The sequence below is a fragment of the Micromys minutus genome (assembly GCF_963924665.1).
Source record: "Micromys minutus genome assembly, chromosome: 17".
Lineage (NCBI taxonomy): Eukaryota > Metazoa > Chordata > Mammalia > Rodentia > Muridae > Micromys > Micromys minutus.
In genome coordinates this window covers 48,340,363-48,412,451 of record NC_137952.1, presented here as the reverse complement: position 1 = coordinate 48,412,451, position 72,089 = coordinate 48,340,363, and the positions used below count along the sequence as shown (strand labels likewise).

General features: G+C 41.3%; 2 protein-coding genes and 1 pseudogene across 3 annotated transcripts; 1 reads left to right on the top strand and 2 right to left on the bottom strand.

Moving 5' to 3' along the window:
• Positions 1–7,894: 7,894 nt before the first annotated feature.
• On the bottom strand, positions 7,895–10,583 carry OTOR (otoraplin; the record flags this gene model as incomplete). Its single annotated transcript, XM_080931013.1, has 4 exons — positions 7,895–7,918; positions 9,041–9,148; positions 10,012–10,151; positions 10,469–10,583. 4 exons carry the CDS (start codon positions 10,581–10,583, stop codon positions 7,895–7,897), a joined length of 387 nt encoding a protein of 128 aa, XP_080787139.1.
• Positions 10,584–17,965: 7,382 nt separating this feature from the next.
• On the bottom strand, positions 17,966–25,988 carry SNRPB2 (small nuclear ribonucleoprotein polypeptide B2). The gene is made up of 7 exons (XM_080931222.1): positions 25,975–25,988; positions 24,341–24,429; positions 23,799–23,971; positions 20,787–20,927; positions 20,234–20,284; positions 18,735–18,823; positions 17,966–18,306 (listed from the first exon to the last, which is right to left on the bottom strand). The coding sequence occupies exons 2-7, from the start codon at positions 24,402–24,404 to the stop codon at positions 18,147–18,149; spliced, it is 678 nt and encodes a 225-aa protein (XP_080787348.1). The 5' UTR covers positions 24,405–24,429; positions 25,975–25,988; the 3' UTR covers positions 17,966–18,146.
• Positions 25,989–29,853: 3,865 nt separating this feature from the next.
• LOC308431466 (heat shock cognate 71 kDa protein-like) lies at positions 29,854–33,879 on the top strand (annotated as a pseudogene). The gene is made up of 2 exons: positions 29,854–31,800; positions 33,860–33,879. The product of its transcript is annotated as a heat shock cognate 71 kDa protein-like (transcript).
• The last annotated feature ends 38,210 nt before the right edge of the window (positions 33,880–72,089 follow it).

The window sequence follows — 72,089 nt, the reverse complement described above, 5'->3', positions numbered from 1 at the left end:
GAATTAGAACTGGGATTGTCTATCCACAGGCTCATTAATTGTGTTCATGTTATTACTTTCCATGGGACCAGATGAGTGGTTTTCATGAGTCCTTTCAGAAGGACCCTTGGCCCCTCATTTACACACCATCCTACGACCAGCACTCTAAGGAAATGCAAAGGTAAAGTGACAGCTCTGGTGACTTAGGGACAGCAGGGAAGGGTAGGTTTGTTTCTATTTGCAGCTTTATTTGAGAACTCAGGAATAGAAGCACTGGGCTTTTTACTACATTGTACCCCCCTAATATGTTTTCCCTCCACACACTCAGCATGCATGCACACATGCATACGCATGAAAAGCCAACTTTACCAGACATTAAGAATAACATCTGCGAAGCTTGAATGTAAGTGTGCACACTGTACTCGGTGTTTGCAACACTCCTGACAGACAACTTCAGAAAACTTTAAACAGCTTGGGTGTCTGGAAAGAAAAGATGTTCAAGATTAATTCACTTAAAAAACAAGAATGCTGGCTCCTCAAATGTTTCACAGATGTTTTAAAAACCCTCTAATTTTAAATGCAATTTCATTGCTATTTATTTGTATCTGGTATGTATTGCATATTATGTTGAGTGGTTTTGTGCAGAATGTCTCATCTACCTCAATTTTTATAATTATCTCAAAGTTAATTATCATGGCCCCAAAGCATTGCTATTCCCACTTTGAAGAATGAATTGAGATGCAAGACAGCTGTCACACTAACAACAGAAGCCCAAACACCATTCCTACTTAAAGGCTCTCCTGTGTCTGTTCTATACACATAAGTTATAGTTAATTCTTGCTAGAGCCAAGCCATGGAGAGCTATGTGAAGTCAAGAAGCCAGAGGTTAAAAAGAATTTGAACCTCATTCATGCATGCATGGCTGGGAACTGGCAGTAAACATTATCACCTGCTTCTGTAGACTACCAAACTTCCTGTGTTTGCAAGAAGGCAGTGAGCGCTTGTACACATGCAGGTACTAGCATTCGCAGAGGGTAGAGGTCAACTTAGAAGGTCAAGCTTGTTGTTTGAGACTTAGGGTTCTTTGATTAGGCTAGGCTAGCAACCCAGTGAACCTCAGAGGTCCATCTGTCTCTACCTCCCCAGCTCTCAGATAACAAGTGTCCTCCATGGTTCTGTATTTTGTTTTGTCTTGTTTGTTTGTCTTACACCTGGGTGCTGGATCCTCATGAACAATTAAGCTATCCCCTCTCCCTTCCCCTCCCCTCCCCTCCCCTCCCCTCCCTCTCCTTTCCCCATCCCCCTCCCCTGCCCTCCCCCAGAATTCTTTTAAGAAATATATTGCCTATTTACTGTACAGTGTGCCAGCTCCTCTTGCCTTTAGTCCATTTCTGTAACTTCATTCTATCTATTTCTTTCCCCCACTCATAACCTTTTTGTGACCAAAAAACTTTCACAGAATCTTGAGTATCCACATGTATAAATCAGATATAGAAATCAAACAGCTAGAGATAATAACTCATAAATAAATGTACTTTAAAACAACTCTTCGGCGTTATAAAATGCTGCAATTTATCAAAGACAAAATTCGTATTTATCAAAATGTGCTTTAATTGCGGGAGCTGTGCTTATTTGTTTTTGCATAAAGAAGTCCTCTCTTGAGCCAGCGACAGGGCACAGTGTGTGAAGGCACCTCATATAACCCTGATGACCTTAGTTCTATTCTGAGATCCCACCAGGAGAGAACTGACTCCTGGGAGTTGTCCTCTGACTTCCCCAGATTTACCTCTCTCTCTCTCTCTCTCTCTCTCTCTCTCTCACACACACACACACACACACACACACACACGATAAAATAAGTAAGAACATAAATAGTTGAAGAAAGCTTGTCTGGTCATTTGGCAGTATAGGAAATAAAGCATTGTCACTATCATCAGAGGTGAACAACTTTTCTATTTCACATTGGTTAATGCTGAGAGTTTCACTTCTCATAAACATGGGGAGTAGAACCGCACAAGCATGCTTGGAGCCCTTTCAGAAATTGCTTCAAATTCTGTCCTAATCCAAAATCAAAATTAATCCACCAGATTTTATGAAATTTGGGCCAGCAATTCAAATAGCAGTCCTTCCTATCAAATGTTCTAACACAATGCAACTCAGATGTACACTAATGGGATGCATGCCAAGTACTGATGGTGGGAAAGACTGAGCGTCCACTTCCCAGAATCAGCACATTGCCTTTCTGTAAGGGCAGGCAGTCTGCAAAGAGTAAGAGCGCCCAATCCACAGCATGCTGTCTGAAATCAGAGCCACATTGTTCCATGTGGTGTTTGTTGGCGTGTGTGGTATCAAGGCATGGCACGCACATGTGTGTATTTAGAACCAAGGCATGCTGCAATATGGGTCGGGGCTGTCAGAATTACTGATTCTTAATGTGCTTCTTAATTCAGTGTGATTCTTCATTTACCTTACAGACATGTAGAGCCCTTGGCTCAAAATAAAATAAGATAAATAATTTTAAAATATGAGTGCATGACCCATAGGGAATTCTAGGTTGTAAGCTTCCTTGACAGCCCAGTGTACGTACTGCTTTTGGTCACTGTGCATTCAAGAACCCTTTTCTATCGCTGCGTTTGATTATAAGACCCCAGATGCTATTGATGCCCACAGTTTAAGAAACAAACTTTACGGCAAACTCTATCACGTGTCTTATGGTGAATCTGCATCTGCAGCCATGCATTGTTTGGTTTGTGTGCTTCCACGGGGGGTAGTCTTATGCCCAAATTCTGTGAAAGATTAAATAACTCTTCTTCCTTTTCCAAGGAGACAGTATAAACATCACAGTAAAAGTTCAGTGCTTTCTAAACGGAGTCACCTGTGTCAGAGACTAAAAGATGGTGTTAGCCATCCCCTTCTCTGCTCTTTCGCTGAGTATAATCAATCTGTGGTTATCTGTGGGCAGCAAGAACTGTGAAATAAAGAAAGAAGGAAGGGAGCTCTGGGATCCCCACTATGTCTTCACTAAGAGAGAATGAGTTTGGGGAGCTGAAACTCTCCAGAGTAGAGCAAGGACATGCTCAGGAGCTGAGTTCAGCTACCCCAGTATATGACTGATAGAGTATAGCAAAAGACTTCAGCAGCATAGCACGGCAGTAATTAAAATTGAGATATAAGGGAAGCTTACAAACTAGAATTCCCAGTGGGTCACAGAATCTATTCTTTAAAGTATTTTCTTCTATGGAGCCCAGAGCCTCCGCATTCTTGAAAAGCAAACTCCCTACCACTGAGCTATAGACACAGCATCTTCTGAATTTCTTATTTCACTAAGTTTATGTCACCCTTAAACCTGCCTGGTAGTTCCATCAGGTCTTGTACTTGAGATCCTCCAAAGTAGCTAGAATAGGTCTCTGCCACCATTCGAGTATCTTCTGTCTGGGGTGTGTGTGTGTATGTGTGTGTGCATGTGTGTGTGTGTTATATGTGTGTGGGATAAGAAGCCTGCATGTCAAGTCACAAATAGTAAGAAATGGCACATGCAGAAGTTAGAGACAACTTGAAGGAGCCTGTTCTTTCCTAATGTCATGGGGTCACAAGGCTCCCACTAAGGTCATGATTGGCAGCCAGCATCCCTATCTACTAAGCCATCACAGCAGCCCTAATTTCTTTTATTAATATCATAATATTGACAACCAGTTTTTAGTGCCTTTTAAAAATTTGATGATCGCAACCTCCCCATACCTTTTCTTCCTTTTCCAATTCCTTTTATGTCCCCTGAAATAATCCCTCTTGTATTTATGACCTCTTCTTCTACATTAATTTTTATTATGTGTGTGTGTGTGTGCATGTCTATCTATACAACAAAGTGTGTCTAATTAATGTTGCCTTTATTTTTGTGTGTTTAAGGCTGACCACTTAAGATTGGGATCATTCTTAAAGAAAAAGATGAAGGAATAAATGGGGGAAAGAATTGACTCTCACCCTCTTTCAGTGGCCATTGACTGCCAGTAGCCCTTCATTTAGGGGTGGGGCTTTGTAAAAGTTTTCTCCATCTATGTTGCCATGACAATTTGTGTAGTCTTTTCAGTCCTTGTGTAGGCAGCTGTTTTGCTGATAGTTCATGGCAACATCATCCCTGTCCTGACAAGAAGCCACCATTACACAACAGAATTCACAACCTGTTAAAGATGATAAAGTGTCATCGCTCTTAGTGAAGAAGGAATTCCCTGACAGAAAGGGGGACCAGAATGACTCATTGCCCACCAGCTCCCGCCCCACCCACTCTCTAAAGACTGATGCGGTGTGTACAGGACGGGGTAAGGGGGAAAGCATCGAGGGTGTCGATCCTTTGAGCCGTAGGAGGGCTGCGCCCTCACTCATATTCAGTAGCCTTTTGAATATTGCTTTATAAGATGAGGGGCAGGCACAACAATCAGACTCCCATGCATGCCCAGGAGCTGGTGATCATGATCATGCTGATTCTGATTCAGAAAGTTTCCAGGGCCCTGAGATCTGTCCTGTGATCAGTTCCCAGGGATTCAATAGATCAGAGGGCAGAAAACATCACTGTGCCCTGCATGGAGAACTCTCTTTATTTTCATGTAGATGCCCCCCCCCAGAAGATTTAAATCAAACACAGACTCCCCCACTTTTGGATGAGGTCAGTCATGGGATAAGAGCTTATTGGCACATGGAGGGAATTCTGCTAGAGAAGCCTTCAACTTGCAGAGTGAAACTGGAACCCTGAAAACAAACCAGATGGTACAAGAAGTATGCTATGTGTCTCCAAGAGAGATATAAGGTCTGGGATCAGGAAGCCATCAATCGAGAGCAGTTAGAGCTGGGAATGATGGAGCACACCTCTGATCCCAGCAGTCAGGAGGCAGAGGCAGACAGATCTCTTGAGTTCAAGGCCAGCTTGATCTACAAAGAGAGATCTAAGGCAGTCAGGGCTACACACAAAAACCATGTCTTGAAAAAACAAAACAGAAAAAAAAGAAAGAAATAGGAATTAGACAGTGGGTAAGTGGAAAAATTATCTTAAAATGTTTGCAAGCCCTAACTGCTCCCTGGAACATTACCTTTCATGACATAAAATGAGCCAGAATAAATCACAACATTCTTCTGATTAACTTGTGTGTGCTTCATAAAAATGTATTAAAATAATATTCACCCAAAGCCACAGCGGTGACAGCAGATGAAAGAGCCAAGTCTCTGACTTGTCCTAAGGATTCTCTCTACTTCCTTAGTCATATTTACAAGATAACCAGACCACAGAAAACTGGATGGGCACCCCAATGCCAAGTCCCTATACTGTCTCTACTCAACAATCAGGACAAGAAAGAGAGAGAGGGGGGAGATGGAGGGAGGGGGAGGGGAGGAAGGAGGGAGGGAGGTGAAGGGACGGAGGGAGAGAGAAAGAACGTAGAAACTAGGAAATATTTTCTTTGGCAGGAGCATATCATATACGTTTTTAAATTATGAGTGAACAAACAGAAATTCACAAGAACATAAAAAGTACATTGATATTCACAGTCAGGGCAGATTTACAATTAAACACAGAAGGCCTTGTGCACTTCACCCTGCCAGGTAGCGATGCAGGCATCGGAGACGTGGAAGTCATTGACCTTTGGACCCATAATCATGTCGACCCATTTTCTCATTTTTACGGGTAACACTCGAACTTTAAGAAAAAGAAAATATCCCAGCTGACAGCCTTAGAATTTAAAATACCATAAGAAAGGAAGAAGGTATTGAGTTTGGGTGGAGGTATTAGGGCTAAGTTACAACTTTCTGAGGGAAAACCATTTTCTCCTGGTAAAGTGTGATTATAGCTTTTGTTTCTTTAATTCTCTTATCTATCTTTACATATTTTAATATAACCCCTTAACTCCTACCAAATATACCTCCACATCCTCCTTCCAACTTCATGACTCCTCCTCTTTTTAAAATAACCCACTGAGCCAATTAGCGCTATGCATATCCTTGTGGGTGTAGAGTCCTGTGCTAGAATATGGTCAACCTTTCAGGGCCCACACACATGCGGGAGACTGGCTCCGCCCACCGAGTAGCCCCGCCCACCTACTAGCAGTCAATCGTCAATAGCCTCTCCCTGACTCCCTGCCGTAATATCAGCTGGCTTGGTCTTGTGCAGGTCTGTGCCGGCGACCACAGCTTCTGCTGTCTCATGGGTACGAAGCTTCAGTTACCTGTCTTTTTATCAAAAGAAGGATATCTGAATTGCATCTCTCTGGTTCTAGGTAGAAAAAGGCATCTCAGCTACCCAAAAGATCATAAGAGAGGGCTATTTCGCATTACTATTACTGCTTCTGTGCACGCACACACACACACACACACACACACACACACACACACACACACAAAACAAAAACATGCTACTGCATCCTCTCTTAAGTGTTAATCTAAACAGACCTGTCAATCAGTTGGACAGAAAACCAACACTCGAGAAAACAGTTCTATGTGAAGACACATTAAGACGTTGGGAGGGCTATGTACCCTAAAGGTCTTCTCTCTGTGCAGTTGCTTGTAGATGTTCACTGCTAAGCCTGCTAAGTTCTAATTCCAAAAATATAATTATTTCCTTCCTCTACACTCCATCTCCTTTACAACGACTAGCACACATCTTACAGCCACTTGCCTGGCGTGCTGGGCATATCCAGGCCCTAAAGAGCACAAGAGGAAACAGTGGCTTCCTCTCTTCCTCTAACCCACCTCCTCCTTCCAGCTGATGCATGAAGTTTTCTTCTTGGTATGTTTAATTTTTTTTTAAATCTATGAGACTGAGAGCCTGAAGATGTGGTGGGAAAAGACAGAGGCATTGCTCGAATTTTACAGTGACACGTTGGGTACTTCCTGTGGAAAGGATCTGTGTCCACCCTGGAAGTAGCCTGGTATGCAACACTAACGTTTGTTCCAAGTTTGCCCACTACCTAGACACATGATCTAAGTGGTGTCTCTGGGCAGGTTCAGTGGCTTGGGGCACAGAGACACTGTTACACAGAGAAAGGTGCTAATGGGTGGGAATGTAGGGGAATCTCTGAGGCAAGACTGGCCACCAACCCAGAGAGCTAAGACTCAATTGACAAAGGCTCACCTTTGGCTAGCGCTGTAGATGGTAAAGGATGGCAGATTTGGGAACCTTGACTCTATCTTCCAAGATTTCTGGCTCTGAATAAAATGCAGCTTAGAGTCAGTTCCAGTTTCTGCTCTCTAATGTTTGCTGTGACAAGCACCAGGAATTTCCATTTGTCACTTGTAAAATGGGGTCCCTGACTCCCCAGTGACATTCCACCTCCCTCCCCACCCCCACCAGTCCCGGTGTGTACACATAGACTTATTTAAATTTGAGAAAATGTGAAATGGTTGTTTGGAATGTAAAGTTATCCCCACTGAAATAACATATGAAATATTTTTAGAGAAAAACATAAATCCAGAGACAGTCCATGTGTTTCTGAGTACAAAACTCTTTTTATGCCTAACATTCTTATATCCAAGGAGATCAGATATAAAAAGTAAACTATCCAGACAGGCAAATAGCAGAAAACACATCCAAAAGTCAGACTTCTAACTTGGCTACCATGGAGTTCATGGAGTTGGGGCTGGGGAGAAATGACTGCAAACTAAACACCTTGTGTGTACATCACTGAGAAATGAAGAGTCTCCTCACTGGAAGCCAATACTGGGTTATAAATGACCTAGGATTCACACAGCCTGTGGTGCCAGGAGGCGAGGGCAGGAGAAAAAGAGGCTGGGTTGACAATTTCCATATATAAGCACCTTTTAGATCCAACCTTCTGCCACCAAATAAAGGCAGAAAGGTGGAGACACGGAGCTGGCCATTTCTACTTCTCCTCTTCTTCATTGTAGTGTCTGTTAATCTGCAGCTTCGATTAATTTCTCACTCACAGAAGAAGTCAATATCCTGAAAGGGGGGAAAAGATCGAACTTTCAGGCTGGTTCCAAAAAGCAAGTGTGACTTTTTCATTTAAAGATAGATTTAATTTGGGGTTTGAGGTAAGTCAAGGTTGAAAACCTAAGGATTTGAAGCAATCATCACTTTAAGTTCAAGACTGTTTAAGATAAAGGTTTTCATACACTTCTGGTTTGCATTGTTTTCATAGACAGCACAGTGCCAAGCAGTGACGTTCCCGAGGTGCAGCGAGCTGTTTTGGCTCTGGGCTGGGCTGTGTTTGAAGCACAGCAGTCAATTTGGGAGACTCACTTTAAGATGACCGTCTTGCAAAGGAGCTCAGAACGGATCTTTTATTTCTGCCTCAGTTTATAAGGCCCCAAGGCAATGGGAGGACCTCCATCTTTTTCATGAAGAAGCCACACAGATCAGACTTGAAGAAAATCCTAGATTTTCTAGAATACTTTGATGGTCTCAAAAACGGGTGGTTTTTCTTCTTCAATCAACATTTCATAAATAAATCTACCTTTCATAAGACCATCAGGAAGAAAAACCTAGCAAAGTTTTTAATTCCTTTTCTCTACAACACAGATGCCTTCCATAAAAATAGGGGTGCTGTGTTGTATACTTAAAACCTGCTATCAGTATTGTTTTACACACACACACATGCACACACACACACACATACAACACACACACACACACACACGTATTCACACACATGCAGTAAAAGGAGAGTTAGTATATGAGGTGGCAGGTATGAACTGTGAGTCAGCCTGTTGGGGAGATCATTTTACAGTATGTGTGTACATCAAAACATCAAGTTGAACATCTTCAACATACAATTATATGGGTCAATTATATTCCCGATGAAGATAAAATAGTTTTCAAAAGTTGAAATATTTAAGAAAAATAAACTCAGATGAGGGATTATAGTATGTGAAGAAAGCGTGCCAACCTCACAAGGCTGATAGTCAATAGACCCATTCTGCATGTCACCAACTCATAAAAGTCACTGTTGGCCCCTGTTTTGTGCAGCATATACTGGAAATTGAAGGACATATTCTTTTCTTAGAATAAGTCACCATTAACCCAAGGTTTGAGTCATGCTCCAGTCACCTCTGAAATGCTCACCGTGGTTGGGATCTCCTTGGTGGCCTTCTGGTACACTCGTTGCTCTTTAACCAGGTTGCTGGGGAAATAACCCACAATTCCCATCTCATCCTGGTGGTCACCATAAACCTGTGCACACAAAACAGCAGCAGTCAGGGAAAAGCTGGTGTCAGGGGTTTTGAGAAATGAAAATGACATAGCCAGTCCTTCCCTTTAGCTGCACACTCCAGGGAATTCAGAGCAAATGTGAAACGCACTGGCGGCATCAGGAATTGAGTCTGGTCTTTTGGAGCAGATCCGACCTGTCTCACTACCGTACATTACTTTTCTTTCTGCACTCCTATGCCCTGCCTGAAATCATCTGTCATCTATAGGAAATTAATGTCAGTAAAAAAATTTAAAGCAAATAGACCCCCATTTTACAGTATGTACATGTCCCGATTTTTAGCAATTCAAAGAGACATATATTGAGAACATCCTGACCAAGTCCTTCACCGGTTTTGGATGTGTATTTGGGATGACATCAGCCATACTTTATCTCTCCCTGAACTCTGCTTTGCTCTGTGGGTACATTTTAGCTCAAGCAAGCAGGTCCTGCAAAACGGAAGAGGGTTCTAACTTTTCCTGAAGGAATTTTCTCCTTTAACTGACCGGTCACATACAAGCCTTGGCAAATCCTCTTAGGTATTTATTGAAGGAGACTCAGCTTCTGTGCAAGGTGGAAGCCTCAGCAATGCATGGTTGCATGGGTTTTTTTTTTTTTTTTTCCTGATGAAAACATCATTTTGAATTACCCTTGATTTTGTTGTGAAATCATCTCTTTTTAAAAATGCAATATTGGAAAATGAATCTGAATTTTTGTATTTCCACTTATGGTTCCTATATTTTCTTTACAGCTACTCTTAGACATTAAATTAATTGAAGCAGTAAGCCAGGAAGAGCAAGACAATGAATACATATACGTATATACATTAGAAAATTTCTCATCTTACGCTGCCAGCCCAGAACTCTCCAGCTCCACTCTCTGTTACCAGCTTGGAATAAACATAGATCTGCTGCCCTTTCCTGACGTTGATGAACCTACAGTCCGGAGCGTTGTAATCTTCCTGTGCTCTTGCCAGAGAAATAGTATCTGGAAGGGAAAAAAGCAGTGAAGTGACTGAGTTTCCTACGAGTAAAAAAGACAAAGTGTGTAAGAAAGAGAGGAAAGGAGAGAGCAGCTGGGGTTCAGACAAAGAAGAGAGAGCGGGGTAGGGGTGGGGGTGCAAGGAAATCTTAGGTAAGTGAATTCTCCGCAGTTAGACCCCAAACACAGACCTCGAGACACAGCGCTGAGAGCCATGGAAACATTTAGGATTCACTACAAAGTACAATCTGGCTTTATGCCAGGCAGATTTCCCATTATATGATAGAAAGGTGACGAGAACCAAACCGTTAACAGCGCCTTACAGACACACTCTTCATCTGCACACAACTTCTTAGAAGAAAGTTTATCCATAAACACGCCATGCCCAGCACACAGAGCCACAAGGCCCCCAAGCAAGAGAATCAATATTCTTGCCATCTTCCTTTTTGCTGTTTCGACTAGCATTCTTTGCCTGATTCAATGGTTCTTTTATTTAAAAGCCAACTCTCTGAGTAAATACCCGGCCAATAGGAAGGGGCCACCCCTCCTCCTACGTCCCCTCCCCTATAATTTTATAATGTGTGCTCCTGGATTCCAGAGTCTTTTCAGAATTTCATTTCCCAGAGAGAGTCACACTCCATGTGTTTGTGTTGCACACAAATGGTGTGCCATGCTTCAAGCTGTGTCTGCCACGGCTTGTGTCCACCAGCAGGACACTGCTGAGAGGTCTGTGAGACTGTCAACCATTGTTTCTTTTTCTCTCTTGTCCTCATACTGTTTCTGGTTATGGGCAAGCATGTATTGATTGTAGAAATCTATTCAAGATGTAAAATGGAGGCTTGGGAGACAGGTCAGTGGATAAGGCTCTTGTTATGCAAGTGTGAAAAATAGAACCCCAGAACTCACACAAGAATTAGACAGGCACGGTGGCAGAGTCAGAACAAGGCATCCTGGAGGCAAGCTTGCTAACTATAGAAACTGGAGTCAGCAAGCTCTGGGTTCACTACGAACCTCAATAAATAAAATTAAGAGAAACTGGGAACGAGACCCAATGTCAATGCCAGGCCGTCTCAGGAACACATACGCATGCATACACACACATGTAAACACAAACACACACCAGTGCCACACACACAGTTTAAAAAGTCAAAATGTCTTGAGTACAAATTTATTTTAGCAAGTCTAATAAAATTCTAGATTTACATAATATATGCAAATACATTTACATAATATAGTTTCTGTTGTTTGTATATGTAAGTATATATTTACATAATGTAAAGAACTCTTATACAAATGTTTTGTGATAGGCTTCTTAGAAGTCATGTTTGGCCTGAGCCCCTGGTGGTTTATATAACAGATTAGTTAATATCATAACCAGGTCATCAATGTGGAAGCAAGAGATAGGCGGGGGAGGAAATGGGGGCAAATTCTTCTTTATTCCAGCATATGTTAGCTTACGACATGTCTGAGACAATCAGGTCATAAAGAAAAAGTTTATTCGTGTGGGCTACAGGTCTGGAAGTTTCAGTTCATCATCACAGCTCCCACTGACCTGGCTCTGTGGATATCCTGGTGGAAGCCAGTGGCAGAGAGCACCACTTAGGACAGGGAAACAGAAGAACAGAAAGAACAGCGGGCAGGGCCCTGCAATTCCCATTTAGTCACCCCCAATGGCATATGTACCTCAGTAGACCTCACCCCTCAAAGGCTCTACCTCCTCCCTACTGTACCAATCTGGGGAGAACAGGTTTTAATACACAGGTGGTGTTTTAGAGATTCAAGATCAAAATCGTAGCAGCTTCCTCTAAGGATCATGTATGTATTTAATCTACAAATATTGACTGATGTCAGAGAAGAGGGTGAAATTTGAGGTTTGTAACTGTGGTTGTTTCAGGGAAAATGCCTTCATGCTGCCATGCTTCCTACCATGACAATGATGGACTGAGTCTATGAACTGTAAGCCAGTCCCAATTAAATCTTTTTCTTCATAATAGTCATGGTGTGTCTTCACAGCAATAAAACCCTTAGTAAGACTTAGTTTTCCCCACTTTCCAGCTTTTGACTGTCTCTCCCATAGGAGGAGGTACTATAGGGAAACAGGCCAGTGGAAAATCACCCTGCCCCTCAATCTGGAACGTGGAAATCCTCACCCCCATGACCTACGGTTAATGGCCAAGCAATACTTAATGGTCACACTGTACTTTCCCACTAGCTCACTGTGCGTGCTTCAAAGCTTTTATAAATGCCATCCTCGGCCTTGCCCACTGTTCTCGCCAAGATAGCTACCATTCTGTGTTTCTCCTCCAATAAATCTCCTGTGTGAAGTTCTTGTGTGCTGTAACCCTGTGGTATCCCTTGGCTCCCTGTTGCTAAAATATCCTTGCACTAAACCCTTTCAGGAACATTTTCGAAATCACCAATACATAGTTCCATCTGTGTGCATCGACTGTGTGCCAAGCTTTGCTTAAGGCATGTAGAATCTAGCATTGAATTACAAAACAGCCTTGGTCCAAACATGTTACCATTTACCAAGAGAGACAGACAGGATGTAGCCGTTTTTTATAGGGTGCTTGGGACAGGCATCTCTCTGGTCGGTGAAATAGATTTAGTATAATAAAAAGTTTTCTTACTTGGCGTAGATGTATATGTGTGCAATAGTTTTACTGGTTTGTTTGTGCACCTGTAAGGGGATTTTAGGGCATGTGTGAGTTGTTTTTAAGGGGAGTATTCTGCATACAGTTGGCCTGATTTGCAAGGCACTTTTATTCAGTATCTTTATTAGAGATGATAAAGGCCCACAATGGCCAAAGTGTCCTTACTTGACCACCCTGTCCACAGGTCACCCAGAGGGACTATGACCCACTGGTACTGCCTCTTGTGGTTGTCAAATTAAAAATGGATTTTCCGTCATCTTTCCTGCTTCACATCAAGAGGAGTGTGAATTAGAACCCACCTAGGAAAGTGGAATGGCAGGGTGGGTGTGGTTTTGTTTTTCTGTCTTTAATTAAGGGCCTAAAAGTATCTGTAGGGAAATGCAAACATTGATTAACTCTTAGTTCTGCCTGGATAGCTGCTTTCAGACTGTTCCAGTCCCAGGCAAGCAGACAACATGGGACTTAAGAGACAATTGACATTTTAGACACAGGGGCAGGGTGAGCTCTGCCACACCTTGCACAGACACCCACAGCCACTGCAGGTAATAGATATCTAAGGCGAATGCAATTATTTCCATTGGTCTGTGGCAGTGAAGACAATGCCAAACAGTTCCAGGCACTATAACCCTAGGAAGGCATGAGTTATTCTGGTATATTTGATAGGCAAATGTGAATTTAATTACATTTATAACAATTCAGACCCACGCAACTGTGCCTAATGTCATGCTCAAGATACTGTAGCCATTGGAGAAGCCATAGGGTTCTGGTCAGTGCTTATGTGCTTTCTTTTTCTGGTGTTCTCCAGTCCTTTCGTTTCTAAGATACATTTGTGCAGTCATTCTTGAGAATGGCTCCTTTTACATCTTTCATGTCTAAGGATGTGTTGTATGTGGAGCTGAAGCTGGGTAGGTATGATGTTAGGTATGGGGGAAGCAAGGAATAGCTGTGACTTAGCAGCTGCCCTTCAGGTTAGATTTCTCCCCAGGTCAGATGCTAAGGCATCGGGGATCAATCTTAGACTCCCATCGTCTTGCTCTGCTTTCTTCTATTTTGCTTTTCTTAATAAACTTGAGTTAAAATGGTATCTCTTTCCAACGAGAAGACAGAGTCAAAAAATACTCTGCCCATGAGCATTCTGATGCACAAGGACCCTGATGGTTAAGCATAAACAGCTTACAGACCCCTACTCTCTATGAATGTCTCACTCTTCCGTCTAAAGTGTGTACAGCCTTGAGAGCTACCTATCACCTATCTGCCTGCCTGCCTATCCATCCATCCATCCATCCATCCATCCATCCATCCATCCATCCATCCATCCATCCATCCATCCATCTATCTATCTATCTATCTATCTATCTATCTATCTATCTATCTATCATCAATCCAATCTATATCTCTTGTGTCCTTTAGGACCCAGCACCATCTGAAGCCTTCAGGGAGAATCCTCAGGATAAACCAGCAACTTGATCTACTACTAGTATTCAGGCTGCTGTTCACTGCTCATTGGCTAACCCTTAGTGAGTCCCTGTCTCAGAAACAGAAACATAGAAAGGGCTGGGTGGGATACAACACAGTGTCAGGGGTTTTGCTCAGCATGCATAAGCCCTGGGTTCAGTCTTCATTACAATTAATCAATATCTTATAAAATGTTACATCTCAGGGACTGCACCCAGGCTCAATCTCATCATAGGGAATAGGGTGGAGTATAAGGGCAACAAATTGACATATCCTTGATGGAAGCATGCCCCATCCAAAGTACTATGACTCAGGAAAACCAAGGGACACCTTTTACCTCATTTCATACCTTTCATCTTGTTTTCTCAGATGGGGACTCAACCACAACTCACCCATTGTTTACAGCATGTACACTGCATAGGCAGTGAAAAAATATATATGCATGCATGTGTGAATATGTATGTGTAGATACTTGTGTGTTTTGTGTTTGTGTGATTCAACCTCTTAAACCACAAGTGTACTGGCTGGTTTTGTGTCAATTTGACACAAGCTGGAGTTGTCACAGCGAAAGGAGCCTTAGTTGAGGAAATGCCCCCATGAGACCCAGCTGTAAGGCATTTTCTCAACTAGTGATCAAGGGGGAGGACCCAGCCCATTGTGGGTGGAGCCATCCCTGGGCTGGTAGACCTGGGTTCTATAAGAAAGCAGGCTGAGCAAGCCAGGGGAAGCAAGCCAGTAAGTGACATCCCTCCATGGCCTCTGCATTAGCTCCTGCTTCCTGACCTGCTTGGGTTCCAGTCCTGACTTCCTTTGGTGATGAACAGCAATGTGTGAACTGAAATAAACCCTCCCCACAACATGCTTCTTGGTCATGATGTTTTGTGCAGGAATAGAAACCCTGACTAAGACACCAAATTAGGAAAACAAAACACAAACAAACAAACAAAACAAACTTGATCTTCCTGGTAACATAGCTTGGCCACCATGCTACCTGGCTGATGGGCTTTCTGATTACAGAGTAGTGGTTTAACACCATGCTCCAGCTGGATACCCCATGTTCAGGATTCACAGCCATAGGGTAAAACCCTAGCCCCTGTAAAATCTGTAAACTGGATCCTAATTCAGATGATATAATCCGGTGGGTGAGTCTGCTCACTAACCATATACTGGTCATTAACTCAAAATTCAGTGGGAATGAAACTAAGTGCAACCTGGTATCATAAAAAGGACAGTAAGGTCACCTGGGAAAGGTCCGTGGTGGTCTTTCACAACTACGCTCCCACACCCCAGTTTTTTCTTGTTTCTTTTTGGGAAGGAATATCACTCAAAGTGGGAATAGGTGTTCTGGGGGACAGATACTGCATTTAGTTGCTTCCAGGAAAGGCCTGGTTGAGGGACCACAGATACTGCTGAGTTGATTCTGTGATATCAGATCCACAGGTTCCTGGGTTCCCAGTTACTTGTAGCTAGCTCTCCAGCTAAAAAGATACAGCTGAGCATGCTTGCAGATCACCACCGGTCTGAGCTCGGGAATCCCAATGAGGTTGCTAAAGAAAAGACCTAAGGAGCTGAAAGGGGCTGCAACCTCATGGGAAGAACAACATTATCAACCAACCAAACCCTCCAAAACTCCCATGGAGTAAAACACCAACCTTATGCGCACTTTGAGAGACATATTGATCCAGTTGCACATGTGGCTGAAGATTGCACTGTCTGGCATCAATGTGAGAAGCTTTTGTCCCAGGGAGGGCATGCTTCCCAATATAGGGGAACGCCAAGGCAACAGGTTGGAGAGGGGGACCAGAAGGGAGTGCACCTTGTGAAGGCAAATGGAGGGAGAGGGGGGATGGGAGCAGGGTGAGGTAAAGGGATAACATCTCAAATGTAAATATAGAGTATCTAATTAAAAAAAAAGAGAAAAAAGAATTCTCTGTGTTCATCTGAGAGTGAATCTCTCAGCCATCCTGAGCCATGCACCTCCCCCCCCGCCCCCGTGCCCACCCCTGCCCTCCAGAACATAACCATGGGCTATATCTCCCAGTTCTACAGGGCAGAACAACCTTTCTGCCCTGTTATAGTCAGCAGGCAGAATATCCCTTTCTAAGCTATAATGACATGGACACACTTGGGCTCTACATTTTTTTCTTCCTTACTTTTCAATTGCTTATACTAAGATACTTTCCTGTTCAGGATCTGTTATTCTAGCCAAATCTTGATGGAATGTTATATTTTGTTATTCACAGACTTGTGATATTAAAGACAGAAAATATACAAAAGAGGCTTAAAAACTAAGGCAATAGGAGACATAGGAGCATACTCTTCAAAGACTTAGAACTGCCAGTTACTGAGTTGACTGAACTCGTATCATATAGGAGTTCAATTAACTATTTCTGCAATTTTTACATAAATGGAGATTATTAAAATTAGATTATGGTCCTTTAGCTTGAAATCTAACACATACGTGTGAACATCTGCCTGCATGTTCACAGCTGTTTTATTCCCAATACCCAAATCTTATCCATTGATGTTACAAACTGGTACATGCAACACAGGATATGCATACAGTAAAATCTGCCTAGTTTACTGTTCCATTTGGTAAATTTGGGCAACTGTATACAATCCTGTAATAATCATAACTGATTTCCATTCCCTTGTTCCAGGCACCTCATTCCTAGGCAACCACTTATCTGTCATAATACTTTTCCTATTTGGATAAATTTTACTTTTATTTGAAAAAAAGAAGGACTTGATATAGTAGTTTTAAGAATAACTCTTATCTCAATATATTTATGAGTAACAGTCTCTACCTAAATCTAAAAATGACTTTTTGGTTTTTTGGCACACAAAAAAATGTAAGTTCCAAGGGAGTTTTAAGAAAATGCTCAAACAAGAATATCAAGAAATAATATTTTTCACTACGTGCTGTATTTGAAAATTAAAGTCAGTTGCTAAAGATAGTTTCATTAGTAGGGAGCAGCCAAGTCATAAGTACAAGCAACGCTTTCGGGAATCTGTAGCCGTTTAACAATTACAAAGAACACAACAGGGCACACGTGTGCAATCTTAACACTTAGGTGAGTGTGCAGCCAGCTTGGACTACACTTGCAAAATCTTGTCTCTAAGCAATGGGCAGGGGACATTAAGCCCAGTGACAGACTGCAGACCTAGCATCTAACCTGTGTGTACCGCAGTCACAAAGGAAGAGAACCTGTTTTAGCAACAGATTACATAACCTTCTCTTTGGAGGAGGTCTGGCATTTTATTCATTTTCTTTTAAAGGGTCTCACGAACAGCTAGCACTGGTCTTGAACCTGTAGTAATCCTCCTGCCTCTGCCTCCATAATGTTGAAATTATATGCAGACAGTACCAAGCTTGGACGCTTCCTTAAAAAGTCGTCCAGTATTGAGACTAGGTATTAACCTTTCAGAAGGATAAACACGGCCATCCCATGTTTTTCTAGACAACAGGAAGCAGCTGTCGTCGCATGGCTGCTAATGCTGGATGATCTGTCCGGCAACACTGTACTCCGGACAGAAGGAGCCCTGTGTACTCACAGCTCAGTGATCCCTTTACTAACGTGCTGCCATCTGCTCCCTTCAACTTCTGTATCATCAGCTGCTCCAAAATAACCTAAACCCCCATTACGGAGTTTTATACACTTTCAGATGTGTAGAAAAATAAGTGTTTCATGGCAGGACAATAGACCAGTAAACAGAATACAAATAAAAGTTTATTGTACAAAATTTCATAGTTCACCAAAACTATAAAAAAAAATATTAGGTGACTCTCTTCCCAAAACTTCACCTTCACTTCCAACCATTTAGAATGACTGACTGTGATCAGAACATACTATAAATAACACCAAGTCCTTTAACACTGGCCTCCCACGTGTTACTTCTTGGCATAGGTGATCTTCATGGCATGAGACGGTGTGATCTTAAACCCTTGCAAAGCATCTCTGGCAGCTCCAGCCTGTCCATCATTTTCAAATTCTACAAATGCAATGTCATGTCTCCCTGGCACCAAGCGAACTTCCTTGAAACCAGGGAACCTGGGAAAAACAAAAGTGTAAATACAGGCAAATATATACATGAACGTGTGGAGTTACTTCCTTCTGCTGGTCAGGGAAAAACCATCACATTCAACCAGAAGCCCAAATAGGACAGCAGCATTTGACATGAAAGTTTACTATGAAGGGAGCTCCAAGAGTCCATGCTAATCCCACAAATTCCACTTCTGTCTTGTCAACAGTTTCTTTCCTGGTTTACCCATCACAATGACTCCAACAGAGCACATCTATCTCTTTAGACTGTAAACCTGAGACTGGCTTCAATCCATGAACAATCCCAGACTAAATCAATGACCCAGCATTGAAGGACTGTTGTAGAGTGACAAATGAACTCAGTGTATAGATGTGCTATTTATCCTGTTAGGGGCTCCAAGGAACAGATTTGTTAGTTTAAAACAATAACAACTTACTGGTTGAACAACATGGATAACATCATCTCATTCGTCTCCTCTGGTAAGTTATTAAGGAACAGGATATAGTTTGGAGGGTAGTCAGGGACCTATTAAAACAAAAGACCAAGTTAACCTGTGAAGACAAACTGCACTGTAAGGTATTGGGTTTTAGGACATGAAAACCTCATGTGCAGACAGCTCCACTGCAGCTCACATGGGCCTGGGAAACTAATACACAGAAGGAAAGCTGAGGACAATGGCACAGAGATACAGCTAGAAACCTAACATTAGCTGAAGCCAGCATTAACGTCAGACACCCAAATCTGCAAGGTTATGATTCTGGGAAAACGGTATAGATGAAACACCTATAGGTCAGTCATGACTGGAGAATTCTGTCACCTGGAATACAGAATTGAGGCAGCAGCATCAGCCTCCTTAGCTGGTCAGTCTACTTAGCTTACACTCCAGTGTGACTCCTGGTCATCACTGCTCACTACAGAACACAAGAAAATTTAGAACTAAGTGTTGTTACCACTGAGAACCACAACTCTGTGTGTGTTGATGTGTATGTGTGTATGAGTTAGTGAGTTCCTGTGTACACATGCACACAGTAAATGGTATGTGATGCACCTACTTATCCAAAACAAACAGAGACTAAGAACACTAGATACTAAGTCATGTCCTTGGTACCCCATCGAGAGTACAGGGAGTATATACAGGTTTATATATAACAAGATACTTCGGCTACTTGCGAGTATCATGGACAGATAAGATCAAGTATAAAAAGCAATAGTGAACAAGTCAAGACAAGTGCTGGTATTTGTGATGTAATGACACATTCTGAAAGAGGTCAAAGAATAGAAAGATCATAAGAAAATGCAAAGGATCAGGTCCAGTGATAACACCTGTAATCCCAGCACTTAGAAAATTGGAATAGGAGAAAGGAGCTTTCAGAGTGTCATCAAGACTGTCTCAATGGGGCTGAAGGGCGGTGGCAGTTCAGCAGTACAGCACTTGTCTAGCCTAGGCCAGGCCAGGGTTCAATCCCCAGCAAAACAGGACATTAAAAAATCAAAAGCACACAACTCTAATAGTATAACGATATATGTGGTACAGAGGTGTGGGTCCTGTCAGGCTCTGTAATTTAGTCTATACTCAAAACAGGAAATGCAAACACTGGGGCTGAACTGGGAAAAGGAGGGCTAATTGCAGCCACTGCTGCCCACCGTGAGGAAGACAGGGCAGTGCATCAGGACCCGGGTGGAGACAGGCCCCACGAGTACCCTGACCTTTTGTCTGAAGCCCTCACACTTTCTGCCTTGTCACCGACTCACGTGAAATAAGCATCAGGCCAGGTTGTTTCCTTGTCTTAGGGAAACTTAAATGTTTTGAAGAGTTTCTTAAAATGACAGGCAGTTATGTCTTGCAGATGGAAGTTTTCAAAGACATGTATACTATTTTATATTATGATAATTTTTGAGATCTTAAGGCAAACACTCCATGTGGGAAATCATTACCTGAGGATTTGGTGCTGCATTTCCTTGGGTATTAGCTGCATTTGGTGTTCCCTACAAAAAAAAAAAAAGACACTGAGATTAAGAAATAGTTAAGTTTCAGTCCTGCTAAAAAGCAACTGCTATTTATAACATAAATCAACATAAAAATAACCATAAAAGATCTCTTCTTTCATTTTAGTTTAAGATCCTCTGTCTTAACTATTTAGTTTGTCAGTTATTCCTGAACTTCCTTTTATTTTTTAAAGATTTATTTATTTATTCTACATGAGTACAGTGTAGTGGTCTCTAGACACACCAGAAGAGGGCATCTGTTGTGAGCCACCATATGGTAGCTGGGAACTGAACTCGGGACCTCTGGAGGAACAGTCAGTGCTCTTAACCCCTAAGCCATCTCTCCAGCCCCCTTAAAACTTTTTTTTAAAACACATACATGTGCAATAAATATAATCCCCAAAGGCCATATAAGTGAAACACATACACACGGACACACAGACACACAGGAACACGGACATGGATACAGACACACATCACCACATGTGCACTGCTGTCTCACCTGACCAGGCTTCTTGTTCGCAGCTGCTGCAGCCTGTTCCATGGTCTTAGCTTTCTTCTTTTCCTTTTTCTTTTCCTTGTCAGCAAAGGTACCACGCATTTTAGATATTATATCAGAATCTGTTTTGGCGTACTGAATTCTCTGTTTTAATTATAGAAAAACAATTTACTTCACTTTGTTGAAGGCTGTTTACATTAGTTGTTAACCTTTTAAATCCCAATAAATAAATACACTGCAAACCAATTTTAAACACATCTCTAAGGAAATCATTGAAGTAAATTAGTAGAAATAAATAAGTTGTGGCCTATGACTCACAGTAAGGCAAACTACACCCAGCTGTCTTTACTAAAGGACAATCACGGTTGGGCTGGGTGGCACCAACCTTAGCACTCAAGAGGCCAGCCTGGGCTACAGAACAATTTAAAGGCCAGTCTGAAAAACACTTTAGAATTTATTTCAAAATAAAAGGTGAAGAGATACAGCTGAATAAGGACTATCATGTATAAAGTACCAAGTTCAATTCCTGCCACTACCAGACTTCATGTTGTAAGAACAAGGCTAAAGAAGCTATGTTACACTTCTTCTGTCTCAATAACTATGAAAACTTATCAATGGCTCACTAAAGGATCAATATGTGTCAATCAGCTGTGGAATGTATCATGGTATTTGTTACTTCCAGTGACAGATTCTGAGATCTAAAATGACTTTTCTTTGAATCTAACATTTTCAAAAATGAGTTATTTAGTAACTTGAATGTTAAAGTGGCTTGAGAGGAAATAGATACAGGGTTTAGTTTTCCTATACCAGATTGAGCCAGCAAGATGGGAGGCACCTGAGACCAGCGAGCACTCAAACGCCAGTCTAAGCTAATGCTTTATCAAGTATAATGCACAATCCATCAGCCCCATGAGTCTCTAGGTGTGCAGACTCTGACATAGTGGGTCTAGATGAGGCTTCAGACTCTATGCTTTGCAAGCACAAAGGGAACAATGACCAGCTTTGAGGAATGAGCCTGAGACAGACTAATAAATTTGCCACGTGCCTAAATTCACCACTGACGAAATGGCCAAATATTTCTGCCAATAATAAACTGTAGTTACCTAGGGTATAGCTGTCTGCAAGCCCTAATTTCAATTCAATCAAACACATCTCTGGAGCTCAGAGTCAACACTCCTCTGATGATATCAAAACACAATAATCCTACAAAGCATTTGCATCCCAACACTACTGATCTTGGTCTGAAGAGAAGAAAAAGCGTTTTCAAGTAGTGTGAATAGAAGGTGAGGGTTTCTTAAAACCAAAGGGATTCTTTCTTTCCCCTTCTTCAGCTAGGAAAGAAGAGGACAGCAGGCACCCCTCAGAACCCCAGGCTGGGCCTGGTCTTCTACTGCCGCAGACTCTGCACAGCTTTGCTAACCTTCCCTTCATTCTAACAGACAAGACCACTCAGAATTCAGTTCTCTTAGGTCAACCTTGTCCCTGACCTGAATAGATCTTGGGTACCTGACTTATCTGACTTTATAACACAGTCACCTACAAAAGTGTCTGAGTTCAACAACAGCTCTTACCAGGATATGATGTGGCCTGTCCAGAGACAACTGGTCCCATCTAGAGATACTGATAGTCAAGGTGCTTTTAGCTTCTAGTGGGTAGAGGCCAGGGATTCTACTAAACACCCTGGTGAATAGCAAAGATCCCAAAGTGTCATTACTAAGAAACTCTGGTCCAAATGCCAATGTAAAATAAAATGTAATTCATCCCTTAAAGATAGCAAAGAGCAAGGTTTAAATTATCCCAAAAGGCTCAAGACAAAAGCCTCAGAACAATAGTTCTACTTGACTGAGGTAATTCTGTCCTGAGTTAGAAACTGAAGCAAATTCTGCTCTCTTCTGATCTGATATAAAAGAACATAAATACAAGTAAGGCAGCTCAAAGAATCCTATTCATCCTGTCCAGATGCTAGAGGTCTGGCAGCTCCTGCTAACTTTCCTCAGGGCAGACAGAACAGATCTCTAAAATACTTTCAATGTAAAATTAGACCAATGGACATTGCTCATTCATTTTTAAAAGTGAGTTGGCAGGGTGAGGCTAACGCCAAACACAGCAAACATTCCCTCCCTTCTCATACACAGTTAACCAGTTACACACCAACATTTTAACTCAGCCAAATTGTCTAATGAAGTTTTATGCTCCAAGCACATGAAATCTAGACTGTAAGTTCTTCACATTAAGTAGTATTAGCTGATTTCGGGAAGTTCAGGTCACTGACAACCAGAACAGTGCGGTGCAGAAGGGCTCCTAACTGCGGACAGCTTACACTGCAGGGCTGGCTGGAGCACACCCACACCCACTGTCTTGTGTATGAACTGTTTTCCTGAGTGTCTTGCTAAGAGAAGAGCTACATCAGAAGAGCAACAATGCTTTACTCACACTGAAGACGTGCTCAACTCAATTCCAATCCTCGGCCACTGAGTCATACACCCAGGGACCTCACGTCCTCTGGACCAGTCCCTTCCATTTGATTCCTTGAGTCTTATGTACTCTGGGTTCTCCTTGAACTTGTGATCCTTCTGCCTCTCCTCCAAGAGCTGAGAACACGCCATGCACCACCATTACCTTAATTTCTCTTGTTTTAAAAAAATTGTATTTGTGTTGTTACCTTATTCTTCAAGGATATAAATCATAATATATTTTAGCTTTGCTCGTTTTAACTAGAACAAATGAATATAGTTCATTCAGCTCTAGTAGTGCATATTTATAACAATATTCATATAAGCCTAGTGTGGTGGGGCATACCTATCAGCCCAGCACTTGGGAGTAGAGTCTGGAGAATGAAGCTCCAGCGATCCTGTCTCAAAACAAACAAAATACCTATATAATACTCGCAAAATGTTTCTAAACAAACAAACCCAAATAAAGAGAAAGGAATAGTTTAGTATTAACACTTCACATAAAAAAAAATCTATTGACCACTCGATTATGATGAAAGCAGAAATAACAGGTTTAGCTCACCATTGGTTTACCATAAAATGGAAATCCTTGTAACTGTCTCAAAGCATTTGTGGATGAGCCCAGTTCCTTAAATATAACAAAAGCCTGCCCCCTCATCTTCATGGTCTTTAGAGCCACAATATCTACCACGTGTCCAAACTGAGAAAACAGGGCGTATAGAGATCTCTTCAACTCTGTACAAATACGAAAGAAAACATTTTGTGAAGGAAACAATGATTACGTTCTTCATAAAAAAACAATACAATGACCACCCATACCATCCATTTATTTATGGTGATTTAGCAAAAACACGGTACTACTCCCACTGGCTACCCAATTTAAATAGTTATCTGAAACCACTTGTGAGTTAAAACAATCCAAAGCACTTCAATCACTGTATATTCTTATACTAAAAAATCTTAAACGTGTGTAACAATGGGATAAAGCATTATAGAGCACCAAGATAACTAGAGGAGCGAAACCATTCGTAAGACACCTGAATTTTAGTTGTCTTAAATGTCTAAACACATTTAGTTGTCAAAAGTGTTTTTATAAGTAGATACCTTCTTTTTTAATTTTGTCATTCATGTTGTTGATATAAATCGTGTGATTTGGTCTGATATCCATGTTTGGGTAAAACCCTTCACGTAGCCTAAAAGAAATAATAAATAATCTGTTATCAGCGAGGAGGGTTACATCATACAGGTGCATGGCCCAAACCAAGGGCTAGTAGCCATTGCATCATTTTCCCACCACAGATGTCAGAAAACGTTAGCTGGAAGTAGACAATAATTCCCCCGTAGCTCCCATAATCATCTCCTTTAAACAAATGAAAAATAGCTCTCAAAATCAAACCCAGGTGGGACAATACCAAGATTCTACAAATTGGTAAGCAGATTTAGAAAAATGTTAGTCAAGGTTATACTTTTTAAAGCCCCCATGTAAGTACTGTCTTTTCATCTACATAATGAAGTAACTTTTGAAAGTAGATTTACTAATTCTTTGAGAATGTCATACCATGTACTTTGATCACATTCACCAGAAAACAGGTTTTCAGTAAAATGATTTGAACATTTTGTGAAAGATCCAGTAAACACACACCTAGTTTAAAAACATATCATTGTAATAAAACAATTAAAACACAGTTCATAGATGCATGAACATATTTATTTGAACGTTTAGTGTGCGTGTTTACCGGTGCCATCATGGTGAGGTCAGAGAACAACTTTTCAGGGACTTTCACTTCTGTCTCTTTCACTATGTGAGTCGCAAGAGCCTAACTCAAAGTGGTCAGGATTGGCAAAAATCGAGATGGCCTGCTGTGCCATCTCAACGGCCCTCAATCTATTTATATATCCAAGGGTGTGTACAGACAGACAGACAGAGACTCAGAGGACAGTTTAGGAAGATAGTTCACAGCTCAGATTTTTGTCCCAATAAGATACAGACTTAAGTTCTGTCTGTGCTTTTACAACCTGCTTCCATGTGGGGCAAGTTCCTTAATGTCTCGGGTCCTCGGGCACCTATAGAATGGAGCCCCTAAGATTATAGGAGATGGATATCTACCAGTGTGTGTCAGTAAGCATCTAAGGTTACTATTTACTATCGATGGCCATTACACGTGAAAGGACACAAGTGTTTTAAGTTGTTCTTAACACCAGACTGTTACAGGAAGGGCCTGTACTGTGTGGGTAACGGATAATAGGTAACGTTTATCAAAAGCTTGACTCCCTGGTGAAGGACAGTGATCCCAAGGGAGGGACAAGGGCAAAGGTCTGGCATTAACTCCTGGGGGCTGAAATAGTGTAAGGGCACCTGAAACTCAAAAGCCTGGTGGGACGCCCCCTGGTGGGGGCGGAGGGCGTAGGATGGGTCCAGTACACAGTGACTGTCTGCCTCCCCAAGCGAGCAACCGGCCATTCTGGGCTAATTCCTATAAGCCTCTTTACACACCAGCCAATCTATCCAACACTAGTGTCCGCGGACGTTAAAAGCCCAAGCATCCCGCAGAGAACAGGATACAACGCCGGGCCTCAGCCCGCCAACTCTAGGGTCGCCGTCCCTCCCGCCCATACGTCCGAGGAGCCAGGAACCACGCAACCGACGACACCTTCGCCCTGGCTGGCTCAACCCGGACCGGGCAGATCCCACCAAAGTTCGAGACCAGCAACAGCAAGGAAGACCCCGACAGCCCCACCTGAAGTCGGCGCGGTTCGCTTGAAGCCAAAGCCGGAAGAGCCTCCCGGCGCCGGAAGAGGGCGGCCACGCTCCTCAATCGAACTCAGATAAGTCGACGAGCCGAGCACCGATGCAATCGAGATCTCCTCTCCCAGGCAGAATCTTTCTGCGCACGTGCGTTCCCATAGCCTGGAAAGTTAATGAGGAAAGGTGAAGAACTAGATGGGATCAAACTAGGTTCTAGGGGACCAAGCTGTGAAGACAGAGAAGGGAAGGGTAGGGTATCGGGTTTTGTGGTTGTTGTTGTTGTTTTGTGGATTTTTTTTTCCTTCAACTTTGAAGCTTCCCAACTTTATGATGTGATAGAATTTTAGAAGAGCCTTTCTCCAAATATGGGTTCTGGCCAACTTGGCTTAACACCAACTTTAAAATGGCCATGTCACTCCCTGAAGTCATTCTCTGGGAATCTGAAAGACCACGCCAGCACTACAGATTACATCTTAGACGCACCCAGTCTTCGACCCCAGAACAAAGAGAATTCGTTGAGTCTTCGCTGATACTCTCACCAGGCTTCGGAAGAAAGCAAACTAAAGATCATATGCCTAAACTCATTTAGAAACTTAGAAACAAATGGTTAACTCCCGCCCATTCCCCCACCCTCTCCTCACAAAATACCTGGATTTTCCTAGGCTAAAAATTGGGGCAGGGACCAAATTGGTTGCTTTTTATCAGCTTGAGTTTTCTAGTTTTTGAAAGTCATATGAAGTTGCAGGACAGAAATAGTGTTTTGAGAGTAGTAATTTTATCTGCTTTGTTCAGTGAAGTAATTAGGAGAATGACTTATACTCAATAAATATGCTTCGGATTAATGAAGTCTTGTGAAAATTAGGCCATAATAAAGCAAATTGATAGCCAATGAAAATCCTGTAAATGTAGGAAAGAATGTTAAACAACCACAGAAAGGGTTCTTTAACTATATAGATATAGAAACCCATCTGATTAAAAAAAGAATATTGAATACATTCTTCACAAAAGATCATGAAGTAAGTATAAAATAATTTCTAAGCAACAGGAGATCTGAGCAGTTGATTAACTGTGTTTGGTGATAGTGAGGGCTCCAAAATAACCTATAATATGCCTGTGTCCCTATAATATGCCTGTGTCGTATGAACTGATCTGGCCAAGAGATCATAGCTACTGTTAAAGAGAAACTTCATAAACATGCAAGGACACTCCACATGGGAAGAAAAGAAAGAGACTTAAAGAAGCCACACACCTAGTCTCTCAAAGCTTGAATGGTGTCGACGACATTTTTTACACAACAAGGAGGAAACTGTCCAGTGACAACTCAGCGCCAGTGCTTTATGGGATCTGTTCTCGATTCACCTACAAAGAATGATCACACTTCCATATCTGTGAGTAATTGCTCGAGCTTCCCTGAACAGATCTATGGTTTCCTCAATGACTGAGAAATTAAGAATCGAAATAGGGTCTGGTAGGAAAGGGAAGGGGCTTTCCCGGTTGTTTGATCACACCGTGAACGGGACATTGGGCTGTTTACTAAAAGAAAGTTAGTTTGATGTGCTTCCGCTTTAGCACACACCTTTAATCCCTCTGCTTGGAATACCGACATGCCCTGAGTATCAGGAATCACCCATTTGAGAGTGGTGTCTAATGGAGTGGTAGACAAAGTAATGAATCAAAAATTTGACTGAATGGGATCTGCCCAACTTTCATGAGAAGAGAGAGGAAAGGGAAACTATTTAAGCAGGCAGTGTTGGGGGTGGGGAGGAGGAGGAGGAAGAAGAGGCAGTTTTACTAGGAGAGTTTTACAGAGACAGGTTGAAGAGAGAACAAGCTAGACACAGGTACAGTCAGAATGAGCCTAAACAGATGGATGGATGGATGGATGGATGGATGGATGGATGGATGGATGGATGGATGGATAAATAGATGATTGATAGATAGATAGATAGATAGATAGATAGATAGATAGATAGATAGATTGAAGCCAGATTGAGGCAATAAGCCTCAGAGACAACAATTACAACAAGCAAAAAAAGATAATTTTATACCTGGTTCTTTCAAAAACTTTGTAATCCCCTGATTCTATATCTAAAGTATTGGGGGGACAGTAGCACCCGAACTATCATCACATGCACATGTAGTGTAAAGAAAATTGGAGACATTATAACAAATCTTCTATAAATTCTGACCTCTTGCTGGTCAAACTAGGAGTTAGATGTCAAAAACTCACATTTTAAAACTAATAGAAGAGAAAATATGTTTCCCCTGAGTTCTGCTCTGTTTAGACTCATATTTTTGTTAGGCAACAAGATTTACTTTCCAGTGAAACAGGTTTTTTATCAAACTAAACCCAGAGGCAGCATTAAAACCATCATATACCAACTTCATGCGTCTACTAACGATAAAATTTGCTTATTTTCATGGCATCAGAAAAATTACTACAACCAGTTGGGAATAAAACTGTGTCAAGACACCTAAATTATAAAGATGGTGACTGCACTGTCTCTTAGTGGCTCTCAATACACATATATTTTCTGTACTTTATCTGCACATGTTTTATGTTTCTCATTAAATGTTTTCCACTATCTTGCAGTAGTGACTTTGGGAAAGGAACATGCTTAACGGAAAAGGTACTATAAAACTATAGTGGATATGTTTTGCCTTATTTATGCTAGATAGGGTCAGAAAATGTATGGCAACTTGTTTGCATCTTTTTTCTCCCCACAGGTGGTAATTACACTAAAAAATGTATGTAGAATGAATTATTTTCACAACAAGCATTAAACAGGTCTCTGTATTATTGTTGAGCACCAAATCAAGTTTACATTTCCTCAGCTGGTTGAAATTATGTTCAGGTAAAGTTTACTAAAAAAGCAAACCCTTTCTTTTCATTCCAGAAAGAAAGAAATTTGTACAATTAATTTTCTTTCATTGCATTTCAGTCTTCTTAAATTCTTCCTAAGCACACTGTTATTTTTAGAGACAAATGAACCAATGAACGACAGAATGACTGTATTCTTTCAATATTCATTACATATAATAATAAGTTATTATATGTAATGACTATTACATATATCATGATATTGTATGTAATGCCACGTGCATGCCACACTGCAGTGTCTTTCACGTGTCTCAAAATGATACCCTCTCCCCGGATTGGATGGGACCTTCGGTAGGCAATGGTAATACATTCGTTCCAAGTTTTTGTTTTGTTTTAAATTTGGAGATCTGAGAGTCAGCCCCTGAAAGACAAGCAGAACACGGGAACATTTCTGTGTGCAGTATGCTAACATCTGTCAGGTAAAGTAGCCTTGGAGACTGGTGATCTGGCAGACCTAGGTAGTGATCTAAATAATGTTTGGACATAAATTTTAAGTAGTGGTGCATGCCTTTAATTCAAGCATTCTGGAAGTCGAGGCAGATGGCGATCAGTAAATTCAAGGTCAGTCTGGTATGCATAGCTAGTTCCATGCCAGCCAGGCTACAGTGAGCCCTTGTCTCAAGTACAGAAAAAATGTGTAAGTATAGTTAGTCGTGTTTCTCCTATGATTTACCACTGTAAGTTATTTGGGGTTCTTAGGTCCTATAACTAACAGAAATCACAAGTTTAAAAATATCAATTTTTAAATGTTGATTGATTCCCCAACTGTCTAATTTAACACATGAAGTATTATTGATTTCATGGATGCAGTACAGATGTCCAAATCTATTGCTCAGATGCTAACATGTACATAATTTTGAGAGTCTGGTAAAAAAACAATCTGATTAGGTGAGATTAGAGTAGGGCATGGGGCTCATTGAACGCGGAGCCAGCTCTCAGACATTTGTGTGGTCTCGTCGTCAGCACGGCCAGGCCTACATGCAGGCAACCATGTCTAAGGGACCTGCAGTTGGCATTGATCTTGGCACCACCTACTCCTGTGTGGGTGTCTTCCAGCATGGAAAGGTGGAAATCATTGCCAATGGCCAGGGTAATCTCCCCACGCCGAGCTATGTTGCTTTCACTGACTTAGAACAGTTAATTGGTGATGCGGCCAAGAATCAGGTTGCAATGAACCCCACCAACACAGTTTGTGTTGCCAGATGCCTGATTGGACGTAGGTTTGATGATGCTGTTGTTCAGTCTGAAATGAAGCACTGGCCCTTCATGGTGGTGAACAATGCAGGCAGGCCCAAGGTCCAAGTCGAATACAAGGGGGAGACAAAAAGTTTCTACCCAGAGGAAGTTTCCTCAATGGTTCTGACAAAGATGAAAGAAATTGTAGAAGGTTACCTTGGAATACTGTTACCAATGCCATGGTCACAGTGCCAGCTTACTTCAATGACTCTCAGCGGCCGACAACAAAAGATGCTGGAACCATTGTTTGCCTCAATGTACTTAGGAATATCAATGAACCAACCGCTGCTGCTATTGCTTATAGCTTAGATAAGAAGGTCAGAGCAGAAAGGAATGTGCTGATTTTTTACTTGGGAGGTGGCACTTTTGATGTGTCAATCATCACTATTGAGGATGGAATATTTGAAGTCAAATCAACAGCTGGAGACACCCCTTTGGATGGAGAAGACTTTGACAACCAAATAGTCAACCATTTCATTGTTGGATTTTAACAAAAGCATAAGAAGGACATCAGTGAGAGCAAAAGAGCTGTTCAGCATCTTGCACGGCCTGTGAGCGGGCCAAGCACACCCTCTCCTCCAGCACCCAGGCCAGTACTAAGATTGATTCTCTACGAGAAAATTGACTTCTATACATTCATTAGCCATGCTCGATTTGAGAAGTTGAATGCTGACCTGTTCTGTGGCAGACTGGACCCTGTAGAGAAGGCCCTTCCAGATGCCAAATTAGACAAGTCACAGATCCACGATATTGTCTTGGTGGGTAGTTCTACCAGAATCCCCAGGATTCAGAAACTTCTGCAAGACTTCTTCACTGGAAAATAACTGAATAAGAGCATTAACCCCAATGAAGCTGTTGCCTATGGTGCAGCTGTCCAGGCAACCGTTCTATCTGGAGACAAGGCTGAGAATGTCCAGAATCTGCTGTTCTTGGATGTCACTCCTCTGTCCCTTGGTATTGAGACTGCCAGTGGAGGCATTACTGTCCTCCTCAAGCACAATACCACCATTCCCTCCAAGCAGACTAAGGTTTTCACCACCTACTCTGACAACCAGCCCGGTGTACTCACCCTGGTGTCTGAAGGTGAAAGGGCCATGACCAAGGACAACAACCTGCTTGGAAAGTTTGAGCTCATGGGCATACCTCCAGCACCCCGTGGGGTTCCTCAGATTGAGGTTACTTTTGGCATTGATGGCAATGACATCCTCAATGTTTCTGCTGTAGATAAGAGCACAGGAAAGGAGAAAAAGATCACCATCACCAAAGACAAGGGCCGCTTAAGTAAGGAGGATATTGAGTGCATTGTCCAAGAAGCTGAGAAGTACAAGGCTGAGGATGAGAAGCAGAGAGATAAGGTTTTCTCCAAGAATCCACTGGAAACTTATGCCTTCAACATGAAAGCAACTGTTGAGGATGAGAAAGTACAAGGCAAGATCAACGATGAGGACACACAGAAGATTCGTGACAAGTGCAATGACATCATCAGCTGGCTGGATAAGAACCAGACTGCAGAGAAGGAAGAATCTGAGCATCAGCAGAAAGAACTGGAGAAAGTCTGCAACCCTATAATTCCCAAGCTGCACCACAGTGCTGGTGGCATGCCTGGAGGAATGCCTGGTGGTTTCCATGGTGGAGGAGCTCCTCCATCTGGTGCTGCTTCTTCAGGCCCCACCATTGAAGAGGTGGATTCAGTCAGTCCAAGTAGAAGGCATAGCATTATTTCACAGGGACCCAAAACAAGGAACATGGGACAACACAACTATTTCAGAAGAAGAAGAAGAAGAAGAAGAAGAAGAAAGAGGAGGAGGAGGAGGAGGAGGAGGAGGAGGAGGAGGAGGAGGAAGAAGAAGAAGAAGAAGAAGAAGAAGAAGAAGAAGAAGAAGAAGAAGAAGAAGAAGAAGAAGAAGAAGAAGAAGAAGAAGAAGAAGAAGAAGGCGGCACGAGAAGTTCCGACAATAAGCTGCTAGGTTATGCTGATGTTTCTAGTCCTGTACTACATTTTAGGGATTGAGATGGGAGTTCTCATTTTAAAAATATACAGTAGGCTATCATATATATATATATATATATATATATATATATATATATATATATATATATATATATATATATATATATATGATATATATATATATATATATAGTTAGATAAATAGATAGATAGATAGATAGATAGATAGATAGATAGATAGGTGGTGAGGGTTTTCTTGCAACATCACAATATAAAATATCAGCAGCACACAGTAAAGTAGAACATGTATGCCTGAGAGCATTTCTATTACCCCAAAGCCATTTCTAAGATAACCTATTAAATCATTGTAGTGGTTTGAATGAGAAAACTCCCCCATAGGCTCATGTATTTGAATATGTCTTCCCCAGTTGGCAGGATTTTCTCAGGTTTGGGTTGTGTGGTGGTGTCAGAAGAGGTGTGTCACTGAGGGTGGACTTTGAGGATTCAAAAGACTTAAGTTGTAGAGAGAATTTCTTGTACAGTGTATGGAAGCGTCACCTGTCAATAAAATCCTGTTGGCCTATTAGCTTAGGGAGGAAATAGGGAGGTGGAAGTTCCAGTTCAGAGTGAGAATTTCAGGGATAGAGTCAGGTGCAGGAAGATTTGTCCCGAACTCTGTGAAACTCATTCTCATGAAACTGAAGGACTGGTAACTAGTCAGATGGTATAACTTAGACTAGTTGAAATGAGTTGTGAGCTAGTAAAAACAAACCAAAGCTATTAGCCTAGGCATTTATTCATATCTAAGAAGTCTTGGAGTTATTATTTCAGGGCAAGCTAGCTGTTACGCATGAAATTCTCAGTGCTCTCTTTCTCTCTGTCTCTTTCTCTCTCTCTCCTCTTTCTGCTTCCTACTTACAAATACAATTTAAGCTCTTTTCTATTGCACCAGCACTATGCCTACTTGCCTGCAGCCATCTCTCTATCATTATTATCACAGATTCTAACTGTATGAAACTATAAACTCCAAGCAAGCTCTTCTATAAATTTACTTGGTCATGGTTTCTTTTTACAGCAATAGATAAGTGTCTGAGTCAGGGTTTCTATTCCTGTACAAACATCATGACCAAGAAGCAAGTTAGGGAGGAAAGGGTTTATTCACCTTACACTTCCATCTTGCTGTTCATCACCAAAGGAAGTTAGGATTGGAACCCAAGTCAGGAAGCAGGAAGTGATGCAAAAGCCATGGAGGGATGTTACTTACTGGCTTGCTTCCCCTGGCTTGCTCAGCTTGCTTTCTTATAGAACCCAGGTCTACCAGTCCAGGGATGGCACCACCCACAGTAGGATGGACCCTCCTCCCTTGTTCATTGGTTGAGAAAATGCCTTACAGCTGGATCTCATGGAAGCATTTCCTAAACTGAGGCTCCTTTCTCCATGATAACTCCAGCTTGTGTCAAATTGACACAAAACCAGCCAGTACAATAAGTAACTAAGATAATCATTAATTCATTAATGGATTAATCAAGAGTGCCCCTAACATAGTCTATTTCTAAAGGTCCTAAGTGTCAATACTGCTGTGCTGAGAACCAACCTTCCTCATTAGACTCGGGGTTACAAACTACAGCAGCCACCTTCTTACATACACATACAACAGTATTCATTTTAAACACTGTGCTAGTTTTCTTGCTTCCTCTAGTTAAATACTTTCCAGTGGACAACTGAAAATAAATATTAACCAGAAGTAGTCTAGAATTTTTCGATCCACTTCAACAAGTGATTGTGGTTCCTGTTCTTTTCCAAATTCCAGTGGTCATCAACATCATCTAAAGAAAGACCTGATTCTTTTCTCACACCGAGCTCACAGAAGACATGCTACAGGCTGCACTTTGGAGAACTGGCATTGCTGTGCAGCTCCTTCAGGTAAAGGTGTGAGAATGTGAAGATGCAGCACTAACAGAGCAGCGTATCTGGAGCACGTGGTGAGGGAGAAGGCAGCACTGTGAGCCAGTGCAGAGTTTGACAACTGCTCTGGCTTTTGGCTTTGTCGTCTTGGAAACATATCCCAAAATGAAACCTTCATTTATCTTAGACCTCTAAGATAACTTTAATAATTGGAGAACAAACTCTCCCCCCTACACTCCCTCACCAGTTCAGACTGACCATGTAACACATGCCAGACATAATTCGTTATCATTTGGGAGATGTTTGTTAATGCAGACATAGCCTAACTCATCAGGATTTGCAATCGTAATATCTGTAACAAATAACAGTTTAACAACACACACACACACACACACACACACACACACACACACACACACACACACACACACACACTATATAACTCAAAAAAGTTTTCTCCAAGCTATTCTTATAATGGGACCATTCTCATCCAGACTACTACATAGGGTTAATGGTTAGCTTGAGAGCACCTTTGCTATAACAGACATCTGGCATACAGGATCTGCTCCACTGTCTGATACCCTCTGCAGTATTGTGATGTTGCAAGGAAGCCCTCACCAGATGCTGATCAGATACACACATCATGCTCTGGGCTCCTTGACTCTGAAATAGAGAGCTGAATAAAGTTTTATTCTTTATATACTACTCAATTTTAGGTATTTTGTTATAGCAACAGGATATGTGCCAAGACACAAGTATTCTGTATTCGATTTTATTTAGTACTGTTCTTCTGTTTGATATTGTTGGTGCATCGTTAGAGCTAACTCAATACTCTTATAGGCATTGCACTGCTTATGCGTATACAGCACGTGAAATATATAGATCCAAGATAACTATGAATTCTTGGAAATAGAAATTCCAATACCTGATAACTACAAGAGCCAATTTTAGTGTTTTTATTGTGAAATTTAATCTCTTGTTTATTTGATACCTGTATTTTCCAGTTATGGTGATGTTACATCCTAGTGAATCTATTGAAAATTGACATATTGGGTTAAAAATGAATTTAATGCATATAATTCACTGAACATAATATACTAGATCAGACTAACTTAAATGGGCTTTAAACACCCTACAGTAAAGCAAAAATCATAATGAAAAGTTAATTATCTCATGTAACTTATTGAATACAATGGTAAGAAGTTGTAAAAATAATTGAAGCATTGTTGAAAAACAAACTAAATCCAAACCTGTATAAATGAGGAACCATCAGTATAAGATGACATTATATAAAATATTTATTATATTATAATTATATTGTTTTATATTTTGGACAAAATTAGAAAAGAATCGGTGGTGTATAGAGCCTTCAGAGATGGATTCCAAAGAAATAAATTTCTACTATAGCATTTTACTATTCTAAAGTTAGACTGGTCAGAATCATCTTGCAGCCAAAGACCCAGGGTGTGTATAAAACATGTCAGGCATGATTTAACCTCCAGAGACAGGTTGCATTGTGATCACAAAGGAGTTGTGTGAGAACATTCTGAAGCCTCTACTTTGAATTGCAGATTGTGTTCAGACAAGACAGCCCTGAAAATTATTTCTGTCTGAGGAATCCAAAACAATTATGGAAATGAGGCTGATAGTTCCAGTTCTATTTTGTTTCAGGGGAATGTGAGGGTAGTTTAACTTTGTAAAATGCCTCTAATATTCTCTGCCAAAAATATCATCACATGGGTTAATGAGTTTATTAAAACTGATGGCAGAAAACAAGAACTGGCCTTGTATCTCACTAAGACTGGACAGCCTTCCTTTAGTTATGGTAGATTTCTTTTGGCTCTAATATGAAGCTACTTTCTAACCTTTAGTGTTACCAAATTACTTCAGCTCCCAAAAGATATTAATATAACTTATAACACGTTTTGTCATCTCAGTAGAGGACTCTGGATAAGAGTGGGGAGCTTGGAAAGCCTGGAAGGAATTAGTTCTCAGTCATTTCGGTATGAGGAATTGTAAATGACAGACTATTGTGAGTGGCTATGGCTGAAAGAGCTCATTCCTCCTTTCCTCAGGCATAGCATATCCCAGAAGTCCTTGTGTCTTTTTAAGCTTTAAGTATTTTGCCATATTACAAGTTGGGAGTCTTCTTTTTGTCTTGGTTTTATTGAGGATTGAGCCCAAACTGTCAACTCAAGCTGAACAGATGCTTCTATTAAGCAGCATTTGCAGCCCAGGACATTCTTGGTTTGTTGAGCAACTACAGAATAGTAAATCATACATTAGCTGCTGGAGATGAGCAAGAAAGACAGACAACATACCTGCTTACACAGAACTGAGCCCATGGAGTGTCAGACCAACTCATATATGTTTGTGAGTGTTGGCTAAACTACTATGGAGATGTTCCAACAGCTAAAGCTGTATCACTAACTACCCCCAAACTTAATGGTTTGAAACAGCATCTGCTGAGTTATCTCCTGTGAACTTGTGGATCATAAATTCAAAGAGTGACAGGGTGGAAGTTTTGATTATTGTGGAAAGACTGAAGGTTACCCAATGAAACTCAGCTTAAGAAAAGACTGGCTTATAAAATATAAATATTTTCACCCACACATTTGGTGATAAGACTAAGAGATGGAGTTCAGACATGGTTGCCAACTGGAACACGTTCATGTGGCATTTTTAACCTGTGTCTCAGGCTGGTTGAATAAGTTATATAATAGTCAAATTCTCCCGAGAAAATTAAGCGGACATCGTATATAGATTTCTGATTTCATACAATAGAACTTTCTGAAAATTATTTGTTTACAAGTATGATGCTAGCCTGCATTTGATGGGAGAGGAATTGAACTCCAGTTCTTGAGAAGAGAGTGGCAAATTTACACCATAGACATCTACTAGAGGTACATACCATCATGATGGAAGGGGAGAATTTATAGAGCTACAGGTAAAAACAAACTTGTAGGTAAGTCAGTAGTAACTAGGAGGAAAGAAACAGGACATTCTCTAGACAATTAAATCTTCCAAATGATGGGAGATAGAAAGTGTAGTGGTTTGAATAGGTGTGGTCCCCATAGACTCATGCATTGGAATTCTTGGCCAACAGAGAGTAGCACTGTTAGGAGGTTTGCTCTTGTTAGAATAGGTGTAGACCTGTTGAAGGAAATGTGTCACTGTAAGAGTGGGCTTTGAGAGTTCCTAGTGCTCAAGCTTCACCCAGTATGAGAGAGACAATCTCCTGCTGTCTTCTGATCAAGATGCAGAACTCTCAGCTCCTCCAGCACCACATCTGCCTGGGCACTGCCATGCTTCCCACCTTGATGAATGGGGTGAACCTCTGAAAGTGTAAGCCACACCAATTAAATGTCCTTTATAAGAGTTGTCTTGGTCATTGTATCTCTTCACAGTAATAAAACCCTAAGATAAAAATTAATGTGTTGAATTTGAGGAAGTGGGAGAAGAAGGAACAAAGAGAAGAAAGAAAATGAAGAGATTTGACAAAGTAGCCCAAGCATAAAGTGTTGATTGTCTCATAAATCAGGCAATAAGACAATTGGTGGCAATTAACACATCGCTGGGCATGATAGAAATAAGACTCAAACAAGGAGCAACATGATCTAAAGCTTTACATGTATGTTTCTGGATGGACTGATTGGGTCAAGACTGGGTCAGTTAGAACATGACTGTGCTACCTGGACTGGTGCTGAAGGTGACTTAGATTTACGGCAGCAATAAATTGGATGGAGTAAACTACGACATCTTTGAAAGCCACAGAGGAAAAAATCTGTACCATGATCTTCTCTTGGCTTCTGGTGGTTGACAGAAAAATTCTTGGCATCCCCTGACTTACAGGCAAATGTCTCTACTCTCTAACATTACAGATGTTCTCTGTATTTATGTGTCTCCTTCCCTTATAGTAACATGAGTCATATTAGAATAGACCTGCCCAGATGTGGATGATTCCATTGTAATTGTGGGAGTGAGATCTTATTTCTTAACAAGACCACAAGTGCTGGTCCTATCTCTCCATGGGAGCACATAACCCACAGTAAATAATAGGTAAATAAAAGAATAATCAATGGTTTTGTAGATTTATGTCAAGTTGGTGCGTGATTGGACAAGAGAGAGATGGAGAAAGGTTGAGGTGTGGAAGTAGAGGCGGGAGGCAGAAGGAGATGGGGAGAAGAAATCAAGACGGAGCTCAAGAAGGATGATCTGGATCCAGGTGGACTTAATTGACGTTAGGTAGATATGAGTAGTTTAGGGTTTTTATAGGTCTTTTCTCTCATATAGAAGGTCAGTTTGTATCTTTGTCCATTAGATATAATCTTATTGTGTAGAGGGTTTGTGGATTGAGAGTTTAATATATAAACCAATATGAAAAGCTACCACACTGAAACAGCGTCCACAGAGTGAGACCTCAGGGGCCGATAAAAGAATAAGCCATCCATTTAATATTTACTGCAACACAGTTTCTTCCTGGTTTTGAGAACAAATACCTAGGGATTAAGAGAGGATGCTGTTGAAACAAGAGGAGGTTGGAAGAGGGAAGTGGAGAATAGGTGTTATGTCTTAGGTAGGTTAAGATTCAGTTGACTGTGACCTGTCCATGTACAGATGAAAACCACAGTTGAGACGGTGGGTCTGGAGAAAATCTGGAAGACCTTTATGTTATTTGGCACTGATAAGTGACAAGCAAGTGAGCTTATGATGATTGGCTAGAGAGAGGAGAAAAACAGTGCAGAGCCCAAAGGACCTCCAAGTATATACCCCCAAGAGAAAAAGTCAAGGCTAATATAATATTCGCACATGTTTAACAATTAACATTTCAATGGTAGGAGTGAAAAAAAATTCTGATTTGTAGAGTTTGCCCGTGATATTCTCCTCATGGTCAGTTGACTTCAAATTACCTTGAAAATTTAAATATTGGCTTTTTCAAGCTGGTACAAGCCAGTTCTTGCAGGCCTCTAAAAGCCATGTTTATTAGTGAATGAGTAATTAATTTGCTTTATGTAGGGCTTGGTATCTTTATTCACTAAGTGAATAGCTATTTTTAACAGTCTCATTCTAGGCCCCATCTTGTTCCTGAATATCACAATGTAACATAAATCCAAATAGCAAATCTTTACTCTGTCCTAATATTCATGGGCACTCTTGAACAGGGAATGTGATGCTGTAAAATTAAAGAATCAAATTGTAAGTATGAGTATAGGTATTTACGTTCCTGCTCACTGACTGTGCACTGCTGGCTTATAACCCCATATTCATATGTCTATAAAGGAAAAAGCTAGGGAAAGCCTTTTACCTTCTCTGTAATGGTGATTACCGAGGTCTTTGGTTAAAAAAAAAAAAAAAAAAAAACTTATTTTATTTAAAACATTACCTTTTCATGTAATGTTTATCATTAGCCAAACAATTATGTTGGTTAATCATTCTGAAAGCTAATTTTGGCTGATATATTTATGCATATAGCTTAAAGCTTATTTCATGTCACTGTCAGCAACAGTGACATCTTTTTCTAGACCAAATAGTAACAATGGTAAACATAAAATCTCATCTTTGCCACTTCTCAGACATGAGAGTTTATACAAGATGTCTAACCCAAAGCTCCCCTGTGTGCTATGCAAGCACTGTATAAGAACCCATCCTTAGCTCCCTCTTTAGCTTCTATTTTAGATGCGAGAACACAGCATTGGAGGCTTGCTTTTCTTTTTATTGTAAGAGAAGTCAAAGAATCAATTCCAATTTTGACTACATCTTAAAGGAAATTGGCCCTTATAAAGGAGATTCTGTATGACCTGTGGATGAAACAAAGATAACATAGGTTTTATGACAAAAAGAGAGAAAGTGTAGTGAAACGGAGTATTGTTTGTTCAACAGTGACCCTTGGCCTTCTTCCATTGGATGAGTCGATTTACTGACCATTACTCTGAAGGTCAGCTGGACTCTCTGGCTTAAGCAGGTTGGCATTAAATATAATCACTTTTATTTCTTTGTGGACAATGTGAGTGTTGACTGGGCCTGTCAGTGTTGAAGCATGGATTGTGGAGGGGCACATGGGCACCTCCCTACTGATACATTATGGGGAAGGGCAGCCCTTATCTTCAGTTGTATAACCACTGGTGATCCATCAGGCCCCAGATGATACTTTTAAACCTGATTAAACTTCATGGGTCACTATAAACAAATAAACAAAAACAAAACGGAACTCATGAAGGTGAGAAAAGGACTTGTAGGGAGGAAGGAGTTTTAGCAAGGCTGGAAGATACTAGAGTGTCTTAATGCTGTGAACAGACACCGTGACCAAGGCAAGTCCTATAAAAGCCAACATTCAATTGGGGCTGGTTGACAGATTCAGAGGTTCAGTCCAGTATCATCAAGGCAGAATCCTTGCATCCAGGCAGACATGGTTTAGGAGGCGCTGAGAGTTCTACATCTTCATCTGAAGGCTGCTAGTGGAAGATTGACTTGCAGACAGCTAGAGTAAGAGTCTTATAGCTCACACAGTGACACACCTTCTCCAACAGGGTCCCACTTTCTAATAGTGCCCTTCCCTGGAGCAAGCATATATAAACCATCACAGAAAGGGTGAGGATAATAGTAACCAGAATTTGTTAAACATGTATGAAATTGCCAAAGAACAAATTTAATTAAATTTTAAAGTCCTCAAATATATTAAATATAATTATCTTAACATTTATAGAAGTTTTTAAAAATCATTTTGATGTGTCCTTGTGAATTATATCATGTTTATTTTACATAATTATAGTTCTAGTGAATATTCAACTTTATATCTTGTTTTTCTTTCATCTTCCACTACATTACAGCCTGCTAAAAGCTTCTTCTCTACAGAAAATCTTTTGGCTTTATAACCTTACTTTTTACTCTGGAGAGTGGCTTCATGAAGAAGTTATTGACATCTCCCTTGCCAGCAGTAATCAATTCCCAGCATTTGGATAAGCAGAAGTTCACAAGATGATGGCAAGAAAGATGCTGTCTGGAGCTGAGAGCTTACTTGTGGAGGTGGAGACAAAATTGATTTAAATGGATCCTGAGACCTGAGTTAAGACCCAGAAGTAGACATCACAGGGGATCCACAGATGTTCAGCTTTAAGGGCTGGTAGAAAACAAATCCAGACTTTATTCTAGTTTGCTTTCTATGGCTGTCATAAAACACTCTCACCAAAAGCAAATTAGGGGAGAAAGTGCTTATTTCTTCTCAGAATTGGAGAGTCTGGTTACAAGTTAACAATTCTTTATTGAAATTCATATGGGTAAGAGCTCAAGTGAAGACTTGGAGAAGAGATCATGGAAGAATGCTGCTTGCTGGCTTGATTACAACCTCATTCTTTGAGATCTTTCTTATCCATCCCAGAACCATCTGCCCAAAGAATAGTCTCCCACAGTGAGCTGAGCTTGTCTATATTAACTAGGAACCAAGAAACCCCTCACTGACTGCGTTCCGGTCAATCTGATCTAGGCAGTCCCTCAATTAAGACTCCTTTTTTGGGTGACTACAGAGTGTGTAAAGTTAGAGTTACCAGTTAGAGGAAACTATGACGAGACTGTTTCAGGGGCAATAAGTCCCCATCACTGGATGACATAGGAAGGACCCCTCTCCAGAGACACTTGTGCATATCTAAACAGTGAATGCAGACCATCTTGGAGCCTAGGTCTTCAGACTGTTGGCATAATCATGCTCTGTTTTGTTGTTGTTGTTTGGGTTTGGGCTTGGAGGGTGGGTAGTGGTTGGTGTTTTTTGTTTGTTTGTTTTGTTTTAGTAATCTGTGGTTTTCTACAAGCTCAGTTCCTTAAAAGCAAGCCACAGTTTTTGTATTATTGTGTGCCTATTGTGAGGTGACTTGGGGTCTCTCATGTCAGATAGTGGCTGGGGTTAGGATAAACACTGTCTTTGTTTCTGTCTGGCATTTGGACTGGCAGACCTCAATCAGCTATAGGACTGGGGCAGGTTCATTCTGAACTATCTCTGGGTCCAGCACAGTGATCTTGACATAACAGACTTATAAGGTGGAAACACAGAGCTGAACACATACATGTTCCTAACTAGAGCGCCAGGCAGAAGTTGTGTAGCTTTGTATGACTAGGTCTTGAAAATCATGTAGTGTAGTATTTCTTTCAGTTGTCCTTATCATTGAGAAAGCCCAAAGACCTGCCCAGATTCAGAAGGGAGTCCTCATGTTTGCTTAGGGAAGTTCTCAGTATTTGGAAGCTACCATGGTTCCAGAGACAGTCTGTGGACACTTTAGGAAAATGTAATCTGATATGCAGGCTTTTTAGAAGAAGAGGGTTACATTTCTGTGGTAGCATCCTATGCTCATATAGCCTCTCAGTATGCCTCAGGTTATTTTTGTGCTATCAGTATCTCTGATGAAGAAATATCAGAAGTCTGAGATATCTGTAGAAGTGGGGATTAATCTAAAACGGAGGAGAGAATGTGTGGAGAGAACTGCATCAGTGGTGACGTTGGGGGTAGAGCAGGAGGCGGAGCTCCAGGTTAGGTGCTCAGGATCTCTTGCTTGTCATTAGTGGGGAAAGTAGGGATTATATACATCTGTCCCAGAGGGGAGATGGACTCAAATATAAACAACAGAGTGGCTAAAACTCATAAAGCTTTATCCTAGAAAAAACTGAGGAGTCTGGAGAGGACTCGGGGCTTAAGAAATCATACCACTCTTGCAGAAAACCTGGGTTGGATTGTCAGTGCCCATAATGGTCAGCTCATGACAACCTGTAACTCAGGTTCTAGGGGATCCTCTTCTGACCACCGTGGAAAACTTCACTCTTATGTACGTACACACACACAAACACTCACACATGATTAAAAGTTAAAAATAAATTTAAGGCAGATGATTGAGGGGTTGGGGGGATGGCCCAGTGGATAAGAGCATTTGCTGCGCAAGCAGAAGGGCCCGAGCTTGAATTCACTCATCAGAAGCCAGATGTAATTCTGTGCCCCTGTAACTATGGCACCGGGCATGGTCAGGACACACAGAGGACATCTGTAGCTCCATGTCTGGAGAAAAACTGTCTCAACAAGATAAGGTGGGAAGTGATTTAGTCAGTTTTCCAATGCCTTCTCTGCACCACCTCCCACCATGCATACATACAACAGCACATGTACCTACACATATATGTGCATATACCACAGACACACATGCACACACATACACATACACACATTCACACACATACACATACACACATGCACACACATAAACACACATGCACACACGCACACACATACATGCATATGAGAATGAAAAGCACAGGTAGCTTCCCAAATCACTCAAAGACAAAGTTATTTCACTTTTTTCCTCACATATAATTTCTCTTCTGTTCTCATTCATATGGTCACAGAGGCTGAGATGGTTTCTGGAATTTCAGCCCTGTTTCCATACCTGGTTCAGCAAATTTCAAACACTCCCAGCAAATGCAGCTCCTAATACCATTGTCCAGTGTTTTTTTTTTTTTCTAAAGACCAAAAAAGAAAAAAAAAAAAAAAAGTCAAAGTCATATTTACAGTCAAGGTCCCCTGTGGCAACAAGTTTCCCACGGAAAAGGTTTGTTTCTGAAGACTGCCACTGAAGTGGCTAATCTTCATTTCTAATCATTTCTTATCTTCATTTCTGAACCAGGACCTGATTTAGAATCACTGCAGAGACACGCCACTGGGCAGATCCATGAGAGAGCTTCCACTAACGGGGTGAGATACCCTTAAGATGGACAACACAATACAGCAGGCGGCCTGAACGCACAGGGGCAAGGAAAAGGCCTGTGTGCTTGCCTGTCTTAGCGTCTTCCTGCCGAGACGGAGCGTCTGTGGCTGCTGCTGCCACCTCTACTTCTGCTGGCTCTGTGCACAGCAGGCCCAGCATCTTCAGCTTTCCAACATGGAGTCAACTGCTTCCTAGTGACTCGGGAAGCTCCACATCTGCAGTGCAGATTGGGAATACTGAGGCCTCTAGCTTCGTGGACAGAGCAACTTCCTGTTCTCAACCTCCCCACTGTTCTGAGGAACACGGTTAGACTACTCAGTCAGGGTCATATAAACTAATCTAATACATCTCCATATGCATGCAAATGCATGTGTGAACACACACACATACACTTTATTGATTCTGCTCCTCTGTTGAACCCCACCTGAAATAGTCATTAAGTTAAATGGGGCATAAAGTCCTTTCTAGTGAAACATAACTGTGTATCTTCTTTCCACTTCTCTATAAGAAATGAGAAATATATTTCAGTGATTTGCAATCAGAGAAAGTAGAGAAATTTTATGTAATTCACTTTCCACTCCAAACACCTAACAGACAACAGCATTCAAAGCATTGCACAAAGTCACATTGCATTCTTTTGGCCAAGACAACCAGAGGCCCACTGACTGCAGGAGATAAGAGGGTGTGCTGAAAATTCAGTCAGTGACACCCACTCTCCGAAACAGTGAGCTGCTTTCTGTACCTTGTGTTCCTTTCTGATCTTGAGTGACACAGCTGGCCATTAGGGTCATCATCAATATCAAAGCTTATGCTTAGTGTTGCATTCCCTAAGTGTGGGTGACATGAACTCTGTAGAATTCACCATCTGCAGTTGTCCTGCTCTCACATGCCCAGCTGAAGGACAGTTTCCTTCCTGAAGTTTTCCCAAGCACCGATGCTTCCCTCATCTTTCCTCTCAGTGAACTCAGACACACTGAGTTCAGGTGTCCGTTCAACAGTTAGGACCAACATTTACCAACACTGAGGCGACATTTAACATTCTTTGCAAATGTCTCAGTATTGGTGAACTGCGCAAGTCACATGTAGAATTCCTGCCTTTCCAAACCGTGTATGGACTCCTTGAGGCTAGATCCTTGCTTTATATTTTCTATCATCTGGGTTCAGGCATTTAATATGTCTAGATCGATAAAGTCCTACGAGAACAGTCTGACATCAAGACAAGACACAAGAGGAGCAAGTACCAAATTTATCACTAAATTTTAGGAAAAAAATTACTCAACTATCATTTTGTAAATTACAGTATATCTGAAAGGCTGGCTAAAATGATGGAGACAATTGTTGATAAGTGTGTGAATTTTATGAGTATGTTTAAACTTATTGAATAAAACTGCAGTTAGAATATCTCATGAATTTTCTCTTCCTTCCTCTCTCTCTCTCTCTCTCTCTCTCTCTCTCTCTCTCTCTCTCTCTCTCTCTCTCTCTCTCTCTCTCTCTCATACAAGTATACTGTAACTGTCTTCAGACACACCAGAAGAGGGCATCAAATCTCATTACAGATGGTTGTGAGCCACCATGTGGTTGCTGGGATTTGAACTCAGGACCTCTGGAAGAGCAGTCAGTGCTCTTAACCACTGAGCCATCTCTCCAGCCCATGAATTTTCTTATATTTTAAAGAAATCTCATTAATGAGCTTTGTATTTACAATCGTTTCTGCCTTATCCTCCCCCTCCCCCAACTCTTCTCATGGTCCCCCCACTCCCTCACTAATTTATGGCCTCTTTAGCCTCTTTGTTATTGTTACATATGTGTTTGAACAACACTCAATGAATTCAACAGAGAGAGGCCTAAATTAACAAAAAGTGTGTGCTTGTATTTTTAAAACACATTCCCTAGAATCCTCAGGACACCATGTATGATCATCTCAAACTGAGACCTTATGTCTACCAGTATTACAATATATGATGTTTAGCAGGTCTATACAAGTGAATGCCGTGTGATCACAGCAACAGAAATGAGCAGAACATTTCTACGTGCAGACAAAATTAATTCATTGCACATCCACCGAGCGGAGTGACAGGGCACAGCATCCACTAGCTCGTACTGCATGGCTTCCCGTGCATAAATGTCAAGAGCAAGTGAAATGGGTCTGTCCACTCAGGAGTCCAGACAGTGGTTACTCTCTTTTCCATTTGAGCCGCTCTTGGAGGTGTGCCATAAAGGGTGCACAATGGACGGTTTGGGCTGAGTTCAATCTATGTACTTTGTACGCTGAAAACCAAAACATACATTTATGATCCGTGTGCGTTTGTCTAAGTATGTTGTACTTGAATGAAAATCGTACTCGAACACAAATGCAGAAATGGCAAGCTTACACTCCTGTGTACAACTGGGCACAGTAAAACAGTGAACTTAGATTTCCAGGAAAGTCTCAAAATTACTTACATGTCTACTAGCCTATGGATGGTAGACCATTTGTCTTTTAATTCCTTTGGCTGGTGAGTTAGGGTTGGGTAATGCAGGAGCCGAAATCACCCGTGTGCCGATTTCGTTCTGGGGCAGTCACGTGACCGAGCATGCGCGCTTGTTCCAGAGTAGGAGGTGAAGAAGCTGGGCTTACAGTTGCACTTTCTAGATCTCTCCTTTATTTTTATTCCACCATTCTCCCTGCCTCTTCCCTTGTCAGTGGCCTTACAAGCGGATGCTCCTTCCTTGTCGGCCTGAGACTTGGCTGGGGAAGTTGCCCATGATTTTCTTCCCTCACTGACGTCTGCCTTTACTCTCCGTGGGCTGCTGCTGTGTGGCACGTTCCTCACTCCCCTCGTAACCGAAGCTGTTCGGTTTGCTGTTTCTGGTGGTAAATGATGCTTCTAAATTAAAATTTGAAACCAGTTTCGCTCGCTGGTCTTCTGAATGGCATAGGTGTCAATATTTTTGCCTCGGAATGAAATAATCAAGGAAAGAAAATCAAGAAGAGTCACAGATGGGCAGCTGGTTGGAAAGTAGCAGGGGCCATGTGACCAGTTTTGCTCTGAGTGAGTCTTTACTCAGAGGCTACAGGAATCATAGTAGATATCAGAGAAGCCCTCTACAAACTTCTGACCTCCAGGGGCTGCAGGGGCTGGGCAAATGGATGTAGAAGCCACAGTCGGAAAACTCAATAACCCTGCAGTGAGGAGATAGAAGAGACCTCAGGGGTTCCAGGGCCAGGGCCCCTCTGAGAAAGTGCCGGTTTCATAAACAATGCCTTGAGGAAGGCAGACAGGTTAAAATTGGAAACACTTCCAGCGATGGCTAAATGTGAGGGTTTCAGAGATTAACGGCGCACGGAGCAGGCTGACTCCACAGTCATGAAATATAGAATGCACAGAAGTTGGCTTTCTGCCCTTCGTTTTTGGGTTTACACAATGCAGGGTTATTTCTAAAGAACGGGAAATAAGGAGCAGTGATCTCAAGAAGAAAGGAAAGCCTTGAACAGAGAACAATAAAATCAGATCCACAGTGTCAAAATTGTTAAAATTTGCAAATACTCTCCTGCGAGTTGCACTTAAAACTGTAAGACCTTGGCTTTGTTCCTTCCCACCTCTCAGAAAACTGTCCTAGCTGGAGTTTTGCCTACTTTGATCAGTTCATGCCTACTGTGTTCCATACTCACTCCATTATAAAACACTGACTAGTCATAAAACAACCCAACCCTATTGCCTCAGGATGACCCAGATGTGATGGGTCCCATCCCATCTACTTACAACTTCTGTGACTATTATTAATGAAAATCATTACGTATATTAGCAAAAGAACACTAGACCAGGTTTCACTGGAACTGTGCAAAATAAAATCCTGATGGTGTTCAAGAGCACATCTCACTCTCTAGTTTAAGATCACCGCTATAAAAATTGGGCAAGTCATCATGAAGATTCATAGCAGAAGCCACAAAGACCAACATTTGGATGGCCGTTACTCCCTGCCACATGCTATGACTTGTCCTGGCCTCTCCGCTGCAGCTCTGTGATAACTGTGCTTATTTTAGGAAATAAGAAAACTGTCACATAGGCAGTCATTCACTCTGCTGACGTTTAGAACTCCAACTGCCGGAACGCAGAATCTGTTCAAATCTAGGACGGTGCTAGATAGCATATATATTTGCTAGGGACCCCACAGCCAAACACCAGAGACTATATAGGTGACTTGAACCATAGAAATATGCTTCCTTACGGCTCTGGAGTTTAGAAGCTCAACAACTCATCCAGGAATTGGCAGGTTGTTTGGCTGAGGCTTTTCTTTGGCTTGTAGGTGGCTCTTTTCTCAATATGTCCCCCACATGCTTTTCCTCTGTGTGCCTGCATCCCTGGTCTCCTTTCCTCTGTGCGTCCTAATTGCCTCTTCTCATAAGTCACTCATCAAATTGGATCAGAGCCTAACAGGTTCCTTTTAATTTCATTGCCTGTTTAAATCTCCTGTCTCCAATGGCAGTCACACTGGAGGAGCAGTGCTCCTGCAAATGAATTTGGGGAGCTCAAAATTCAATGCGTTACAGCTGGGAAGACAATTTGACTCTTCTATCAATATTGTGGGACTTGAACTTCACCTCTCTAAGCCGGTGCTAAAAGCCTTCTTTTCTCAAGCAGCACCCGTATTCACAGAAAGGGGAAGCTTCTAAGAATGCACCGATGAATCTCTGTGCAGAGCCCTGAGGAGCAACACCGAGGGAGGCTGCTCACGTCCGTCTCTGAGAATACACCGGGCACACAATACAACTAATACCTGTGGGCTAACTGTAGCATTTGCGTCCAATCGCCCAGAGGGTCTGTTCAAAGCTGAAAAGGAGGTATCCCCTCAGCAGCCACACACTTATGCACACGTATACTTTTCCTTTCTGTCTTGTGAATGGCTCAAAAGAAAATAAACTGGATCTCTGCAAGCCTTCCATACAAAGCTGGAGTCCTCCCTTTAGAGGTTGTTTCCGCACTAGTCACGTTCATCCCTGCTCTGGGGCCCTTCAAACGCCATTGATTTATTCTTCCATGAATTTGAATGAGGATAACGCTGAGGAGCCATGTTGTTCCTGCTCTTCAGATGGGATTTCATGCTCTAGTGCTGGCTTTTTTAAGAGCACCTACTCCTTCCAGCTTTTGAAATTTATTCTAGATGTGTTTTCTCTTAGTCTTCTTAATCTTGGACTAAAGGGCTTTAGGACCCAGTAGTATATTATATTCACCAAAACATTCATTTAGTTCAGCCCCTCAAGACAGTTTAAGAAAACATTTTGAAATGCTTGAAAAGAGTGCCTATGAATGTATCTGTGCTCTCATAGTGCCATGCATGGATAATGCTTTGAAACTGTGTTTCCAACCTTGAATTTCCTGATTCCCCAGGAGGCACAGAAATGAAAAGTTCAGAAACAGGCTGTCCTAAAACAATAAAGATCATTGTACAAATATATATGATATATATATGCATATAGGTAATATAGAGATAAAAATGATATAGATATCAGTGATAAATGTAGATATGATGGATGGATAGATGGATGGATGGATGGATGGATGGATGGACAAATTTACAGACAGATGGACAGACAGGCAGACAGACAGACAGATAACCATGTCTCCTCTTTTTTCAAAGCCCTTCCTAAATTTTAAAGATTTGAAAATCGGGTATTCATGGCCATGTAGATGCTTGTTTCTAACATTGACAGATAATTCAATGCATAGTCAAACTACCTTCTGTTGGAAGTTGATGACATTGAGCACCAAGAGGCATTATCTTTACCTGTTTCTTTTTTTGTAGACAGAAGTTAAAGTTACCTGCATAGAAGAAGAATAGTGATTACAAGTCTGGGAAGGGGTTGGGGTGGAAGGGACAAAGATAGAACAAAGATGGTTATAGCTGCAAAGGTGCAGTTGGGAAGGAGAAATAACTTTAAAAGTTCTGTAGCACAGGAGAGTAACCACTTAAGCAATGATTAATAGTAAAAACCAAAGCAGCTTGTACAAGGGCTTTGGAGGTGATGCACATGACAATTGCTCTGATTTCATCACACATTGTGTCACACTGAGCCCCGTAAATGGATGCATTTGCTGAATGCCAATTAAGAATGGAAACGCATTAAAAGGCTGACTGTGATGGAGAGCAGAGAACAGGCACCTGGTGGTTTGTGGGAAGCTTCTCTGTGCGTGGAAGAGAAAGTTTCACCACTCCGCTCTCAGTTCCAGCATGGATTCCCTGCAACTCAAGGGGTCATTTCATGGCCTATTGCTCCATGTTCCTTCTCATTAAGATCACAGTAGCTTCATCAGGTTCTTCTGTCACAGGAGCATTATGTGGAACAATTAAGGGTTAATTAATTAATTGGGGAACAGCCGCATGAGAGAGATAATGAGGATTTCTGTATTTTCATGGCTTTGGGTAAGGGCACTTCTGAATCAATTTTAATCAGAATCTTAGGACCTCAATTTTTCATACCTAGCCACCCTTTGAGGTTTAAAATGAACATGAATTTCTTAAATTTATTTTTTCCTAAGTCAGATATTTTTGCCCTGCAAGACTGATTTTTAATACCTATTCCCCTGAGTTAATCAATAAAATATCTTGCATCAATTTAGTACTTTTACTGTGGATCACTGAAAATGACAAGGACCTTTTTTCTTGGCTATTTAAATATTGTGCTATTATAGAGAGTGCTTATTTACATTAAGGGGAAGAAAGAAACTCCACAGGCTAATTTGAATGTTCTCCTGTTGTTGTTGTTGTTGTTGTTCTTCCTCCTCCTCCTCCTCCTCCTCCTCCTCCTCCTCCTCCTCCTCCTCCTCCTCCTCCTCCCCTCCTCCTCCTCCTCCTCCTCCTCCTCCTCCTCCTCCTCCTCCTCCCCTCCTTCTCCTCCTCCTCCTCCTCCTCCTCCTCCTCCTCCTCCTCCTCCTCCTCCTCCTCCTCTCCTCCTCCTCCTCCTCCTCCTCCTTCTTCTTCTTCTAAATCCAGGCACTTTCTATGTGTTTCCAGGCAGGCCTTGAACTTAGGATAGTTCTCAATAAAAGAACTTCTGGGGGAATCACTATCCCTGACCTCAACCTGTATTACAGATCAATCATGATAAAAACTGCACGGTATTGAAACAGAGACAGTCAGGTAGATCAATGGATTGGATTGAAGACCCAGAAATGAACCCACACACCTATGACCACTTGATCTTTGACAAAGGAACTAATGGGAAAAAGACAACATCTTCAACAAATGGTGCTGGTTCAACAGGCAGTCAACATGCAGAAGAATGTGAATAGATCCATTCTTATCTCCTTGTACAAAGCTCAAGTCCAAATGGATCAAAGACCCCCACATAAAACCAGGTACACTGAAACTAATAGAAGAGAAAGTGGGGAAGAACTGAGAATACATAGGCACAGAGGAATATTTTATGAACAGAACACCAGTAGCTTATGCTCTAAGGTCAAGAATTGACAAATGGGACCTCATCAAATTGGAAAGCTTCTATCAGGCAAAGGACACTGTCAATAGGACAAAACAGCAATAAATATATTGCAAAGAAATCTTTATCAATCCTACATCTGATAAAGGGCTAGTATCCAATATATACAAAGAACTCAAACGTTAGACTCCAAAGGATCAAATATTCCTATTTTTAAAATGGGGTATAGAGCTAAACAAAAAATTCTTGTCTGAGGAATATTGGATGGCTGAGAAGCACCTAAAGAAACGCTCAGCATCCCTAATCATTAGGGAAATGCAAATCAAAACAACCCTGAGATTCTATCTCACACCAGTCAGAGTGGCTAAGATAAAAAACCCAGGTGACAGCAGATGCTGGCGAGGATGTGGAGAAAGAGGAACACTCTCCTCTATTGTTGGTGGGATTGTAAGCTAGTGCAATCACTCGGGAAATCAATCTAGCTGGTCCTCAGAAAATTGGACATAGTACTACCTTAGGACCCAGCTATACCATTCCTAGGCATGAATGCTAACCCCAAGATGCTCCAACATATAACAAGGACACATGCTCCACCATGTTCATAGAAGCCTTATTTATAATATCCAGAAGCTGTAAAGAATGCAGATGTCCTTTAACATCTGAGGAATGGATACAGAAAATGTGGTACATTTACACAATGAAGTACTACTCAGCTATTAGAAACAACGACTTCATGAAATTTGTAGGCAAATGGATGGAACTAGAAGCTATCATCCTGAGTGAGGTAACCCAGTCATAAAAGAACACACGTGGTATGTACTCACTGATAAGCAGATACTAGCCCCAAAAGCTCAGAATACCCAAGAAACAATCCACAGTTTTTATGAAGCTCAAAAAGAAGGCCAGAAAGTGGATGCCTCAAACCTTCTTAGGAGGGAGAACAAAACACTCACCAGAGGAAATACAAGGAAAAATAGAGGAGCAGGGATTTAAAAAAAAAAAAAAAACAACCAGAGACTGCCTCACCTGAGAATCCATCCCATATGCAGCCACCAAACCCACACACTATTGCTGATGCCAAGCAGTGCTTACTGGCAGGAACCAGTTATGGATGCCTCCTTAGAGGCTCTGCCAAAGCCATACTGATACAGATGAACTTGCTTGCAGCTACCCATTGGAATGACATGGAGACCCAATGAAGGAGCTAGAGAAAGGAGTAAAGGAACTGAAAGGGTCAGCAACCCCATGGGATGGATGATCAACATTATCAAGCAACCAAAACCTCCAGGGCTCCCAGGACCTAAAACACCAACCAATGAGCACACATGGAGAGACCCATTGCTCCAGTTGCATATGTAGCATTATCTGGCATCAATAGGAGGAGAAGCCTTTGGTCCAGTGAAGGCTCGTATTCCCTGTGTAGGGGAATGTCAAGTCACTGAAGAGGGAGTAGGTGGTTGGGAGAGGGAGCACCTTCATGGAAGCAAGGGGAAGGGGTATGGCATTGAGGGGAGGGAATAACATTTGAAATGTAAATACAGAGAATATCCAATAAAAATGAAAAAAAAAAGAAGAGGAGCCCAGAAGAATCCAATGGATGGTGTGAGACACATCCCTCGGGTAACCAGACATTCCTCTCACTTTGATCTCCTAAGACTAGACTTAAAGATGGTTATGGGTAACCATGTGGGTGCTAGAAATATAACCCAGGGTCTCTGTAAGAGCAACTAGTGCATTTAACCAATGAACTATCTCTCCAGCTGCTTGTTACATTTATATTCACACACACACACATGCACACACATACACACACAGACACACACACACACACACACACACACACACTACTATCTATCTCTATTTCAGAGTTGAAATTGAATAAAAAAGCTTTCTATCCTTTTCCATAGTGGCTTTTTTGAAACATAAATTCTCTATATAGCACAGAACAGCCTTGGTGCTGAATTTGCTTTTCTCTGAAAGGAAAGACAGAGAGAGTTACAGCTTCTCCTTCTTACTTTTCTAGGAGAATCTTCCCCATGGGGTGGGTAGAGGTTCTCACTGTACTCGTTTCCTGATTTTATTTCAAGTCTTGGCCAATTGTTGATCACATGAGGTTGCACACAGGGACACACACATTGTGGCCATCTGGATGCAGGGCTGAACCGCCTCTCGCAGGGGTGTCTGCCCAGAAAGCCACTGCTGTTTACTGTGGGTTTTTGCCAAGACAGCCTTTGGCACCCTTCAAAGACTTCTTATAAGAAGATGGTATCTATAATGCAACATGCTTTCAAGGATTGAAATACAGCCCCAACAGAATATAAAGATAACCTCTATTTTTTATATAAATAAATGCAACACTGTTTCCTGCACTTTGAGGAAAACAAAACTTCAAACAGTTTTCAAGTGTATTCAATAAAGGGATCCTCTCCTGGGCCTCCCCTGCAGTTTTCCTTCCCCACTGCAAAATTTTAGAAATTGTGAGGCACACACACACACACACACACACACACACACATACATACACACACACATACACACACACACACACACACACACACACACACACGAAATACACATATACCACAAAAAGGTGTTCTGGTTAGGAATACACTGCCCATGTTACAACAGTATTTTAAGATTATTGTAGGATTAAAAATGTCACATCACCCATGGCGTGATGGCTGTTTAATATTTAAGCACAGCTTGTTACTTTTGTCTTTATGGTGATGCTGGTGTAAAACTTACTGCACACGGCCAATTATTAATATGTACAGCATATACCATCCATTTGGTATATACTATTTGAGAATGACTATAAAAGAATATGTTATCACTTCATAAATCATGCTATACCCTGCTGATCATCATTTTAGAATATACTCATTTCAGTTACTAAAATCTTTACAATAAGATAGTATATCTTGTTATAGTACAACAGAACCATCTATTGCTTATTGGATATTAACTGCATCCTTGCTCCTTGTGCTAGAATTGCCCTTGAGTTTCTCTGTTCATCCCAGCCCAGGAGCCATAGGCTGTACCATGTGTCTACCTACTTGGTGTCTGGGTGTCTAATTGGTTTATCTCAGTATACTCCGGGATTCCATAGCAATGAAAATCACATAACAATGCATTTCTCAGAATACGTTGCTAAGTGACATATGATTGTTCATTTTAAAAGCCACATATGAAAGTTAAAACAAGAAGGGATAGTTTGATTAAATGCAGTGGTTTGAATGCCCCCTCTCAAACTAATTTCTAAGTTCAAATTGTTATTGTGACTTATTAGCAGGTAGGATTTGTAGGAAATCATCAAATGATGGAGACAGTGCTAGAGCTCCTTCCTGCCCAGCATGTAAATGGCCCTGGTTCAATTCCCACACTAAGACAAAGGCGGCAGTTACATCATGGAGGGCTCTGCTCTCATGGGTGTGTTGTTGCTATTTGTAGAAAAGTGAGCTAGTTAATGATGTTTCTGACAAGAAGGGTGTTTGTATATGCTTGGCCCAAGGAGTGGCACTATTAGCAACTGTGGCCCTGTTGGACTAGGTGTGCCACTATGGGTGTGGGCTTTAATGCCCTCATCCTAGCTGCCTGGAAGGGCATCGCCTCACAACAGTCTTCAGATGAGGATGTAGAATTCTCAGCTTTGCCTGCACCATGCTTGCTTGGATGCTGCTATGTTCCTGCCTTGATAGTAATGGACTGAACCTTTGAACCTGTAAGCCAGTCCCAGTTAAATATTATCCTTATAAGAGTTGCCATGGCCATGATGTCTGTTCACAGTAGTAAAACCCTAACTAAGACAAATGGTAAACTAAGGCCTATTTTCTTTCTCTGGAGTGCTCATACTTGCCTGTCTACTGTGCTATAATACAACAAGGAATGTCTTAACTAGATGCTGAGGCCACAGTCTTAAACTTTTCAGCATTCGGAACTAAAAGCCAAATAAACTTCTATTGTTTCAAACTATCTGCCTCTAAAAAGAAGCATAGAAGACAACAAAACTGAAAGGAAAATGGAATTATGCCGAAGAAGTGAAAACCCATAATTACTAAATTATCTAGAAGAACAGAACCAATAGAATGTACACACACACACACACACACACACACACTCACTATGAGATTTATGAGATTGGCTTACAGGATAGAGGCTAAGTACGCCAGCAGTTGTCCTTCTGCACACTAGAACGGGTAAGAACCTTGGAACACCAAAGAAGCTGGGTTCCAGTGTCAGCAAAAGATGGCCGCCCAGCAGCAGCAGCAGCAATTAACGGTGTAGATTCACTCACCAGCAAGAAATGAAGCTGAGCAAGCAAGCAGTATTGCTTCTTCTAGAGACTGCTGTATGTCTAGGCCATCTCTGAAAGGTGATGGCTACACAAGGGGAGAGTCTTCTGACCTCAGTTAAGCCTTCTTTGAAATGCCCTCACAGATCTACCCAGAAGCTTGTCTCTGTTGGCTGTCTTACTTAGGGTTTTATTCTGGTGAAGGGACACCACGACCATGGCAACAACAACACAAACCATTTAATTGGGGATGGTTTACAGTTTCAGAAGTTTAGTTCAGTAACATCATGGCAGCATCCAAGCAGACGTAGTGATAGAGAAAGAGCTGAGAGTTCTGCATCTTGATCCACAGGCAGCAGAAGACAACTGTGAGCCACACTTCGTAATAGTGCTTATGTGCCTATGGGTCAAGCATTCAAACATGAGTCTGTTTGGGCCATTCCTACTCAAACCACCACACCGGTTCCAGATTCAATGAAGTGGGTAATGAGTTTAACCATCATACCCATGGAGACATGGACTGCTCTAAAATGTGAAATGGCTTGCCAGGTGCTTCTATCCCTACGTGGGCAACAGTGGAATTGGGGAGGACCTGGGCTGGACCATGTCTAGACAACAGGTTGAGATACCACCAGTAAGACGATCCTCCTACCTTTCCCCCTCTCTAGAGGGCTAGATGGTACCGACCTACGCTGTTTTAATCAGATCAGCAGAACTGAATTTGGCATCTGGGTAGGGGAGGCAGCACCATATTTTAGAGGAAAAGAGAAAACAGTGTAGTGGCACATTTTTCTTTCAACCAGAAAATAGTGTGTCCTACTATCCCGAAGGATGAAGTCATCCTTCCATCTCAGTAAGTAATGCCTGAAATAAATCGACTTCCTGAGGAGAAGGTTTCCTTTTGGTCAATTATTTGTCCAGTCTTCAGTCCTGATCCCTACTGTTCCGGGATATGAGATGGCAGGAACACATGGAAGAGCAAAACCTGTCACCAGCAAAAATAAAGGTGGGTCCAGTGTCCCATAACCTCCCTTTAGGACACAACCCGGAAGACTTAAAAGAAATAACACTAAGCTTGACTTTTAAAGGCCCCATACCCTCCTAAGAGTGCCACTGTGACCGAGCGTTCAATCCACAGACTTGGAGAAATCATTTGAGATCCAGCACCAGATCAAATCCTGTTCTCTGTTTTTAACAACTTAGACATTTTGAAAAGTCCAAGCTGGTTATTCCATAATCTGGGTTTATCTGTTGCTCTTCCAGGATGAGAGTAATTAAGAGCTACAGCCAACACACCAACGGAGTGAGCCTTCGTCCCAGAGAGATGGCCTGTCAAATAAGCTGCTCCTGGAGGTCAGGCTGTAAAATGCTGAGTTCCCGCACAAGCCCTCAAGAGAGCAAGGGCTTTCTCTTGATAGTGTGTTCACTGCTTGCACACCCAGTGTAGAATGCAAGCCCCCTGAGCCCGGTGAAGGCACAGCCACCTCACTGTTTATATTTTCATTATAACCTCATGATAAAACAGCATTAATTTTTTGAAGAAACCAAAAGGGTATACTTTTAATTTTCCATTATGTTTAGAAATAAAAATGAAAATAAACTTAATTTTAAAGTATAGTCAGTTCTCATTGGAAATATGCTCTTTGAAGAATTCTGAGTTTTGAGAATTCTGCGTATCCATCAAATGAAAGGCTGTCCATTCCTTACCACTTAAATAAATACAGTGAGGCAAGCATGTCACCCTTGCTGACTCACATCTGGTCTGTTCAGCCTGTCTCCAACATGTTAAACTTTCTGTTCATGGAGTGGATCTCTTCCCTCTCCTCGGGGCCTTTGCATCTGCCAGTGATGCTCTCTGATTTTTTCTGTTTTGGTTTTTTCTTTTCTTTTCTTTTCTTTTTTTTTTTTTTCTTTTTTTTTTTTTTTTTTTTTTTTCTTTTTTGGTTTGTTTTTGTTTGGTTTGGGATTTTTTTGTTTGTTTGTATGTTTGTTGTTTTTATCTATTCTTACTTTCCTATTATAGGGCTTTAACTCCCACATTATTTTCTTCAAGATGATTTCTGTGGTTACATCTCTAAAGTAACCTCCACTTTTCTTATTTTCTCCCATTAGAGTTTCCTTCTGAATTTATCCCGTTGTGTGGGAGTGTTTATAATTTTGTCATGTGTCTTCACTATACAGTAGTTAGAAAGGAACAAGGATCCTTTCTGCATTGTTACATGCAAAACCTTCAGAGCCTAGAAGGGTTTCCGGCATTTAGTGAACACCGTAAGTTTGTGTTGGCAGGGACAATGACTGATTTCAGGTCGTGACTAACCATCACTTCCCCAAAGTCAATGTATCTGATCTTACAGCAAATGCCCATGCTCCTTGTCATCCAGATTTACCTCCAAAGGTTTTATCTAATTTCTGGTGAGATTCTAGCAACCAAAGAAATACAATAGAAGTAGAAAGAAAAATATAGTTAATACATAAAACAAGAAGAATTTCCCCCAATATGTTATGGTTTGAGAATACTGTCAACCACTTAGAACCGAAGTAAATAACCTGCACATGTTGAATTTTAAAAAGCATATAATCTTTGGGAATTGAAATGTCACTCTATGAGACAGTACTGTAAACTGGGCCATAAATTACCGGGTGAGTACCGCGGAGGTGCTAGAAGAGAAACTGTTTCCATTCTTTGGTCCTCTTGCATCCAACACACACCAAGTCAGTGCAGAAAAAAAATATTGTAATCGGGCTGCTACTGATGAATCAAGGATGCAGAACACACTGAGCATCTGAACGGTGACTCCTAGCCAGAGTGCTACAAAGCCACCAAAGCTGCAATCATCTATGCCAAGTTTCGGTTACATTTCCCACCAATCAGGTTTCAGGGATGGGGACTTTCCTAGGAACATCTCTTAGTGATACACTCATCCTGTTCTCATTGGTTGGTTTGCTCAACTGTGGTAGGGTGACTTGTCCAGCATTTATGTCTCAACTTGCCAACCAGATGTGGCTCATCCAGGGAGGTCTTGGGAACTTAAACCTTGTTTGACCCCTTTTCAAAATGGAAGTTTTATTCGAATTTGGTTCTTAGTTTGGGTTTTCATTGCTGAAGAGACATCATAGCCAAGGCAACTCTTATAAAGGAAAACATCTAATCGGGGCTGGCTTACAGATGCAGAGGCTCACTCTATTGTCATCATGGCAGGAAGTATAGCAGCATCCAGGCAGACATGGTGCTGGAGGAGCTGAGAATTCTACTTCTTCATCAAAAGGAGGCTAGGAGCAGACTGGCTCTTCTGCCCTGGGTAGAGCATAAGCGTAGGACCTCAAAGCCCACCCAAACACCGACACATTCACCTCTTAATAGTGTCATTGCCTGTGGGCCGAGCATGCAGACACATGAGTCTGAAAGCCAAACCTATTCAAACCACTGCCAGTTTGTTTTTATACTATGACTCTGCTCAATGAATATACTATTAAAATTCCCCATAAATTCTTACCCTTGCTACCTATGAATTAATGCATTGCTCAACTGTCATCAGAGAACTTCTTTTTACAGTATATGGTGATTAATACAGAGACCCATGACTAGTCAGAGTGCAGAGAATTAAGTGTTCATCCCTGAGTGGGACATCTGTATTATTTATCTTCCTCTCAAGTCTCAGGGATCTTGGGGGAAGGGGTTAGAAAGGTTTGAAGAGCCAGAAGGAGTGGGAGTTTGCCCATCAGTAAATGGTATTTATTAGACATGACAAGGTTGCTGTGTATATGAACTCACGTGACCTTACCTACTGCACAAGGCTGTCATAAGACCAATACAAGCCAAAGCCCAGCATGGAATAGGGGGAGAGCTCATGAAGTCCCATCCTTTTCTCAACAACTATTAGCAACTCTTGGCTGGTGGGGAAGTAAGAGTCGGTTATTTTAGGAACTTAACCCCTGAGAGTCTATCCATGCTCCGGTAGGTCCTACAAACCTATTGGCAGTGCTAAATGAATTTGCTGAGTCTGTTGAAAAGAGTACATGAGGTTGAAAGGGGAAACTGGTTGGAGGGATCGAGGGGAAACTGAAGTGGGTGAAAGGTAGGTATATTTGATTTTGTGCTTGTATAAAATCCTCAAACAATAAAAAAATTAAAAATTGGGATACATAATACAAAAGCACATATATCTCAAATGGAGTATTAGTCAGTCAGAAACAAGGTAAAGTCCTATAATTTACTGAGTTGTGGTTATAATGGAGGCATTATGTTAAGTAATTAACCCAGGAGTTAAAACTTTGTTGTCAAAGAAGGAAAGAGTAGAAAGGAGTTCAGCAGATGTTGGAAAGGATAGGAGAGAAGTGGAGGGGGGCACCAAAATGTTATTGGGGAACTAAGCATCTGGTGTCCTCTAGTACACGAAGGCACCACAGTCCTCAGAAAATAGCTACATATTTCAAAACAACTGAGTAAAATTTAAAGATTCTATCACATGGAAATGATAACTCTTGAGGGCCCAGAACTGCTAGTTACTTGGGCCTCATCATTACATAATGTACCTATTATTGGATTATCCTGAAAGTGTACACAATAGATACAAATAGTATATGCCAACAAAATAAAAAATTGAAGTAAAAATATATACATGCTTTAATAGATGGTACCACTTTGTCCTGGTCTCACACACTGTCTTCCTTCTCCTATCTATAAAAGTGGACATTCTCCAATCTGGGTATATGGATAGCTTTTTTCTGCATATGACCTGGATCTCGGAGTTCTTATATACTTCTATGGTTATGCACATCACTTCCTGTTGGCCTTGACAAACCTCAGTGTCATCACCTGCATAACGAGAATGGCAATGAAACCTACTGTATAGCACTTGTCAGTACAAGAAATAACTTTTCAAAACTGCAGATTAAAAGGAAGCTGAAAAACCATAAAGGCCTTAAGGAATGTTAAAGAGATTTTTCAAAAAGCACTTGGAGATGCACAGGTAGGTGATAAAACTCTAAAGTGTTTGTTATGAAAATCAGAATGGGCATTTTTACACTCACATTTTCTCAAATAGTTACAAGATGAAAGCACCCAAGTGTCCATGGACAGATAAATGGACAGGCAAGGTGGGAAGATATGTTTCAATGGACTATTATTCAGCCTTATTAAGGAAATTCTGGCATATGCTACAACATAGATGAACCTTAAAGTCATTACTTTAAGTGAATGGGACAGCCACAAAAGGAGAAATGTGAATGGCTCCATTTGTAATCACTACCTAGAGACAGAAAGAGGAAGGATGCTGTCAGAGGCTGGCGGGAGGACTTTGAGCTTAGAACAATGCTCTTCTGGAGATGGACAGGCCTGATGATCCTTGAGAGTGTGGATGTACTTAATCCAGTAAGCTTTACAATCAGCAGTCAACACTATACACATCTTATGACTATAATAAAGGCAACATAAGCCAGCACAGTGGCATGTGTTATACTCCCAGCTGTGATGAGGTCTGAGGCAAGCAGACTGCATGAGCCAAGACACTTGAAGAAGCCTGAGTAATGTCGCAAAAAGTATCCCGTTCCCTTCCCCCAACCCCCAAAGTCAAAATAATAGTTTGTTTAGAAGAAAACAAAGGAAGGAGGAGGCCCAGAAAAGAAATATAAAGAATGTCCTATGGTAGCTAATGAGGACATATCTCTTGCTAGTGTTGAAAAGAGCCTTTGTCTTATGGTAATTCATGATTCCGGTTCTTTTATACCTTTAAGGTAATAACTTTTAAAAATAAGGAAATATAAAACACAAAGAATTGTGCTTAGCACATAGAAGGCCCCACATCGATGGTTACTGTTACTATTATTGTATCCTGACCTGCAACCACTCACCCACTTCCACCACCTAGCATAATGCTTACTTGCTGAAGGTGATGGTGATAATGAACCCAGAAAGGTAATTGCTGAGACCCTAAGGGCTCCTGGTATAAAAGAGGCAAAAGCACTAGGTTTGATTGATATGCCTGGAGCTAAGTATGATCATTGCTGTACCGGGACAACGCTGTCCTGTCTGGGGGTTGGGATGAGCCCAGGCCTATACATAACAGAGGGTTCAGGTCCATCCTTAGACTGTGCTTGCTCCTGCTATAGAGACCCTGTGCAGATGACACTGGGTAGTCCCGAGATGTGCAACTGGTTATCAGGTGGCTAGACTCATACTTGCTGTAGACATTCAGGGTAAAAGAACTTAGCTTGAAATATGACTAGGTGTAGAAGGGCAAAGGGAAGACAACAAGGAAACTTTCTTTGAAGGGCCAAAAGACAGAGGTTTGGGCTACCTTCCAATACATAGTTGAGACAGACCAGAGCCAGTGAGACACAGGAAGTGGAAACTGGCTTGGACAGGACTCTGAGAGCCAGGTGCATGTCCTTGGCTCCAGACAGAGACATGCACATTTGTGATGATGGGGAACGGAGAGCAATTGTTGAGCAGAGGCAATGAAAAATGTATTCCTTCAGTCAAGGACGAGGCTGCAGCAAAACTAGCCTGGTTGCAGGGGACTGGGTGACACTCTGGGGCCTAAGGGAGCTTTGATTGAAGGGAGAATCCGCAGGACTCACCCCCTGCCTGTTGTTGAGAATGAGAGAGAAAACATCTTTAGCCTGAAGTAAGGAAGAGGGTGTGATGTCTTTTACAAAGAGGGCAGCTTGCATTTTTCCCTGAGTTCCAGGTAGTCTCAACCCTGTGTTACTGAATGTCCCCTTCTGATAGTGCAGATAATTCCATTGAAGAGTTTGGGGGTGGTTAACTTCGCATTTTAACAAGTTCAGGCATTTTGAATTCAGGGAGATTCTGAAATAGGGATTCCCAGCTTGCTCATTGGTGAGAGTTTACTAAAATCCCACACAACCCTGGCAATATAGATTGTATGCTCCGGGATGGGACACGGGAAAAGGGATTTACTAAAACAATGTAGATGCATATTAGCCTCGAATACTCGGTTCAGGAGTTCAGAGCAAAGAAAATATACTTCAGTCTCCAAAGGTTTCTAAAGAAAAATGGCTTCCTCAAAAATTATTTTTTTACAGCCTTCTAAGATTTAGCCTTTCATGAGCCTGTGTGTACCCAATTATTAACATCAGAAATCAAATTGTTTCTTAATGTGCCAGGTAACTGAGCCAAACAGTGCAGTAGATCCTTTCTGCTACTGCAGTGGGGTCATTTTTTTAAGCTGCATAGAGGAAAATGTCTTGCAGTGCTGTGAATCCTGTTGATTTATGAGGACGGATGCGCTGTGCACAAGCTGCTGACTTGCCTCAGTTCATCAAAGTAACTTCTCCAGAGTTATTTTGAAGGCCTCCTGCTGTGTCTTCGGTTCCTATTTCTGTAAATCTATCTTTAAACTGTGAGGGCTTCTGCTCTGCCCCTCCTCCAGCCCCCCAAAGGTACCCGGATTCAGCCTCCTGCTCCTTGTTAATCCTCACTATGCTAGAAAAACACACAGGCAAATCCTGCACTGAGTAGCAATTAAAGTATTTTACTGCACACCACAAATTGTGGTTGTAAAAAGAGCCGTTCCTCCCAGGCTTTTCCCCAGTGCCTTCAATTTATAGCCCCTGGCCTTCATTCTATTGAGTATTAGAATTACACAATGCCTGTGCTAGACAGAGAAATTTAGGAGGCAGTGTGTACACCTCTACCCTCTCGTCAATGCACCAGCTTTTTCTAATCTAGCTTCTCGAATGCTTGGCCTTTATCTGTGCATGGAATGGTTTGTTTCCATCACGGAAAGAACCAGGAGTCAAGGGTCCTATTTACTGTGGGAGTTGGGTTGCTGGCTATGGAATCCAGGCTTACACAGATCCTTCACGGGGACCTTGTGATGGGTATTTGTTTAGCAGGTGGCTCTTTGGGCAATAACATGACACATGTAAACATTATTGCAGTGTGTCCATTTTCATGGTGTAAGTCCTTATCCTGTCAACCTGACATTACCAGACCAGGAGCTAGGATAGGTCACAGTCCCACATTACCTTGAAGCATTTCAACAACATATTACAACAAACAGCAACAATCTAAAGAAATCCAGCAACATTAAAATAACCGGGAACGTATATGCTTGGAGTATTTATTACGCTTGTTTTTTAAGATAATTTATTTTTCACAAATATAGCCTAATTTTTAGAACAATTGTTTTTATAAATGAGCTCACAAGTTTTCTGAAACTAGGAACTAACTATCCCAACTCAGAAGTGGTCCTTGCACACATCTGCTTGTGATGCTCCGGAGAAACAGCATGCAAGGTCATAGAGATGGTTCATCTAGTAAAGCCCTTGCTGCCAAGCCTGATTCCCACAGTTTGGTCCTTTGAGAACCTGAATTCAATCCTTGAAACCCATATAGTACAGGGGAAGAACCAAGCCCCCAGGGTGCTCTCTGACTTTCTCATATACACTCTGATATTTCATATGTCCCCCATACACAAATGAATAAGTAAATGTCACAAAGCTAAGAAAGAACACATGACATCAGTGTGCACATTCACTACATATTTGTTTCACTAATAAACTATCAGACTGACTTAGAGAAGATGCTTCTTTCCTTGTGATTTTGAAGGAGACAAGCACATAACCAGGGTGCTGGAAAGGCTGCTGTGTCCCCATAAAGCTTTTCTCCTTGACATTTTGAGGGCTGCCTTCTTGCTGTGTGCATGGGCATCTGGGCTGATTTTTGTCTATAGAGGTTGAGTGTTAAAAGATGAGATAGTAATTAAAACAAACAAATTCAGTTATGAATTGTTGGAATGCTTGGCCCTTCTTTAGTAATCAAGAGTCCTTGGTTGTTGTTTTCTTTTTTAATATTTAAACGATTCTCCTGCAGTATGCCTGTCTTATTGTTATTTATAGACTACACACATTACTTATTTCAATTGGGGTCATTATAGCCTTTCCTTTCTAATGAGGGCCTTAAGAGATCACTTATCCTCATGACCACTTAGCCATTATAATGATTATTCAACTGGAAGCTGCTTGGTACATGAGCAAAGCACACATATTGGGCCAGTGACTTAACTCAGAGAACAAAAGTGCTTTCCAGGCAATTTTGGTAACCGTGTAAACTTGGAAAGAGAGAACTGACTCCGTAAAGCTGTCCTCTTACCTCAAAACATGCCCATGGAATGCACATAAATCTTCCAAAAATATCATAAATAAAAATCAAAAAATAAAGAACAACTGGTGATACAGCTTTGTTCTATAGATGTAGAAGCTAAGGCTTAGAGGGTGGAAATGACCTGCTGCAGATTAAATTATAAATCAGCGTCAAAGAAAAAGCCGGAACTGGATTACTCTTCCTAGGTGTCAGTAGATTCAAGGGAAAGAGTTAGAAGATCAGAAAGAATGGAAGTTGAAATACCAGCATTTGCTGGGTTATAATAATTTCTTAGCTGGAATGCCTTAAAATTAAGCTTGAGGTAAGACTTCCTTCTACCATTCTGCGTATTGTTCAAACCCCAGGTGGCAGAAAGAAGAGAAAAGGAAATCGAGGAGGAGAATGGGAAGTACTATGGTAGTTAGAGCTCCTCTGACAATTCATTTTGAAATGAAATTGCTGTCATGATAGTATTAAGATGTAGGCCTTAAAGGAGGTAATTATGCCTTGGGGCTCTGGCCTGTTGAATGAACTAATGCCGCCATCACAGAGGTGAGTTATTTATTGAAAGAGCTCCTGGTAGGAAAATTTTGGCCCCTATCTTCTTTCTTTCTCCCATGTTTATTTGTCCATCAGTATTCTGCCATGGTATAGTGAAGCATGAGCCTTCAGCAGAAACCAAGATTGACAGCTTCCAGAACTGTAAGAAATATTTTTTCTCTTTACAAATTACCAAGAAGCAGCATATAGACTGAAATAGCAAATGCAAGGCAGTGCGTTACTGAATGACCACAACTAAACACAGCCAAGTATTGGATCACAGAGGATACAGAGGAGCAACAAGAAGGACATGTCACAAGAGTGATGGGGCTGCTGTGTCCCGAGTCCACAGCATGGAATTTATAATCTTCACATTCCTGACCAGGGCAACACCAGTAAGTCTGTTAAGAGCATATCTGTGGAACAGCAAGAGATAGGTTAACCACCATGAGGGAAGAAATCTCCATGGAGACGCATTTGAAATACAACTCGTTTAGAAAAGTTCACCAATTAGACAGAAATAAATATATTTCATTGCAGTGTTGTGAAGACAAGTAATAAAGCATTAAGGATGGAAGCAAATTCTATACCTGATGGCAGCTACTTCTCCAGCCCCTAGAACTGTCCCCTCTGTGCTTCAAAGTCTGACTTTTTAAAACTCAGGATGTAGTCTTTTAATGAAAGTTGGTTCTCAGACTCACCTACATACTTGGATCCACCTGGAAACCTAAACTTTTCTGCTGTCTGGGACTTTCCCTACTGACAGTGGTATATGACTTGGAAATCAACTGGCCTTAAAGAACAGCTTAAGTCATGATTTCAACTGTGTAAATGTGAAACGTTCAGTGGGCCTTTATTTCACTTTCCAGTTCAACTCTAGTCATTGCATTCATTCTGCATGAAAATTTCACTGATTGCCTTGAGTGTGGCCCATGCTGAGGATGACTCAACTATCTCTTCCTCATTTCTGTCATCTCCATATCTATCTTCAGACACTGGTGGTTGATTAAGAAGACCCAGAAATCAAATTTCTGTCTCTCCTAGATCCATGGTGGGCAATGCAGATGATCTGTTTCTTTGTTACTTTGTTACAGCTATTTATCATTATGCCTGAGGGACACAGAGTAATTGTGGTCCTTTGAAAGCATGGCTGTGGGAATAATGCTACACGAGGGCTCATATTTTATGGGACTTTGCTAATTGAAAATTATTCAGGAATAAAATGAAAAAATGTCTAAAATTATTCATTGGTAAAATACAGTGCTGAGAACTGAATTTCCAGAATATGAGACAGTGAACAATAGGAGGCATGTGGATCGTCTTTCTCTCTTTGGCATGACAACCTTCTACATTCTCCTAGTTGATTTATGAATATAGGCATTTGATTTGTGTAAGGTAGGTTAACTCCTAGCTTTTCAAAAAAGTAACATGTTGTCAACACGAGGGTATCATGACATTCACCAGTTGACAGTGATGTGGGGCGCCGTGAAGCTGCCAGCTGTATTAGAAATGTTCAAGACATTGCTATTCCAAATACAGATGCAAACAGATTGCTATTCCAGAGGTGTGTAGAAGGCTACCTTCTTACTATTCAAAAAGCACTTTCTCATTTGAAGACATTGAGAAAATCAATATGCCGTAGTAACTGAAGCATTCAAAGACTCAAGACACAATAAAGAATGAGTCTCCTTTCCCTGACCAAATCCACAGATCAAAAGCAAAAGCTCCAGCCCAGCTTGTGAAAGAAGAAAACAGAAAATACATTTGAGAGCTTAGCCAAATTCCCCAGAAAGGATAGATGCCACAATTGTTTCAGGGAATGAGGAGTCCATCACAAAGTTTGAAAATAAGTATTTAAACTTTAGAATAGCTGTCTAAAGTCCATGGGTGCTTTTGAGAATAGAATACCATTTAACTCCATGGAGAGGGCTCAGGGGTGTCCATGTATTTCTGTGTTTGTGATATTAAAATAACCTGCTATACCCAAAATCAACTACATATAATTTTACCTGACTTTTGACATTAAAATAATATTTAAACTACATGTAGAGACATAAAAAGATGTTCTGGTACCAGACAGCTCCTTAAAAATCTACTTACTTACTTTATTTGGGCATAAGAAACTATATATAATATTTACCACTCTTTATTTTTAGCATGAAGTTAAGTCATTTTTTGAGTGCTTGCTATTGTCAGGTTTCTGTAGCAACTACTTTACTACTTTGATGTCCAATTCAGTACAATCCATGAAGCAGCCATGTGCTGGATACCTGGGTAACAAATAACAGCATTTTTTTTTCTGGGATTGTCCTGGTTAGAACATTGGACATCTTTAGTTAGACAAACTTTTCTACTGGGCACTGAAGAAGTGCCAAGAAAAGTTCAAAAGAAACTATGCATTAAACTGACAGAGTCATAAAAGAATGTAATTAATAACACAAACATACTGTGACTAGCTGACATAACACTAAAAACAAGCTCTAAGAAGATCTTATTTAAAAAGACAAGCAATTCTAAGGCAAGAGACATCGATTTCCTTCAATGTTTGTGAAATTTTCAAGTATTGGCTCAAACTTTTATTAAGAGATAAGCATAGTTATGAACAGAGTATATGATGTCATACATTTGTCTGGAACTTGATTTCTATTTTCCATACCTCTAATCACTTATTCCCAAATACCGTATTATACATATCTAAGATGGACATTACACTATTAACTTGTTTGTCTATTCCATGGGGTTATTGGGAGAAACATGAGAATGACAGTATGGGTAAAACCAATTTGAAAACTATAGAATGCAACACAAGTATAATAGGATATATGACATAATTAATGACATTGGATAAAGACAAATCCTATGTAACTTCAGTAGTCTTGACCTGTTGGCCAATATGATAGTCATTGATGACTATTTACATGTAAATGAATTAAGTTAAATAACATTTCTTTAAAGCTCTCTGGTTCTTCTAGGCACCTTTCAAGCACTCAGTGACTACCACTGATAGAGACTAGCCAGTGGCTATCACAATGGATAATACATAGAGCATTCCTATTACCACACCATGCTTTCTTGAATAGTCCTGGTTTTGAACATTTTAACTACGTTAAATGTGAGGGCATTTCTATAGAAAAAAGGAGGCATAATAAAGATCCCAAGATATACAGCCTTAACCCAGGCTGTGGTAGTTACTATTGCAGCTCATTTTATATCCTGGTTCTTTTCTTTTCTGGGCATGTGCTAACGTTACATTTTTTTCTAGCTTTTTTTTTTTTTTTTTTTGGTTGGTGGAGAATACGGGGTCAATACTGGTCTATAAGCTAAGAGCAGAAATGATTTATGTCATTTCAAGGCCAAACACTTCTTCATCACTGATGGGAAACCATCCAAGACTCTCTTCATTTTTCTGTAGTTAATGGAAATATAAAAGAAAATGGCCATTGATCAGCTGAGATCCTGTAGGGAGAATTACACAGACACAGTTTGGTTCCCAGCTGACCCTGATATACACACTGAAGAAGCAAGAAATCAGCCTTTCTTGGTGTAAGCAATAAAAAAAAGTCGAGCTATTTGGGGTGTTGTTTGTTTGTATGTTTGTTTGGTTTTAGCAGAGTGAGTCAGGATATTAGCATTGAAGTAAAGACAAAAAAAATGTATGACAAGTGTGTTATCCTAGTTATTTTCCACTCTGTCTGTGATCCAAAGACACATATACAAAGTCCCACGTGCACACACAGCACATCCAGGAGAGAACAAAAATGATATTGTATCTCCTACTGCTTGAAATTAAATACGTTCCCCAACTTTCATGTGCTGGAAATACAACTGACAGACATGTAGCCATAGTCTTTGAAAAGTTGGAGGTGATTGGACCAAAGGTACCTTTTCTTATGAATGAATTGGTCCATTGACTATTAGTAGGTTGTTTGGTCATAGAAATAAAGTCTTTTGGTTAGTTTGTTCTGTGTTCTCATGGAATATCACAAAGCACTTCAAGACTCTAAAGAGAACACCTATGAGCAAGAAATTCTTCAGAAGATGAGGACACTTGGCCTTGAATTCCAATCGTTCAGTAAATATGTATCACTTTGAAAATTATGCAGTATATGTCATCCAGGTATTGAAACTAAAACCTCTCCTTATCTATGAACTCATTCAAGAGACTCTGGCTAGTTCCCGGATAAGAGAAAATCCAAAGCCATATGTAACTCACTTAATAAAACCCAGTTTTAAAACAAAATACAACACTGAAGAGTAACATTTCAGAGGGGCCAGAGTTGGTGAAACTGACACCAGGATTTTACCAGAAGGAATTCAGACATTGCTCACTATCATGTGTTTCGACTTTCGGTCTTTCAAACTATAACATGAAATAAAAATAAAAATATAAAAAAAAAGCCATGAATGAGATACTTTCTTCTCCCAAAGGGACGTTTGGAATTTATTGAGCTAATGACTGAACATATTTGGGTTTTAAAGAATGCAAAGAGACAGGAGAAAGCAAATTGTTCATATTCTGCCTTGCATTCTAAAACCCAGCATTCTAATTTAAAACACCAGGTAGCAACTTTGCTTCTGAAACACATGGAGTATTTTGGTTGGTGAAGCTTCTGAAATCTTATATTTATATGTGGATATGTCTCAGCATTGTGTAAACACTACTGCACCTGATGTTTTCTTAATCACTGTTAATCAACTATTAGTCCTGAGTACAGAGTCTACCCACTACTCACACCCAGCCTTCCCCATCACCCAGTCCTCTAAACAGAGCTTATCTGATGAGTGTCTGCTGTCATAACCACAGCATGTCTATATGGATAAAAATATAAGGCACATACCATATTAAGAAATATATATAATACACACAGAGGGTAGAGTGAGGTGGAGGATTGGGAAGACAGAGGAAGAAAGACAAAAAGGAGAAACAGAGAGAGGAAAGAGAGAGAGAGAGAGAGGGAGGAAGAGAGAGGGAGGGAGGGAGGGAGGGAGGGAGGGAGGGAGGGAGGGAGGGAGGGAGAGATCAAAGGTCCAGGCAGAGTACTGTATATCAGGCATCTTCGTTTCACCTTCAGAGCACTGACAGAAGCTTGTGCTTCTTTCATCTGAAGAAAACGAAGCTTGGAGACATCAGCTGACCTGTTTGTGACCAACTCATCATTGATGGGCGCCTCTCCTCTGCAGAGCTATCTTTCCTTTACAGCCAGCATTTGCTGCCTCCCCACCTTGGCTCCTTTCCTTTCCCTGTCTCATTTCATACTCCTGAGGCAGTGCTTTCTAGAATTGCCTCTGCATAAACTGCTCTGAAAAACTATCTGCATTGGCTTCAGAAAGAACTCAGCAGAAAACCATGTTATTAAGCCCATATTGTAATGTAATTAACAAATCCAATAGGTCCCCTTAACTAGATTTTAGTTCCCAATGTTTCGGGTACATGTGGATAATCCCAGTTTAAACACATCAAGTTGTCTTGACTCTTCCAGGGGAGAAGAAGCCACATATATCTTATCACAGTGTATTTATATGACTCTTATGCTCACTCTGTCATTGGTTGTTAACTTTGATCGCCACCTCGGTTAGCTAAGGTCGCTTACGACATTCTCAAGGCACACTGTTCAGTGTATCTGCAAGCACATGTCCGGAAAGAATTAACTATAGAAAAAGACCTGCCCCGTGGGCGGAGAGTACTAATCCACGGGCTGAAATCTCGGACTAAATAGTAATAGCTTTGTTTGCTTCTCTGTTCATTTTAAAGGAAACTAGTTGAATGTCCGTAAGCCCCATCTGCTGCTTCCTGGGTCAAATTGGAGGAGTCGCAAGCAAGCTCAGGTTCCCACTGTCCTGAACTCCGTCTTATTCTCCACACCACCAAGGTCTTCATCCCCTCCGACCACAGACTAAAATAGCTTCTCCCGTGAAGTTGCTTCTTGTCCGATATTTGGCCACAGAGATGAGAGAAGTCGCCGATGCCCTGGCCTCCCTTGCCGATTAGGCTTCTGGCGAGAACACAAAGATTATAGAGCGTACATGGGGCTGAGGACAGTCTGGGCTTTCAGGCATCCAGGGAGAAGTTGGGGGTACACCTACTAAAGATAAAGAGGAACTACAGGACTCAAAGTTGCCGGACTTGGGTTTCTATAGCAGTTTTCAAATGTCTGGTACCCCCACTCAGCGCCCCAGAGCTGAGGAGACTGGAGCAGAGAAGTGCTGTGTTCTCAGCTCTGTGCTTCTCCCCCAGTCCTTGTAGCAGCCACCTAGTGACCTGGCTTCAGGATTAGCTTCTCTGTCATCCAATAAAATGAGTGCCATAATGGAGAAGTCCCCTTCAATGAAACCCAGGAAGTGTTTGTCAGGGAACTTCCCATAAACTCAAATCATGAGGCATCTGCTTGGCCTGCTCAGTCTCCTAGCTTTTCATCCTTACACCTTCTTCCTGTTACCCAGTGGGCTCCAGAGTTTGAAGATCCCTCTTGATCCAGAGATAGGACAATATGAGCACTGTCAATAAAGATACTAGCCATAAAGAATGAAAATGCAATAAATAGGTTAAGTACATGAGCTCATAATAACTTAAATGAGAATTTAAGACATGATTTGATAGTGTTGTTGGAATCCATTGGATGGTGTGAATGAGCAAATCTATCATTTTGAAAAAAAATTAATAAATGGGATAAGCCATTTATTAATGGTATTAAAACAGGTATTTTAAAAAAAAAAGCCTGGGCCCCATTCTCTGGGTCACACCCCAAGCAGTGGTAAGAGTTATTTGTTTCAATCCAATCCATCTGATTTCCCTCCCCAGCCTTGCTCCTCTTGACTCCTACATTGTCCTTTCCTTCCTCATCACTTCAGTGCATGCTAGGTGCAGGCCGTTTCTTCTTTCATCCACATACCATGGTCTCAAGCCAGTTACATTTGGAAGCGTTTAGCCAAACTCTCGGGGGAACAGGAGGCAGAAAGAAGCACAGAAAATAAGTTCACATTTAATAATAGCTTTCTCTGTTTTGAAAGTTTTCCTCCCCTGACCTACTCTCCTTGGGGAGA

Excerpts from the sequence above, each read along its gene's own strand:
- SNRPB2 (XM_080931222.1), bottom strand. The coding sequence starts at position 24,404 with ATGGATATCAGACCAAATCACACGATTTATATCAACAACATGAATGAC. Across the intron at positions 20,928-23,798 it reads CATTTTATGGTAAACCAATG|AGAATTCAGTACGCCAAAAC; the intron begins GTGAGCTAAACC and ends TAATTAAAACAG. Across the intron at positions 18,307-18,734 it reads TTATCCATGTTGTTCAACCA|GTTCCCTGGTTTCAAGGAAG; the intron begins GTAAGTTGTTAT and ends TGTTTTTCCCAG.